Source organism: Vigna unguiculata, chromosome 7 (assembly GCF_004118075.2).
Source record: "Vigna unguiculata cultivar IT97K-499-35 chromosome 7, ASM411807v1, whole genome shotgun sequence".
Taxonomy (NCBI): Eukaryota; Viridiplantae; Streptophyta; class Magnoliopsida; order Fabales; family Fabaceae; genus Vigna; species Vigna unguiculata.
Genome location: NC_040285.1, coordinates 6,460,060 through 6,532,148, shown reverse-complemented (window position 1 = coordinate 6,532,148; position 72,089 = coordinate 6,460,060). Strand labels below are relative to the sequence as shown.

General features: G+C 34.5%; 2 protein-coding genes across 4 annotated transcripts; one reads left to right on the top strand and one right to left on the bottom strand.

Moving 5' to 3' along the window:
- The first annotated feature begins 12,252 nt into the window (after positions 1-12,252).
- Positions 12,253-67,975, top strand: LOC114191570. 3 transcript variants are annotated; one of them, XM_028080815.1, is made up of 18 exons: positions 12,263-12,489; positions 13,049-13,520; positions 14,408-14,496; positions 14,634-14,798; positions 14,915-15,302; positions 18,596-18,714; positions 19,025-19,097; positions 19,179-19,399; positions 19,483-19,527; positions 22,080-22,173; positions 27,280-27,471; positions 29,238-29,338; positions 29,458-29,545; positions 29,886-30,032; positions 31,563-31,688; positions 31,960-32,130; positions 34,002-34,061; positions 34,170-35,027. In XM_028080815.1, exons 1-18 carry the CDS (start codon positions 12,446-12,448, stop codon positions 34,281-34,283), a joined length of 2,709 nt encoding a protein of 902 aa, XP_027936616.1. In that variant the 5' UTR covers positions 12,263-12,445; the 3' UTR covers positions 34,284-35,027. The 3 variants fall into 3 exon arrangements, with proteins under 3 accessions (XP_027936618.1, XP_027936617.1, XP_027936616.1); XM_028080816.1 differs by lacking the exons at positions 34,002-34,061; positions 34,170-35,027 and adding an exon at positions 67,895-67,975 and having other exon boundaries at positions 12,259-12,489; XM_028080817.1 differs by lacking the exons at positions 31,563-31,688; positions 31,960-32,130 and having other exon boundaries at positions 12,253-12,489.
- A 101-nt stretch (positions 67,976-68,076) lies between these two features.
- Positions 68,077-70,677, bottom strand: LOC114190338 (protein trichome birefringence-like 8). Its single transcript, XM_028079179.1, has 4 exons — positions 70,349-70,677; positions 69,697-70,086; positions 69,345-69,497; positions 68,077-68,601 (listed from the first exon to the last, which is right to left on the bottom strand). Exons 1-4 carry the CDS (start codon positions 70,675-70,677, stop codon positions 68,253-68,255), a joined length of 1,221 nt encoding a protein of 406 aa, XP_027934980.1. The 3' UTR covers positions 68,077-68,252.
- Between the last annotated feature and the right edge of the window lie 1,412 nt (positions 70,678-72,089).

Below are 72,089 nucleotides of genomic sequence, written 5' to 3'. Positions count from 1 at the left end.
GCGCTTCCTGGGAGGCAACCCAGTGTTTTAATTATGTTTTTGCACTTTAATTTCATCTTGTGTGATTAAATGTGTTTGTGTATGTAAGTATGTGTTTGTGTTTAAAGTTCTATGTTTATGTGTAAAAAGGTGAATTTTAGCATCCAATCATCTCAATAAGGCAAACCATGCAATTTTGGTTGTTTTCAAACAAAACTGGTATTTTAAGCATGGGAATGAGTTTTGGTGCCAGAATTGAGATCATCAAATGCTAAAAATTGCCTTGTTTTGGCCAAATTGTGAAATTTGAGTTTAAAAGCTTGATTTTGAGTTTGTTGATGTGAAACCTTTTGGAATGATAGAGAATTGACTGAAGTATGGTTTGATGTGTGTTTTCGAGTTATTTGGATTGAAAGGATCATGAATCAAGTGAGGAGAAGTTGAGCAAAAATTTGAGAAGTGGCAAAATCAGAGTTTTCCAAAACTGCACAAAATCTCGCCCAAGCTAAACATGTCTCGCCTGGGCGAGATATGCAGAACCTGAGCCAACCAATTTTTCTGATATACTCGCTTAAGCGAGTAGTGGCTCGCCTGGGCGAGAATGCCCTGCACCAGGGGTGATTTGGGCGACACAGCCTCGCCTGCGCGAGACTTTTTAATTTTTCCTCTCACGCTCATCTCGCTTAAGCGAGAATGGCTCGCTTAAGCGAGAATTCGCGTTTAAGTGGGGGACAGTGGCAGATTTGTTCACTTTCTCTCTTCTCTCCAAACCCTCGCTCACCTTCTCTTCTCTTCAATTTTGAGCGCGCCTTCACTCATTCAATTCTCTGCATTTTAACTCATAAATTTTGTCTCCTTTTGCTAATTTCACTTCAAGGTAAGTTCTTCTTCCTCATTTTCTTGATTTCCATCAAGCATAGTCATGTTTTTATGCTCTTGCAAACCCTAGCTAGTACCATAATCTGTTTTGATGCATCTTGTGTTTATACTGTGGGTTTTAGTGTGAATTAGTGCTGAAGTCGAATAATGTGGGTTATCTATGGATGAATTGATTCAAAAATCTTCACAGTTTGTGCTTGAGTGAAAATGCACTCCATGTGTTTGATGAAATGTCATGCTGAAATTGTTCTTGTTTGTGCTTGGTTGACTAGTGAATGGATTCTAGAAACTGCTACTGCATTGTAATTGACTAACTTAACAAGATTTTGGTGGGTTAAATTTCATCCTTGCAGGTCCATGGCTAGAACGAAGACAACAACTAAACATCCCGTTATTGAAACCAATAAAGGGAAAAGGAGAAGACATGCAAGTAGCTCTTCTATTGAAAGGCCAATAACCAACCGTTTTAGGGACCCCGAAAGAGAAGAACGGTATGAGAAGATAAAGAACTGGGTCTTTATCAAAGAAAGAAAGGTGGTCCTACTTCCAGATGAATATGATCCATTCTTGAATGGCCTTATCAGGAGGAATTGGATGAAGTTGGCTGACCCGCTTCCCAAATTTGATCCAGAGATTGTGAGGGAGTTCTATGCAAATGCTTATTCTGAGGACAATCCTGGTGAAAAGAGATCTAAAGTTAGGGGGAGGTGGGTAAATTATGATCGAGTTGCCATCAGTGAGTTATTTGGTAATCCACTACCTCTACAACCAGGGCAACGTTGTGACTTCACAACAAGAAGGAGGAGTCATGAACCTTATGATGAAAATGAAGTAGCACTCCTTATTTGCGCTGCCAACCGATCTTATCAAGTCGGACCCACTGGAAATCCTCTCAGAATTATAAGAGGGGATATGAAAACCTTGGCCCAAGTCTGGACCACATTCTTACTTGCAAACATAGTGCCCATTGGTCACGTGTCAGACTTGAACGTCCCTAGATGTCATCTCCTTTATTGCATAATGAGGGAGGATCTGACTGTTGACGTCGCCACAATTATCTCTGAAGAAATCCACAAATTTGTGAGATATGAAGTCAACACTAGGAATGACAAGGCAAAAGGTGCTTTGGGTTTTCCGGCTTTGATCACAGCTCTTTGCCAAGAACAAGGGGTGGAGGTAGAACTAACTGAAAAGATACGACCTTCAATTACCAAGAAATTCATTGAACACTTTTGTACCCACCCAGAGGACTTGGAGCAGCTAGAAGAGCCCCAGCTGGATCAACAAGCTGAAGACCAAGTAGCTGAAGACCAACCAGCAATGGAAGAACAACAAACAGGGCCCACACAGCAACCTCAACTCAACATGAATAATGAGTTGCTTGAGCAAATGAGATATTTGAGGTTGCAGATGGAGCACACTCACCAGCAAAATGCTTCCATTCATAGAGGACAACTCCACCTTCAGGAGTACCTCTATCAGAATGTCCGCGGACCATACCCAGGCATGACTCCACCAGAATTCTTCACTTATCTACAGTGGCCTGGGGACAGTCCTATTTTCCCAGGGGGAGGTGGACCTGATGCAGGTGAGGGACCATCAGGAGTTGCTGACGCAGATGGAGCAGACATTGAGGATGAGATTGATTTTGGAGGAGATTGATCCACATCACCATTCCACCCTTCAAACTCTATAAATACGGTTTCATTGTTCTTTTTCTTTTAGTATTTTGCAGTATTTATGTAATTACTACTATTTTGCTTTAGTTGTTTTGGCTAGAATGTTATATTTTCTAGTTGATTAACTGTTTAACTTTACTTTTTGGCTTAGTATTTTGTGCATAATACTCAGAGACAGCTAAAATTTTTTGGGAATCACTTTGAAAATCTTTCTTGAGAAAATTGGTTAAAAAGAAATCTGATTTCAGTAAGTATCCTGAGTCTTGAACAACTGAGTGAACTGAACACAGAGGTGAAAAAGGGAAATTTTGGTTGAATTCATAATTAAACAGAATTAGGATATTAATGTTGCATAGTTAGTCAAGATAATCAGTTGTAACAACAAGTGAGATACCAAGGAAATAAACCAGAAAACCCAGTGAGTGTGTGAATCCTTAAACAGTTTGAGTGTTTCCACTGTTTGTTGACAAATTGATATTGCTTGAGTTTTCATTTGATAACATCACATTTAAAGCATGGAAATGATTAAGGCAATTTTGTTGAATTTATAACTCAGTGCCAAATAGCCAACCTGTAAATAATCATCCTTTGTTGATAGCCCATTTGAGCCTAATTGTTTGAATTATGCACCTTAACCTTAACTTGAATTATTATCCTTTCCCTTTGCACACTTAGGGATAGAGAGCATAGGTGTATTTTTCAACTGTAAGGGTAATTGGTTGGTAGAATTGCACTTAAGGAAGAAAAGGGCTGAGTATCATAATTCACTCTCTAGTATTATGTAGGAATGTATATATTTACAAAAAAAAAAGAGATAAGAGTGAATTATGAATGAAAGAGAAACTTGGTGTATTGAGGTCTGAATTATGAGGAATGGAGAGTAGAATTGGGTTTGAATTGTAGTTATGCTCTCTTTTCTAAGTTGTGCTTTTTGTGATCTTGAAAAACCATTATTCTTGAAAGCCTAGCCTCATTACAACCTTGAAAAGACCTTAAGATCCATGCTGATTGTGTGTTTGTGGTTGGATTGAAAATGACTAGCAATTTTGATTTGTTGAAATTCAGTGGAAAATGAGAGAGACACATGCTTGTGAGACTTAAGAGAGAATTTCCTTGGTTATAATCACTTGTTCTTACAATTAGTTTTCCTGAAAAATTGGCTGCACTCTTATCCTACTGCTGTTTGATAATTGGACTCACCATTTGCTTCTGATTTTGAATCTGTGGTTTGGAATGCAAAAGTTGTCTGGACAGGAACTGTGAAAATGATTTCTCAATAACCAATTTCAGTTTTAGTTTTGAATGGCTGTTGATTTTGTTACTTTGCTTGAGGACAAGCAAGATGCTAGGTTGGGGGGAGTTGATAAGTGCCAAAATTTAGTAAAGATTCATAACAAACTCTGGCACTTATACTTTAAATTTGTGTTCATTTCATATTGATTCTCCCTAAATCTAAGTTTCAATCACATGCTTCCAAGTTTTGATTTAAAGAAATCATTTGATCCTATTTTGTGTGTTTTTCAGGAAAGATTAAAGAGAACTCAAGAAGAGTGAAGGAGAAAGTAAGAAATAGAGAAAATAGGGAAGGAATGCTGTTAACTTCGCTCAAAACCAAAGCATTCTCACCTAAGCCAAAGCCACTACCGCCATTCTCGCTTAAGCGACGCAGAATCTCGCTTAAGCGAGAGTTCGTGCAGTGGAGACCCTCTCTTGCCGCCATACTCGCCCAAGCGAGTTCAGATGCTGCCAATCTCGCCTAAGCGAGATCCTTTCTTCAGCTTGAAGTACTCTTGCTCGTTTAAGCGAGATGTTGGCTTCAGCACATATCGCCCAAGCGAGAGGCTTTCTTTAGGATGAAGAATGCTGTCTCGCTCAAGCGAGACTTTAGTAGCCCAAGCGAGAGTTCGGGCTGTATATATATTTTGGAGGTTCAGAACTGCAAATCAGCTTGGAATTTTTGGAGAAGAAGACGTCTGTGCTGCAGAGCTGCTACCAGGAGCATTACAGTCTCTCATTTTCTTCTTCTTCTTCTTAGCTCATAGGATTTTGTTGGCTACCATGAGTGGCTAATCTTCTCCTTTGGGATTGAATGTAATCTACTCGAACTTGGATGTAATCTGGTGATATTTATATATAGCATTTCTGTTTTACTCAGTATTGGTATTATTGTTTTGCTCTTAATGCTTACTTCTATCTGATCAATAGATGTTTTGATTTTGATTTTTAGATCTGACTGGAAAGTATTTCTGAAAATCTGATTTGAACAATGATACTTGATATACTGTGATGCTAGGAATAGATCTCAATATATCAATTGCTTTTAACACTCGACCGTAATGCTGGATAGTTTGTTGAATATGTGAGGAATCAATATTCAGGAAACTAATCTTATGAATTTTATACGCGAGGGATCGGTATAAATGATTTTTGAGTGTGCATCAATATTGGTATTTTCAGATGTTATATATTATATTCATCCAGATTACAGACAAGGGAGATAGATGAAATTCAATCCCAGTTTCTTTTACTGTATTTTTCTAAACTTTTCCGCTTTTACTGTATTAATTTTATGCAAAAGTCAATGTCAAATCAAATTTAAAATCTTTGTATATATATGCTGATTGAGATAATTAATTATTTTAACTGAATCCGTTCCTCGTGGGTTCGACACTCTTACTTCAAATCATTATACTACAGTTGACTTTTGGTACGCTTGCCAAGAGATTCAACAACTTCCAGCCACTTTTTGGCTTCGGGTCCTGATGGACCGAGGCCTAAACACCTCTTTGGCACCGGTTTTGAGCGAACCGCGGCCTATACCCATCTTTGGCTTCGGGTATTTGGAGAACCGAGGCCTAAAACTTGGCTGTAATTGCAAAAATGCCATCGCGCCATTATATGCTTCGGTTCCTGATCAACCGAGACATATAAGGCGAGGTAAAATAGGAATTCTGCACTAGTGCTCCAAGACTTTCAAAATAATCAAACATGAGCAACTCCAACATTAGTGTATTCTTCCACAAACTTTGAATCATCGAGAATCACTCAAATGTTTGGAATTCAAAGCTTCAAAAACAATGTTATTCAAGTTTAACTGATCCTAGAAGGTGACATGATCATTTAACCATCTATATAAGTGGTGTAACCACTTTTCTTTAACTAATTTAACCAATAAGATGTTTTTCACATAATGTTTTGCATACACATATAAATGTTGTTCCGAAAATATTCAATCAATAATAATATTAATAATCAATTAACAAATATGAAATTCAAAGGTTTAAGTACACTGATCTTGATGACTAATTGGTTCTCCAACATTATATCATCATTTAACCAACTTTATAATGTATTTAGTCACTTTTCTCGATTAATTTAACCCACAACTTAATATATGTATGATTTATTAGAGTATTGTTACATAAAGTTCAAATCACTACTCCCATTGAAGAACATAAAATTGAGTGTTATATAAACATTGATAATAAAGTACAATTGATTGTTCATCGTCATATTATCAATAAACTAACGTGATAAATTATTTAACCATTTTTATCAACTTATTTAACCCACCTATTTTCAACTCATAACATTCATACTGGAACTTAGTTTTAAAAAACTTTTATTCAATAAACTTAACCAATCACAACCTTTAAATAAATATGCAATTCACAACTTTCATATCTCCATTATCAAAGACAAAGTGATTATTAGTTCTCGAAAGGTGACCATGCCAATAATTAATAAAGTATTATTCCACAAACTATTAATCATTGTTAACTACCAGATAAATTTTGAATTCAAAGCTTTATAAACAAAACAATGTTATTCAAGTACAATTGTTTGTCCAATCACCTTTTTACCATTTGTCACTAATTCTCCAAAAACATGTATATAAGTATACTAGTCTATGTCTATCACCACCCTAAATTATATAGATTATGTACACCCTGGTGATTAGACTCTAGACGATCTATGTGTATATGTGTATTGGACCGATCTCGGGACAATCTATGTGTATGTGTGTATTAGGCCGACCTTAGGACGACCTATGTGTATGTGCATACTAGGCTGACCTTAGGACGACCATGTGTATGTGCTTATTGGGCCGACCTCAAGACGACCTATGTGTATGAACTATTGGGTCGACCTCAAGACGACCAAGGTGTGCAGACGTATTGTGTCCGACTTGGAGCCGACCTATGTACTCCGATGCACTGAACCCAACTTATCCGGAAGGCCCAATTCACTTAAACTACCCCCTCTCCTCAGGATAGCGGCAAAAGAGTCACGTAACCACATCCCCACAAAGATTGGGATAACCCCCGCACATGTCAACTACCTCCCGTAATCCTAGGAAGATTGAGGCAAGGATGAGCTAGAGACCTCTATAAAGCTAAGCGACTGCTCTCCACCAAAGGGGGAAGGAGATGACTGAAAAGTCAGGTCTAAAGAGAAACGAAAGTATTCCTTTGAATAACATTTGGCAAAGAGGCCGAGTTGCAACCAGTGTGCACCTCGAATTCCCTTTTTTGCGAGAACAGATTGGCGCCCATCGTGGGGCCCGGTAAAACTGATTCCCAGGCCCTAACAAAAGCTAACCCAATGACTGGAAGTCCTGAAAGAATGGCAGGTCACCAACTAAACCACACTAATCCTGGAATTGCGGAATGAGAACAAGTAGATACGCCAAAGAGCGGACTAGGACCACAACTGAGCAAATGAAGCTTGAGAGGAACATATCGTTGTACGTCGGGAAGAGGGAGAAGCAAGGCACAGGATGAAGGATACACTTCTAGAGTAGGGAGACCTATGATGTGCAAATGGAGATCTCCTATGTCGTTTACAAGATCAGGAGGAGTGAAACCAAGGACGTCGCTTGACCAATATGGAAGACCAAGGACACCCTTTCCCTACTTGAAAGCCTTCAACACCCAAATGCTGATTTCAAGCGGGAGTGATGCTGTGAGATGAACAAAATGGTTTTTATTCACGAGGTCGGACGAACATCAATGTAACGCCTTCGTTCCAAAGAGTATTTTCCTAACAAGGAATACAGGTTAGGGGAGTTCCTTCGTTGTTTTAAATAGTGATTTTGTATAATCATGTAATGTATGAAACTAGTAAAGCCTGCATCCCTATTAAAAATCAAGTTTTGCTCATGTTTCTGGATTTTTCCAGAAACTGCCTGGCAGTAGGGTATGAGCCGCCAGGCGGCCTATGTGTTCTAGTCTGTTTTTAGGTTCGCTTATGAACCGCCTGGCGGCTGAGGATGGCCCGCCAGGCGATGCAACCTGCGTCTTCCCATTTTCGCGTTTTGAATGGTTTGTCAGTGATGCCATGGTATTTTGGGTTGTATTTCTATCGCACCAATTTAATTGGCATGATAAATTATGGTTGGTAATTACTAAATTGATGGAAATTGCCTGAACTTGAGAATGAAATTGGGGGTGAAGGTTTATGTGGGAATTGGGGATAATATTCATGAGCTATTTCAATGATTAGGCGTTGATTATCCAGAATTGTCTATAATATGAATGTTGTATGAACCCTGTATGGTGTATGCATATAGAAACACATTAGGATGAAGGCGGGTACTGTAATTGGAAAAATTGGGGTGAAATTCAGAGCTGGAAAATCTGAGCGGAACCCAGATGTGTATGCACCGCCTGGCGGCACATGAACTGCCGCTAGGCGGCCTAACAATGCAGCTTATTTTGGTTGATTGACATGGACTTCGTGGTGTTGGCTCTTCAATTAGAAATTCATTATAAATATATATGTCTAAAATGGAAAATTTAGATGAATATGGCATGTTAGGGACTAAGGAAGGTTAGAGATAGCGAAGGTGGGAAAAGTGAAGTAATGAAATGGATGTCTTAAATGTTTTGCTGTATGTGCTAAGATATATTCCAGGAAGTATGTTAATTTGGTAAAACGAGAAGTGAGAATTGCATGGGGCATTATTGTTAGAGGGATGGTATGTTAATAAATGAGAAAAAAATGTCAAAAGCAATGTGTGAATTTCAATTCAGTTTTATGAATATATAGGGATGTATGAAAATTATGTTTATTGGGTGTTGTAGTTGATATGCTATATTGTTTATGTTATTTTAAGAAGTTTGTGCGACATTGGTAATTACAATTTACATGATTAAAAAGGTGTGTATGATATTCCAGTGATAGAACTATGCTTGGTGTCTCCTAATTGTTCTATAAGTTGGTGTGTGGTATGATTTAAGATCCATTGGGATCTGTTTTAAGCGCCAAAAACCAGTAGCATTGCGCTACTGGTATGGCGTCTAGCGGCGAAAGTGAGCCGCCAGGCGAACGGAACACAAATCAGTAGCAATGGCCACTATTGACGCTTGGCGCCTGGCGGTAGGGGGGTTCCGCCAGGCGATATGGTACAATAGAGATCCTGAAGGTGCAGTGGCGCCTGGCAACGCGAGACAGGTGCACCAGGCGGTGGCGGTGAGTGGCGCCTGGCGGCATGGTGGAGTCCGCCCGGCGGTGACGGTGCAGTGATGATGCTGCAGGCGCGTGCCGCCTGGCGGTGTGTGATGCCCGCCAGGCGATCTAGACCTAGTGTTTGCCTGGCGACGTGAAATGTGCGCCAAGCGGTTTTGGTTAAGTGATGGTGCGAGAGGAAAGGTTTCTACACAGCTTTAGGTGAGGTTCATGATGCGAGGCTTTGGCTGGGGGTCCAGTTACGAGTGTAACCCGTATTAGAGTAACACGTGACCACTCTAGGTTGTAGCCTGGTGGTTTAGGAAGTCCAGTGGAGTGTGCGAGTTGTGGCTCGTACGGCGACGTTCGGGTGATTGCCCTCTTCAGAGTATTCTGATAGAGTTTTGGTAGTCTGGAACAGCTACAAACTTTATGTTTGTTTCGGGGAGCTCCACTTGGTGTCACGGTGAGATGTTGTGGCAAGGTTATTCCCACGTGTGGACTATCAAGTGGTGGCCTGTAGTTGGAGGGGCGAGTAGACACTTGTGCAGCAAAAATCGATCATCGTTCTCACCTAAAGGGTATAGAAATGATAGACGTCTAATGGAAGTATTGGAAGTGGAGAAGTACGGAAAAAGGGATAAGAATACTAATCTGGGTTTAAATGTTTTGATGTTGTATTTAATATTTTATTGGTTGGTTTTATTTAAATGAGCTCACCCTATTTGTGTGTGTGTGGCGATGATCATGTAACTTGTTACATGGGAGCACATGTTGATGCAGGTGAGCGGACAGGTGCATAGAGACGGAGTGGGGATCTCTTGGGGATTTTCTCACTAGTTTATTTTATTGGACTATGGAGTTATTGTAATAATTTTATAGACCATTTTAATTGTATTACAGTATTAATGCGAATTACTTTATCTGTTTTGGCGCATTGAACTTAAGGTTTTAAATATTTCCCACGTTTTGGGAAATTGTTGAATAATAAATGAGGTTATTTTATTGAATTTTATTTTTGTTTTATTTTAATAAGTAATTTCCGGCTAGGACATTACAAAAAACCCGTAAATCGACAAACCCTTTAGCTCGGTTAAGGGTTGGGAAAAACCCGTAAATCGACAAATCCCTTAGCTTGGCTAAGGGTCGGGAAAAACCCATAAATCGACAAATTCCTTAGCTCGGCTAAGGGTCGAGAAAAACCCGTAAATCGACAAACCCCTTAGCTCTGCTAAGGGTCGGGAAAAACTCGTAAATCGACAAATTTCTTAGCTCAACTAAGGGTCGGGAAAAACCCATAAATCGACAAATCCTTTAGTTCAGCTATTGGTCGGGAAAAACCCGTAAATCGACAAAATCTTTTAGCTTGGCTACAGGTCGGGAAAACCCGTAAAACAACAAATCCAACATCCGCTACGAAAGATACCTCGGTAGGAGGTCGACTGATGGTTATGTCTACACCCTGAACGATTTTCCTACCATCTGTTGAAGAAGGGTACCTCGAACGAAGGTCGACTGAGAACAATTTCCCTATCATCTGTTGAAGAAAGGTACCTCGAAAGGAGGTCGGCTAAGGGTTACGTCAATACCCTGATGATTTCCTTAACATCCGTTAAGAAGAAAGGTATCTCGAAAGGATGTCAGTTGAGCGTTACATCAACCCCTGTACAATTTCCCTACCATCTGTTGAAGAAGGGTACCTCGGAAGGAGGTTGACTGAGGGTTACGTCAACACCTTGGACAATTTCCCTACCATCTATTGAAGAAGGGTACCTCAGAAGGAGGTCGACTGAGGGCTACGTCAACACCCTGGACAATTTCCCTATCATCTATTGAAGAAAGGTACCTCGAAAGGAAGTCGATTGAAAGTTACGTCAACATCCTTGAGTATTCCCATAACCTCACCCTGACCGTACTAAGATCAGAAAACTACTTCATGAATCGAAGAATAGGCACCACAACAATGGGACATTAACGCAAAAGTCAAGTTAGCAATTCTCACGAAGAGAGCAAAAGTTAAAACGTCATGCACGATACGTATCAACAATAAATTAAAGTCTCCTAAGGGTCTACACAAGATAAAGGGTCATGTAGCATGGGGATGCCATCATTCCTCTACCAATTGTCCATCCACAATGACCTAGCCAACATCGATAACAGACACATCGGTAGAGGGGCACAACAATCGCACCTGCTTCAAAGCCAATGCCATAGGTAGAGGCAACCTCATTTAGCCAGCTCATCCTTCAATGCCTTCCAAGTCCGCTCTTTCTCAGCATTTTCCTCTTCCATCTGTTGTATAGCTGTCTCAAGGTCGGTCACCCACTGGCCACACACGCATTATGGCAACGACACACGCCAGAGAAGTTTGAACGACCTCCTCGCCACCCTGCCTGAGGTTGCTCGAGGTCGGAGGGTTAGTGTACACCCTGGCGATCAGACTCTAGACAACTTATATGTATGTGCGTATTGGGCCGACCTCGGGACGACTTATGTGTATGTGTGTATTGTGCCGACCTTAGGCCGACCTATGTGTATGTGCATACTGGGCTGACCTCAGGACGACCATGTGTATGTGCGTACTGGGCCAACCTCAAGACGACCTATGTGTATGGACTATTGGGCCGACCTCAAGACGACCAAGGTGTGCAGACGTATTGTGTCCGACTTGGAATCGACCTATGTACTCTAATGCACTGAACCCAACTTATCTAGAAGGCCCAATTTACTTAAACTACCCCCTCTCCTCAGGATAACGACAAAACCGTCACGTAACCACATCGCCACAAAGATTGGGGTAACCCCCGCACACGTCAACTACCTCCCACAATCATGGGAAGACTGAGGCAAGGATGAGCTAGAGACCTTTATAAAGCTAAGTGACTGGTCTCCACCAAAGGGGGAAGGAGATGACCGAAAAGATAAGTCTAAAGAGAAACAAAAGTATTTTTTTGTATAACATCTGACAAAGAGGCCGAGTTGCGACCAATGTGCATCTTGGATTCCTTTTTTTCGAGAACAAATTATATATATACATGTATATATAATTTTTTTTATTTAATTAATATAACGAGTAATTGATTTAACAATATTATATCCCATTTACACCTTCCTTTATTCTTCCGCTTACTTCACTTTTACTCCAAATTTTTAATTTCATATGATAAATCTAATTACAAATATACCCTTTGTTAACTTATCATTTTCCATGTTTCTATGGACTGAGAGCCAGTGGCAACTGATGGAAGAATACCCAGTTGTGTGTGATTTGCGGACTCTCCACGTATACGGATAAAGCACCCGTCTTGCCACGTCAGCCTTCCCTTTCTTTTCTCTCTTCCGTGTCCGTTTGGCCAAATAACCTCTTCCACCATTTTATTTCACTGTTCCTTTTTTTCCCTCTCTTTCTCGGCGCTAAATACAACGTAATCTTCTCTCGGGTTCTGCATCCGCACTACATGGCAGTAACATTGCGCGGCAGCAATAGCTTCCTCTCGTTAAGGTGGTGATCGATTTCTCCTTCACTCTTTCTTTCATTCTTTCTTTCTCTTGCTGGTTACGAATTACGGTTCTTTGCTGAGTTTGGAGGCGCCTAGGTTTTCCATGTAGATTAATCTTCAGAATTGAAACATTTTCTTGTTGCGTATATAGCTTTTCGCCGAAGTTTCTTGAGCGATTTTGTGACGGTAATTGTAGTTCGGGAAGTGTTTCTTAGTTTCCGTATTTATCACTTTGCCTGTTGCAGCATGGAAACGAGTGTTTTCAATCGGTGAAGAATGAAATAGCTGAAACTATTTATGGCTTGCGATGATGGTTTTCTTGCAATTTCTTTAGGTCATAATGATACGTCGGTGTTTTGTTATCGAGTTTGAGAGAGTTGAATGATAGAAGGATGTAATTCGTAATTATCATATCCGTTGCACCATCACTTCAAGACATAATGTATTTGGTGTGGTTGAATTAATGTTTTTGCTTTCGTATTTACTGCACTCTCTTTGAGCTGAGTTTTTGTATATGATTCATCGTTTATGTGCTGGTATTAATTGTAAATCGACTGGCAGCTCTTCGAATTGTTGGCTTTCAAATGGCTCCCCTTACGCAGGGAAAAAAGTGTCAAACTTACATTGCCTACTATTGAATAAATGGGGGAGTTCAAGAAAAGGATGCCTCATACGATATGATTTTTTATTGAGTGGTAATCCTGGTTTAGGTTGTAGAAAGTGTTATTTGGTGTTTTCTAAACCTAGAAGGAGGGTGCATCTGCTACCATTTGCCTCCTCTGATGACGGTGTCACTGTCAATGGGAGTCTTCAAGCTAGCACCGGTACTGGCCTAGAAAAAACGAGGGTGAAACTGAATAGGTCACTGGAAGATGAAGAGTTTTGTGAAGGACTTGTCCAAGCTTTATATGATGCAGCCAGGGTTTATGAACTGGCAATTAAAGAGCATAAATCATTCTCACGAATGTCCTGGTTTTCGACAGCCTGGCTTGGGGTTGACCAAAATGCATGGGTGAAGGCACTGTCTTGTCAGGTATGGCATTTACCGTGTCAGATTTTACCATGGCTTTTGTGAGGTAGTATATTTGGGCCATATATGACGTGTAAGTTCAACACACATCTGTGAATACTAAATTTTGACCGAGCCTTTTGAAAGCATGCCATTGTCTAATTCATGTGAACATAGACAAACACAATCTAGATGAATTGTATAAGTAAGAAGTGTGGACAATAGGTTTTATTTTGCATGTCTTTGTTGATATTTTGACTAAAATATGAACCAACATTTATCAACAAATAAGAACAATTATGGTTACTAGAAGAAACTCTCTATTCTTGGGCATGCACTTGTGAGAATTATAATTGCAATTATGAAAATTCAATTTAAAACATGCTTCTTGGATATTACTAAAATCAACAAAACATATTAATCATTGTCATCATCTGTTACTTTGTATTATTTTAGATATGGGAACAGTCCTATCAATTTCATTCCTTTCTTGATATCATTTATAAAGAGAACATTTTTCATTTCAAAAGATAGTGTTTCTTTGTTTGTATGTTAAACATACTTCTGTGTTTTATTTTTCAATATTTTGGATAGGTAGTTGAGTCTTAATATAATTTATCATACTGTCTTCTTAAAGGATAGGACTAGAGAATTTGGCTTCATCCTCATTATTTCTCTTTTTTAAAATTATCTTCCTGATGAACAACATCTGCATTGATGGAAACTAATTATATATTGCTGTAATATGTATACTTCATTATAAATTAATCTGAGTCATGTTTCTTCTATTGCCTTTGCTACAATAATGCTGCGACCTCATTAGTCATAACTCACAAGTCACTTGAGCTCATTGTTTTTAAAATTTCAAAATTCTAGAACAACTGAGAAACAGGTTGCATAAATTCTCTCAGGCTGCTGTGTACTCCTTACTGCATGCTGCAAGTGAAATTTCATCTCAAAGCGATAGAGACAGAAATGTCCATACATTTGTTCAAAGGAGGTAGCATGTTTGTATTTTGGTTCATTCTTACCTGCTTCCATTGTATTTTCTTTTTTTATGTTTGTTTAGTTTTAATATTTTATACTACTCCCTAGAGTTTTAAGTCTAAAACTTTTGCAAATATTGCATTGATTCAGTTTGCTAAGGCTATCTTCTCCCCTGGAGAGTTTAATTAGAGAAAAATTATCAGCCAAACACCCTGAAGCATATGAATGGTTTTGGTCTGAGCAAGTTCCAGCTGTAGTGGCATCCTTTGTTGACAAGTTACAAGGGGATGGACGCTTTACTGCTGCCATTGCTTTGTATGTTTTCCTTTAACTTATCTATATATTGAGATATTAACGGTTACTGATCAGTTCTTGTTCTTTGATATTATTATTTTTTGCAAATGCATTAATGATTTTAACTGCATTTACAGGTCTGGAAAAAATGTGGGTGTAAGCAGTGCAAGTGACATATCACTTCTTCTGCTAGCACTAACGTGTATTTCTGCAATTGCTAAACTTGGTCCATCAAAAGTTTCTTGTTCACAATTCTTTTCAATGATCACAGAAATAACCGGTAGTTTGATGGACATGCTAGTTGGTTTGATTCCTGTAAGTCAAGCTTATAATTCTATTAAGAATATCGGTCTGCATAGAGAATTTCTTGTACATTTTGGTCCTCGGGCTTCATCATGTAGAGCTAAAGAGAAGTGGGGTTCAGAAGAGGTTGTTTTCTGGGTAAATCTTGCTCAGAGGCAGCTGCAACAAGCTATTGATAAGGAGAAAATATGGTCAAGATTGACAACATCTGAAAGTATTGAGGTTAGTTATCTCCAATTTCGAAGAGTGCTTGCTTTTGTCCACTCTAGAGAGGTCATGCTGGATTAAATGTCCAGGAATACTGAATTTAGAAAAAATTATGGAAACTATGTTTTGGAGGCTCGTTGAGTACAAACATCAACAAACAGGGAGTTTCACCTAATGAGGATTTTTCTCCTTCAATCAAAACACTAAAAGTTACAATCTCACATCTTAATTACCTTCTACAAATGTGAAATTCAACTTGTGTAACACTAAAACTGTCACATCATAACCTATAATTTCTTATTCTGAAACTAATACACAAATAACTGCCTCATATCAATCCCAGATAGTGACATAGAGTGGCCAACTCCAAAAATTGGATAGAAGTTAGGTGATGACTGATTTTCTAATATATTTTTGGCTTAAATATGTTTTCGGTCTGTCAAATATAGGTAATTTTTAATCATATTAAAAATTGTTTTTGTTAGTCTCCAATTTTCAGAAAATGATGTTTTTGGTACCTTGTTACTCACGACAATACACTCTTTGCTGATGTGGCTAACAACATCCATGTCAATTGTACAGTTATAGAAATAAGGAGCTGATCTTATATAATCAAGAATATTTAGATTATATATGTATTATTAAGTGCATTTTTATTTATTCCTGTACCATATTTTTGTTATTCGAGGATATCACATTTCCTTTATTTATTTTATTCATTACTTTCTCTCTCTCTCTCTCTCTCTATATATATATATATATATATAAACCACCTGTGCTGTCTTCTCAATGTTTCTCTCTTCTCCAGAGTTTAGGATTAACAATAACAAATATCTCAAATAATTACAAGGAAATACAATTTTCAAATCTTTCTGGCTAGATTATTTTCTATTCTTAAAATTTTAACTCAAACTTTATTTAGCTCCCCAAATTTGAAAGTTACTTTTTTAGTTCTTGATAAAATATTTTTGGATTAAATATGTTTTTGGTCTCTTAACTTTCAGTGAAAATGGAAATTTGTTCTTCTTTGAAACTATGGCTTAATTTAGTCCCCAAACTTTAGAAATACGTGAATTTAGTTGTTTTAACCAAATTTTGTTAAGTTTATTTGACGTTTCAAACGTTCATGATAGTATTTTAGTTGTTTACACCGTTTTACACATTCCCACCTTAATGTTAGCCGAGAAACATTTGAAACGTTAACTAAATTTAACAAAATTATGTTGAAAGGACTAAGTCCATGTATTTTTAAAGATGAGGACTAAATTAGTCTAAATATTTGAAGTAGGACTAATTCTAATTTTCACTGAAAGTTAAGAGACCGATTAACCCAATATTTTTTTATTCCTAAAATTTTAGGTCAAATTTTATTTTAGTTCCACAAATTTAAAAGTGACTTTTTTAGTCTTTCAAATGAAAATTTGACATTTTAGGTTTCTACTTGAGAAAAATAAAAAAGGAATATACATATACATACATATTAAAGAGCTTGAAGAGCCTCTCGTAGGTTTTCATAGTTATATAGAAACTCATCTGTGATACAATGATAAGAAAGAAAGAGTAAACAAGTAAAGGGAAATCCAGGACCTAGGTAGAGATAGGTAGAAACGAAAAGAACTCTTAATAAAACTTACTTAGGCTGTTTTGAACCTATTCTAACTTTGCCTCTCAGGTTAGAGCATACAAATTGGTTAGAGCATACAAATTGTATGTACTAAGCTTGAATCAAATAAATTCAATCTGAGGACCCTCAACAATTTGGTTAATACATCAACAACAAGTTAATTATTGGATCTGTCAAATTTGGTATCTATCTCCTTTGATAACAACCTTCTCTAATAAAATGACAATCCTTCTCTATGTTTGATCCTATCATGGAACACTAGATTAGAAGCAATGTGAAGAGCTGCTTGATTATCATCTTCATTTGTTGAATCTCATAATTTAATTCTTGGGGGAACTCTTTTACCCACTCAAGCTCACAAGTGGAAGATGCCATTGCTTTAAATTTCAACAATTGACTGAACAAGAAACTATATTCAGATTCAACTTCATTTTGTTTCTTGCGTTTCCAAGTAATAACATGTCCTCCAATGAAAACATAATATCCTGAAGTATAATGTCTCTCCATAGGAGATGCAGCCCAATCAACATCATAATACCCAAATAGTTGGGTATTTTTTTTATCTTCATATGGTAGACTTGTCTTGGAGCGTTTTGAAGGTATCTTATAGTTGGGTATTTTTTTTATCTTCATATGGTAGACTTGTCTTGGAGTGTTTTGAAGGTATCTTATAATACGGATATAAACATCCAATGACCAATAAAAGGAATGTACGTGAACTGATTCAAAGTTGTTAGAAAACATATTGTTGGTCACTTAAACCTATTCATATAATACCAAGAGGTTGACACAGATTGTTATGAGTCAATATATTTTTTTTTTTAATTTTCCATCCCTTAATTTTTTACATGAAGGAGTCAATTTTCACATTTAGTCTTGAATTAGAGATATTAATTCATTTTTTTTTTTTAATTTGAAGGACTAAAAATATCTTTTTTGAATTCTGGGGACTAAAATAAAATTTGACCTAAATTTGAGAGTAAAAAATATTTTAGTTGAAAATTGGAAAATTGAATTTTCACATCATTAGTTTAGTTATACTTGTTATTGTTGATGTAGACATCGTTAGCCATGTCAGCAACAAGCATAATACCGTTAGTGCCAAGGGACCAAAAAGAACATTTTTTGAAATTCATGGACTAAAGTTCAATTTTTAATTTGGAGCACTAAAAGAAAAAACAACCCAAATTTGAAGGACTAAAACCACATTTAACCTTATACTTCTTTATTTACAATAAATTCTTGGGCTTGATCAGGACTTGAATTCCCTGGGTTATTGCTAGAGAATGTTAGCAGTCAAACACTGTGTTCTCATTTTGAAATTGTCTCCCTTGTGTGAAACTGTCACTGCTCCATCTGTAGCAAAACCGCATCAACAATATTTTTTTACTGTATCATATTATCTCCATATAAGATGATACAACAATCTCCTCAATAATCCTTACGTCCAAGATATGATACAGTAATCTCCTGAATAAGGCAAACTAGGAAACATGGAAGGAATCTACAAATATCAATAAAAACCTGTCACATAATCATCAAAATGTTTCAAGAGAAAAAAATTCAGTGAATGGAATAAAGTAGGACTGAAGAGATGAGTTTAGTTGAATGTAAGCAGTTCTCTGTCGATCATGTTAGTGCTTTGTCGTTACAAAAGCTTCAATTGAAAGTTGGCTTACTGCAGGTCTTGGAGAAGGATTTGGCTGTTTTTGGGTTCTTTATTGCTTTAGGCAGAAGTACAAGGTCATTTCTTTTGACAAATGGTTTTGAAACCCTAGATGATCCAATGGAAGATTTCATCAGGTACAACTTGTTTAAATGTTTTCCTTGCTCATGATGTTTCTTATTGTTTTAGGAGTCTTATTATATTAGTGGCTTTTAGGGTTTAGGGTTTTGTGTGTTTGTATGTGTTTCTTTTTCTGTAGCGTCTTTTAGAGTACTAAACTAGTACTTGGCCTAGATAATTAGAATAAGTGACTTTATACACCATATCACTGTAAGAGTATGTCTTCTCTCTTTTCCCATCAAATTCAAACTCAAATATTTATGAACTCTGTTTGTGCTTTCTATGAATATTTATGCATTTCTTTACTTTTATGACTGTTTGGTTCAGGTATCTTATTGGAGGCAGTATTTTATACTACCCTCAGCTCTCATCAATTAGTTCATATCAATTGTATGTGGAGGTTAGTATTTATGGTCATTAAAGTTGTCACATGCTTAATCATTTAGTTATTTTAACTGGTAAAAGCCCATTGACTGCATAGGTAGTTTGTGAAGAGTTGGATTGGCTTCCTTTTTATCCTGGAATCACCAGTGTTTCAAAACAGTCTCATATGCATAGAAATAAACAAGAAGGTCCTCCAAATCCTGATGCACTGCCCCAAGCTTTTGATGCTTGCTCTCACTGGATTCAGAGCTTTATTAAATACAGTACATGGCCAGAGAGCCCTTCAAATGTGAAAGCAGCTGAGTTTCTGTCAACGGGGTAACTTGAACCATGCTTGTTTATGGTTTGACAAAACAATACCGGTTTAATAAATTCTGATATGTTTTTTTCTTTTATTTTAGGCACAAGAAGTTGATGGAATGTATGGAAGAGCTTGGGATGATTAGGTTAGCTATGAATGAAATTCTGCATTTACGATGTATTTTCACTCAAATAGTTGCATTCACATTCGTCAACACTGATATTTAAGCATCAAAACCATACATTTTTTGGGGTAAAATAAAGACCAGGATATTAATTGCTAGCTGAAAGCTGCATAAGAACAACCGAAAGAAATCAGTGTAGTAACTGCATGTTACAATTGCATATTCTTTTGTTTTATAGTCTTGCAAAAATATACACCAAGAAATTTTGGAGGGTTGTAATGGTGCTTTGTTGTTTGTCTTGGTAACCGGCCAAATATGATTTTCATCAGCTTTAGCTGTCATGGTAAACACTTCATTTTTTCAATAAAATATCTCTTATGGCATTGCTAAATTTTATCCAGAAAGACCTCTTCTTTTAGAAGAGAATTTACTTTTATTTAAATTGGACATCACATAAAAGGAGTTGAATATGTGATGAGAAAACGGAAGAAGGACCATTCTTATATTGATGCCATTAAAGGAGTTTGGGGAAGAATATTGATGCCACACCCAAGAAAGATGAGGTTAGTGATAACTCATAGGGTTAATTGCCACATGTACTCTAATAAGATCAAATTTGGGTTCTTATAATTCAGAACTCCATAAAGTTCTTACAAAGAGAACTTAATTTTCTTTTAGAATTCATATATATGTCCCAACTCCTTACTGAATGTTCATATCAATAAAGCTTAGATGGCAACAAGTGTTACATGCCCATTATGACTCCACTTAGAACACTAAAAAACTGACCTAGACCATCCTAAAAGACATCTGAAATATTTAAATAAAAATAAATGCGAGTTACATTAACAATGATGAAAAATTGGCTTAAACAATTATTTAGCCCAACTACTTAAACTTGAGCCCCTCAATGCTTCTTCTAGATCATGTGAATTTCGGCTTGTTTTGTTTTCTTCAAATTGGGCACCAAGTCTTCATCAACATGTAGAAAATAGTATTAGATGATATATTTCTTGGGTCTATCATGCAAATCAGTCTATCTTCTTTATTCTTGATATTCTAGCAATTGCACTCTTAATTAGAAACATAATAAAAAACCTAAAATTATATTGACCAGTCTAGATCATATCATTCCCTCTCTCTTCAAGCACATTCATCCTTGAAGGTCAAGAGTACAGTTTCTCCAACATAAACATAACACTTGTATTAAAGATAGTCTTTTTATTAGTTATCCATTTCAGAGTAGAATCTTTGCAATAAGTGAATATGAAATGGAAGGTCAAGAGTTGAATCTATAGGTTAGAATAACAATCTTGGAAACTGGCTTGGATAGGATCTGATATCATATTAAAATGTGGACTTTAAACCTAATTTCACGAAATTGGCTTGTAAGGTGAGATTTGCACTCATATAATATAATTTTGCTATATGTCCAAATGTATGTTATATTTCTACATACTCAAGTTGTTAGGTATCCTCATGCTGACTAGGTAGAGTCATCTAGCGATAAACTCTCGATATAGGGAATTATGTTCTTGTTGAGGTACTTTAATAACGTGGAAAAGCAAGAAGCAAACTTTTGTGGCAAGATCGAGTATAGAAGTAGAATACATAGTGTTAAGAAGTGAACTTTAAGCCTAACTCAATCCGACAAAAAACGACTTGTAAGGTGAGGTTTGCACCTCCTTATATATTCTAAATTGGCCTTATCTCTGTCGATATGAGCCTTCTAAGACACCCACTCATGCCAAGGTGTATATATCTCGAGTGTAGGACTATGCATTAATGGGTAGTCTGATAGCGGGTCTAGACATTAATGGGTAGTCTGATAGTGGGTGGAACAATATGTCCAACAAATAACAAATCTTGCTAGGATAGACTCTAATAATGGCTCTGATACCATGTTAAGAAGTGGACTTTTAAGCCTACTCAAATAACAAATCTTGGTAGGATATGCTCTAACAACGACTCCGATACCATGTTAAAAAGTGCACTTTCAGCCTAACTCAACTCCACAAAACCAGCATGTAAGGTGAGGTTTACACTCACTTATATACTCTAAATTGACCTTATCTCTAGTTGATGTGAGACTTCCAACACATAGTGATGACATTAGTCACTTGTGAGTTCATGTGGATAAAATAACTCCTACCTTATTTGTGACAACCAAGCAATGTTATACATTGCCTCTAATCTTGTCTTTCACTAAGACAAAACATATTGAGGTTGATCGTTTGGAGACATCACCACTAGATTTGTCAACTCTAATAAATAGTTGGTTGAAAATCCTAACCGGGGGCAGGGTGTATGGTTTGAGTGATCATATTATGGTACAATGTGTCACCTACCGGTGTGCTTGTTTTTGCACTGGGACCCACATGCAAACAATGCAGATACCATGTGATGTTGAACTAATTTGCTTGTATGGGGAAACAATTTTTGAAGATAGTTTATACAATGTATTTTATATTTTATAGCGTTACTAGAATTCCAGGAATTGTGAAACTGAACTTTTGTAGAGATTCTTATTCCTTAGATTGTATCACTTATAATTTTTGTGAATTGTAATGCAGGGAAAACGCCCTGGAGCCTGAAGCCACTAAAGTAGTTCATGCACATAGATCTACAGTTCAGTCAACTATTAAAGAGTCAGGTTCTTTTGACGAGGTTTGATTCCCACTTTCAAAATTTGAATTGATCTAAGTGCTGCTTCCAAGTTAATAATAGGTGTAACTTAGTCTATGAAGAGTCTATCTGTAATATAGATGTTCTGGAACCACTTAGTCTGTTAAGATTTTGTAGATAGATAGTTGTTCTGTAGAGCCTAAGTACCGTACAATCAATCAGTTTCACTCAAGCAATTGTACTCTTTCTCTCTTCCTCACAGTATCTAGTCTTTTTTCATTTGTATTTTTAGAACTTCATTGTATTATTGAAACTTCATCTTCCCTGCGAGGTTGGACATGGCTGGATAGGATAAGAAACTAAGTCCTATTGACTTGAGGAGTATAGAGTGACAAATATATTTTCCTAATTGACATAAAGCACATTTAATGACTAAAGGGCAGAAAAACTAAGAACTAAAAATACAAATTTCTAGGATAGGGTGACCAAGACATCCATGGGCAAGTTCAACAGAGCAATGAAGACAGCCAACTGGTGGTGATAGCCAATACACTTTCCAATACTCATATCCTAGTTCAATCGTTTGTCCATCCATCCTATTCTAGAACAATATAGACGTTATAATTATACAAATAATGTAGTGATCCTATGTAATCAGGCATATTGTTATAATTATAGATATAAGGAACTGAACCTATATAATCAAGAATATTGATATAATTATAGAAATAAAGAACTAATCCTATATAATCAGGATTATCTAGATTACATCCGTATTATTACAATCTTTTTTATATATTCATGAATCATATCTTTGTTATTAGAGGATATCAAATCTCTTCTATTTATTGTATTGACTCCTTTTTTCCAATATAAATAGAGCACCTGTGTTAGAAACACAGTTTCAACTCGATGTTTCTTTCTTCCCTAGAGTTTGACAATTATTAACAAACGACACACAAAGTGAGGGGAACAACTGAGTTTGCTATAAAAATTAAATTAAATGGACAACTAGGGACAGACAAAACGGATTATAAAAGGAGTTTATGAAGTTTTATGTAAGAGTCATTTGTGAAGGTAATAGAAGGCAACGAATCTGAGAAGGACAACTCAAAGAAAAATGATTGGTTACTAGTCATATTATCAAAGACACTAGAGTCAAGTATCTAGTCTCTAAGAGAGGAGTATTGTGAGACAAGGGCTAAAGAATTACCAAATAAGTCACAGCACTAACAAGCAAGACAGAATACTCATGGTTGGGTAGTGCCTGTACAATGAGGCCAATTAGGCCATGATCTTATGTCCTGCCATTTTTAATTGTTTCTATATATATATATATATATTATAGTATATAATATATATAATTTATGAATGATGGGGTATTCATTACTATAATAGGAAGCTAACTAAAATTGTTTCCTTTTAACAGTTATGATTGATTTATTTAGTTTTAGTTTATCACAAAATTAGATAAACTTAATAAATATTAGATATTCTGATTGGGTAATTACTATTAACCTTACAACTTATGACTATAACTATATCAAAATTTATTGAATCTAAAAAATCTAGTTTTGAATGAACCTGATGTCTTAGAGATACTTAGATCCTTTAAGACATGCTCTTCTTTTCAGACGAAGGCTGAAAATATCTTTGCTAATGACTTTTAGTGTCTCTTAGACGCAGCCCTAGCCTCCCTCAAACAGACCAACTATTATAATTCTCTCACATGTAGGAAAAGCTTGGGCTGTTGTAGAAGAAATGAAAAGATTCCTTGTGGCTGACTCATTGGAGGATGTCAAGAAAAAACTTGATAAGTTATAAATGGTTTTGATTTTGAGAAGTTTACATTTAGATTTTAATTATGTATGTGATCAAATTCTAGCTGGTGATTAGATTCCTTATGTGGAGAGCGTAATCATTAGACTCAGTAAAAGATGAAAATTTAATTTACGTTGCTGAAACTTTGACAATGGAAATACCTGGTGGAAGAGATGGTAGGAAGCGAGACGTGGTGGTTGAAGTGGATGTCTTAAATTGATTTTCCAAATGGAAAGGGAACCAACTCTTGAGTGTCATTATTTTGAAGGGCAGATACGTCATCAATCATCACTTGTTGCCACCCTAGATAAGATAAAACTTTACTTGGAGAATTAGCAACATGAATACAAGATAACAAGGACAAACAATTATAGTGTGTGGTGGAATGTCAATGATAATTGAGGTTAATATAGTGGGGTAGAATGTATACCTTTTCAAATAGCATTAGGATTGTCATTTTTAGAGGAGACAAGAGTCGATAACGGATATAATGTCGGGAAAGGATCATACATTACCTCTATTATGTCATTATTCATCGAAGAATAGTCTTGCCCTAGAATGTAGTAGGTTATGGGCTGTGTTGATAGACTTGAAGATCTGGTCGAGAAGCATACTGAGATATTACTGGGTCGTTTGGGGACAAAGGGAGAGTAACATGTGGGAAAGTGACTGCATGTCTTTATTAGAAGGAACATGTGTATACTTAGACAGAGACATCAACAAACGCTAAATATTAAGATTAGGAGAAAACCACAAATACCCTTTTTGAGTATGATGATATCCATCGAAGAAACATTTGAACCCCAAGTGAAATTTATCTTGACCAGGTGTAAGGTTATGTGTAAAACATGTGGTACCAAAAAACGTGGAAGAAGATTATACTGAGGGAAATGAAGAAAAATGATTAAGTGGGGTACTTGATCATTAAGAATGGATGGTGACATCTGGTTAATGAGACAACATGCTATTAGGACAACATCCCCCGAAATAGGTGAGGAACATGACTGTGAAGAACTGTCCGAGTAATTTCAGTAACATATTTGTTTTTAGGTTCCTCTACTCCATTTTGTTGAGTATGAGGATGTGAAGTTTGATGAAGAACATCATTGGATGTCATGAACTCTTGGAATTTGACATGTTCATTTAGCATTATCACTAAGATTTAATTAGATTTCAATAGAAAATGTTTAAACTTGGCGCCACCTTCTACAATTTTGTCAACCTTGAACGTCCTAATTGTACATGAATCATCATTGGAGAGATTGTAGATGCACATACTGATGGTGGAGGGAGATGGTAAAGGTCATGTAATCCTACGCTAATCGTGTTGCTCGAAATCCAATCTTGCGGAGTAACATTACTTTTAGTAATGGTGAAGATAATGTCATTGGATTAGGTCAATTAGGAAATACAAAGTAAATAAATAGACAATTAGAGACATAAAGAACAAGGTCAACAGTAAGATATGGGAGGGGTTGGTTAGTGCATGCTGCAACTTTGTATTGTGAACCATTGGCAGCAGTGATAGAAGACAGATTGTCAGTAGTAAAGTCAATGACCCAAGGTCCTAGAGAAGGAGATTGAGAGAGGTGAGCAAATGTTTCACCAGTGTGTGCCTTCAAGGCAATGTTACTGATGGAATGGTGAGTCGTGTACCATTTGATAAAGTCTATATTTTGCTGGAGTCATATGAGGATGAAAACGTATAATATCGGAGCAACAAGTGACTCAACAATAGAAATTTGGACAAACTTGAGCAAGGGAGTTTCCCATGTAGCTTCCAACACTATAAATGATAAATAAGTCCTGTGCGTTGACAAAGCTCACATTTTAGATGATTTTTAGAATTATGCGTGCAAAAGTATTGAGAACTATTGCCGTGTGATTCGAATGTAATATTGTTCCCTACAAACAAATGTGTCTTGGTGCTTATCTTTGGAGGGTGGAACACAAACGTTGCAAAAGTCATAGTAAGGTTTACTAGTGATCCCAAAATCTGATAATGTGTAACAACGTACTCTTGTAGCAAGCTTTGCAAGGCGAAAGTCATAAAAAATGCACTATGGTTTTTAAGTTTCTTTTATACATTTGTAGATGATGGTAGAAGCTCATTACATCATATAAGGTAGCACAACCCACCCAAGATAAACAGACATGGGGCCCAAAAATGTTGTGAAGCGAGAGGAAGTGTCAAGAGATCTTGGCACACACTGAACTGATGTTGTTCATTTGTATAAAGGGAATGAGGCTTGCTCCAAATTGATGCACATGTCTCATGGGGATGGAAAATAGGTTTCAGTTAGGTGTGGAAAATGGATTTAATAATGCTACAAACTTGAGAATCAATCATTATACATTGTTCGCGTTCTTTTGCAAGAATAGATTCAAAAACTGTGGTGAGATGTAATTTGTGGCTCATCCCATTTAACTATAATCCAATCTTGGAAGCCTAATTTTAATAGTTTGACTCATCCATCTTCTCAATACTAACAATATGGTTAGAATAGATGAGAGAATCTGTTCTGGGTGTTAGAAGACATTACTGAAATCTGTAAAAGAAATAATAATGAAATATTTGCTGGAGAGGAAAACTGAGATTTCACCTTGAAATGTCCGATTGAGCCACAATCACCTGTGTTATAGGTTGCCTAGAGGCAGGTGCCGTTGCCAGCTTTGCCACGCATGGGGAAGGGTTGCAGATTTGTCATGACTGACATTTGTTTTAGTGTGTAGATTGCAGCTGGGTGAACCTGACCTTGTGGTTGCCCAAAAAGTTGCCGGAGATATCACTAGAAGAATAAGTGACTTTGGAAAAATGGTTTGCAAAATGAAGCTTTTCATACGAGAGGGTGACCATTGGGCCTACATGGAAGGAGACTCTACATTCCATGTTGAACTATAGAAAATAGAGACAGTAAGATGAAACTGTGTTTCTGAAACAAAACAGGTGCTTTATTTATATTGGAAAAATGGATTCATTACAATAAATAGAGGATATTTAGTTTCCTCTAGCAATAAAGATACGGTAATACAATAATAAATAAAAATTTTCCTAATAATAATAATATATACGTAGGTTATATTTTTTATTATAAAAGATGTGAGGCTTTTTCTATAATTATAACATACAGAAATGTTCTCTTGTATAGTATAATACAAGATAATCTAAAAAGGAAAACTAAATTATTTTTCATCATTGTACCCTCTCTCAATTTGTGTAAGATATCTTTATCAATATTCTTGCTTCATACTTTAGATGGTTCTCAAACCTTTTGTTTTCATGTATCTCATTCTTGTTTGTGCCTTCTGTTTGGCATATAATTTTAGGCACTGAAAAGTGTTGAAGAAGCTGTGATAAGACTTGAAAAGTTGCTTGAAGAGTTGCATGTATCAAGCTCTAGTTCTGGAAAAGAGCATTTGAAAGCAGCCTGTTCTGACTTGGAGAAAATACGAAAACTTTGGAAAGAAGCTGAATTCCTGGTGGCATCTTTTAGAGCAAAAGCTGATTCTCTTCATGAGGTACACCGTCCACTCCTCACTAACCTCCTTGATCAATTCTTTGAAACTATACATAATGGATATCTACCTTGAAATTTAATTTCCATAACTTTCACTAGAAAAAGGAGATTAAGAACTGAATATCAATTTCTAATTTGTGAATGATGTAATGAGATATTATAATACACCTAACTGCTTAGGCCGGGGACAACTGTTAAACTAACCTTTAACTACTTAACTGATATCCAAGAGAGCTGCCGCATCACATCATTCATTCAGACACTAATAATCCAAACTGTACAATGCAGGTTACTATATAGAAAGTCTTTGATGATAAAAATTATCATAGAATTCTAGCCAACAAATTTGGCCTGATTACTACAAAAATGAAAACGAGTCCTAATTACATATAATGTGGAAATATGTCTACTTAAATTTTGTAAAAGAATAACAGAGTAAATTTTAATAATGATATAATACATTAGGTAAATGATGGAATTACACAATCTACAACACTATCCTTTTTCGTATTTTGATGTCATTGGAGCTCGCACATCAATTAGAGACAAGATCGAATTATAGTATATAAGTGGGTGCAAGCAAATCTTATCTAACTAAGCTGATTTTGTAACGTTGTGTTAGACTTAAAGTCCACTTTCAAAGATGATATTAGAACCTATCCTAGCAAAGGTTGTTGGGCCTATTGTATCACCCACAATTAGATCACTATCAAACCACCTACAAATATCTAGTCCAATCTTCAGTATGAGGTGTATAGGAGATCCTACATCGATTAGAGATATGATCAAATTACAATGAGTGTATATAAAGTTTACTAAGCTGATCAAATTACAATATTATAACTTCACCTTATTATGCTGATTTTGTGAGGTTGAGTTATGTTTAAAGTTTACTTTAAGAATTTCTTTTGTCTCTTTCCCCTGAAAGAGGAAACCTTTTCTAGTTTCTAGCGCCAAATGATTTTTTGCCTTTAATATTGTTATAATATTGTATGTGTATTGCTTGCTGGTATTTGTTTATACTATGAACATATCCATAAATTAACTAGTGAGTGGTCCAATAGAAGTTAGTATTATATAAATATGTCATTGGCAATTGTTACATTTGTTGCATATAAGACTCATTGAAAGATTATAATAATAGAACTAACGACCACTTTGATGGCTTTGATTGACATTGAAGTGTCATTTTCCAATCTTACTTATAAATAGAGAACCAATATGATATTAAACATGTATTTGGAAGATAAAAATGAACATTTAGAAGTTAAGATTGATAGAAGTTTGGAAATTGAATGCATCCTACATTTATTAATGCTATAACAAAAGATGCTATAACAAGACAGTCAAATGTGTTTATTTAACTTGCAATTCTCACAATTCAAACTAGACAACTTTATAAACTAAGCACCACCTTCTACAATTTGGTCAATCCCGGGATCTCCTAATTGTGCACGATTATCATTGGAGAAGTAGCAAATGCACAAACAATTGTTGATGGATTTTTATAGTGGAGGCCATGAGAATAATATACATGTGATGCTAAATAACGTCACTAGTGATGCAAATATGATCTTGATATTTCTACTTATAAGATACGATCTTCATATATGTACTTATACTGATATGATCCATATTTCTTTACTTGTAACAATTTCCTTGCACAATAATTCATTGTGTTGCTTGACTCCCTGGTACACTAGTCACATACTTTGTCCTTTTTGAGTTTCTCTTTTACTGTCTAATATTTCTATTATTCTCATTCAGGGGGTTAACAGTGGCCGGAACTACACACCAGTTGAAGAAGACGAGTATGTAAAAGGGAAAAGCCGAAAGAATGGTAATGTAAGGGTAGACAGGAACAAAAGGTATGAATATCTAGTTGCCTATTTACGAGAGTACAACTGGCATCTATCACTTCTATTTTTTGAAGTGTTTTATTTTCTTGTTATTATATTTATTTGAGAAGAACATGGTTTTTCTCCAGAAATGTTGGAAAATCGCGTGAATTTTGGAGCATCTTTGGAGGTCCTGTCACCAAAAAGCCCGGCTTAGAATCTGATGCGGATCCTTATGTACGCGTTGTAGTATTTATAGTTTGATGTTGTTAATATCCCCTCCATGTCTTTAGTGGCATTGGTGGAACATAACTCACCAATGTCTGTGACGCTTTTTCTTTTGTTGTGATAAGTAATAAATAATGTATTGCAAAAGTATAGCTTTGGCTTAGCAAAAGTGGCTGACTATTTTTAGCTTCAAAGTTTACAATGTCAAAATGCTAAGTTTATTGCATGAGTTGTAATGCCTATTAATTCCTATCTTGAATTGGCCTAGTTGTAAAATGTTGTCTGTTACAATTGGTGTGTGAATACTTTGTGGAACTTTACTAACATGGACTTGCTATCTTGATTGAAGGAAAATAATATTGAACAGCCTGCACCAAATGTTGGGGTTGTGGACCAAGAATCCAATGAAATCCGCCGCTTTGAGCTTCTGCGAAATGAGCTAATAGAACTTGAGAAACGGGTTCAAAGAAGTGCCTATCAATCAGAAAATAATGAAGTATGTCTGAAACACTCAATAAGTTACAAGTTTATGATTTTATATTGCTTTCAAAAGTTTTGCTTACCAAGTGCATTGATAAATAATTCTGAAGATTTGGTCTTTGAACGGTGCTAAATGATGTTTTGTGACCCATGTAGCTTATCTCACTTAGTGGGATAAAGCTTTGTTGTTGTGTGTAGATGCATTGTCAATAATCACCCTAACTGTACTGCTGTCTTATCCTAATTCTCTTTATCCTAACATTTTTACTCGCAGATTTATAAGCTTTATGTTGAAATTTTATTTTTTCGCATATTGCTGCTGACAGACTAAAGATTTTTTTAAACTTAACTGTTGCTTTTGGCTTGGGATGCATGCATGTTTTGTTGTTTTCGTCATCCTTTCTTTTTATCTATACAAATAATCTTTCTTTCTGTTCCACCAGTTATTTATTCTTGATTTAATCTTTGTATCCACAAACGATGCAATGATCAACCACTGTGTTTTGAGGTTTCAAACATTGTATTTGATGCCTTTGTATTGACTCGAGTATAAACACACTGAATTCAAAATAATGGTAAAAATAATCTAGTTTTCACAGATTTGAGTAGACAAACAAGGGTTTTTCTTAAAAAGGAGCTTATATACTCGGGGAATGACAATCTGGCACCCTTATTTTCTTTTGAATGTGTATATGACGGATTTGGATCCTCTCTTCTTCACAATAAACAGGAGAATCTTATTTAACAAATCCTGACCATTTATTATGTTTATTATTAAATCTAACCGTTAAAACAAAATCCAACTAAAATATAAAAAAAGAAAACAATGACAGTATTTAATCAAGGCAATGTATTTATTTGTTTTGGTTGCTATAGAAGTAGAGAGAATGATTTTTATGCACAAATACATCTCTAAGCACCTATTGTCAAGCTGTGTCTGTCTATCTGTTTGTTGATGATAGTCAGTGCTCATGTAGAGCTGAGTTCCTGTCATCCTAAAGGGTTCCTTTCAAAAACTACTCACCAAAAGCTGGTCTTGATATGAAACATTGATGGGTGGAAATCCATGCAAATGAATCACTTCCTTAACAAACAATTCCACAATACTCTTGGCTGAGAAAGGTTGTGATTGTACAAAGAAATGAGCAAATTTAGTTTGTTAATCCATTACCACTAGAAAATAGAATACTTCCCTTGAGCTTTTGGGAGGTTACCTATATTGTCTGTTGATATATCAGCCCAACTTCTATTTTGGAATAGGGAGAGGTTGTAGTAGACTTGCTGCTACGCACTCTTTAATATCGGATCTCATACCCACCAAGTAAAGAAATCCAGCTGTGCATTTATAAGTTCTGAAAAACCAAGAGTGTCTGCCAATATATGAGCCATGGAATTCTTTAGAAGAGTAAGGATCCTAACAAAATTTCTTGGGAGTACTAACCTGCTGTTGCAAAAGAAAACTTTCCTTCTTGACCTCTTAGTTTGTATGGATTGTTGTACCCAACGACTGTTCTGTTAGATTGCTCATTGACTGTCATTTTTACAGGATTTACTAGCTAGTGATGATGGTGCTCGTTATACTGATGAGGCTGGGGTTGTTAAGATGGCCAGGGTTGAGAAGAAAGAAAATATACTGGAAAAGTCTATTGGCAGACTAAAAGAAACCGGAACGGTATGATTTAGCCTCCTGGCTTTTCTTTCTTGGAAAGATTATCTTGCTTTTATTTGGTTTAAGAATTCATTTGGATCAGCACACTGATTATATGAAACCAACTTCGTTTTGGCCTTTTTTTTCTGTAGAGACTAAAAAACTGGTGGGCACAATACGCATTTGTGCCTCAGAAAATAGTGACAATGTCCCGTGTTGAAATTTAGAATTAAGTCATCTGTTATGTCTTTATAAACATCTGAGATCTGAAATCTATTATTGAATGAATAAGCAGGATGTCTGGCAAGGAACTCAGCTTCTTGCTATTGATGTTGCTGCTGCCACAGGTTTACTTAGAAGGGCACTTGTAGGGGACGAATTGACTGAGAAGGAGAAGAAAACACTTAAAAGAACCTTGACTGACATGGCTTCGGTTGTTCCTATTGGTGTTTTAATGCTTCTTCCAGTGAGTTGAACACACTTTATTATTCTCATTTTCTAATCTCAATCCTGTCTTGTTCAGCGTAGAGAAGCATATTGTTCTCCTCATGCAAGTGTTTTAGCTTGAAATATGGATATTGTTCAACCTATTTTTACCATGTGCAACAAAGAACGTAGAACTCTTAATTAGTCAAGTCTTTTTTACACCTTGGATGCACCCCTTGACGCCAGTGAAAATGGAGAATGCACAAGCCCATTTGTACCGTACTAATATTAAAACTCCTTTTCTTTTCAAGATCAGTGAGTAACAAAGATTAAACTCTAGAACACTGGGTTGTAGAGGCTAAAATTTTTAATGTCAAGGAGTAACTAGGAAAAGTAATGATATTGGATGAAAGCTTTGATAAATATCCATTATTTAGTTAGCTAGTTGCATCAATGTAGAAATAAGGCGAATTGCCTGACAAGGGAGGCTACAGGATATAATACATTGTTATTTGTGAGATGCGTTGTTGGGCCGTCGTAGTTGTAGAACCTCAAAGTCTGAAGGGAGAATTCCCTCAGTTCTTTTTCAAGAGGATTGCTAGCAACACACTCTCTAACACTGTCTATTATTGGTTAAAATTGATTTAAAACTACAAAATTAGCAGAGAGGCTCGTCAAATGAGAAGTGAGGTCAACCAAAATTTATAGTTTTCAATAAATTTTAGCTAATAATAGTGTGTTCAAAACAGTGTATTGCTGGATTTTCTCTTTTTTCCATTCAGACTGCCATGTTCCTTTTGTGTATGAATGACGTTACTGATTGTAAACAAAAATAGGCCAAATTTAGCATAAAATATCTTTTCTCTTTCCTGCATATATATTGATAGTATCTGTAATTGTTAGAATATATTGCGTTATCCTCATACTTCTAGATGATATCATAGTTCCCAATTTTTATTTGTTTTGGAGGAGGTTTGCTTCTGCGCAAAAAAAAAAAAAAGAAAGATGCCTTCGTTGTTGCCTCCATCACTGCTTATGCTCTCTATCTGCTGCTGTCATAGCAGTATTTGGCACCTTCAATGTACCCCTTTTTTTACTGCTTCACTGACTGCAATCTCCCATACCAATTGGTTGGTACCTTCAGGCTTCATATAATCTCTTCGTCAGCACCTTGGAACCCTAATATTCTTCCAATTCTTAACCAAATGTACTCCCTTAATGGAGGAAACTTTTTGCGGTGGGCCTGTATATTCTCTTAACCTCCTTTTAGCAAACCATTGCATGACATTTTCTTTATAACCAAATGTAAGGACTATCATCAGCTCATCAACTTGAGGAGTGTTGAAATAGAAAATAGCTCCAATTTGGAGTAGAATAACTTTTCTCGTTATTGTACATATCCTATTAATCTTTGTAATTATATTGTATTGCGATATTTCACGAGTCTCATTATATAGTAGGATTTTCCATTATATCTATCCATATGAGACATTTTCCTTCTGGGTGTCATCAAATAATATTTGAAAAAAATCCTTCTCCGCCATATTTCAAGAGAAATGTATCTCTAGGCTTAGTACTGTTTTTGAATCAATGGTCAATAAACTTAATTATTGATCCTATATAAGCGACAGATTCTTGTTTCCTCCATTTTTTTTTTCCTCAGACTGAGTCTGCCAAACTTGGCATGGTCTTCGTTTTACCCCTTTAACTCTTCCTTCTATAAATATTGAACTGGAAAAATAAGATGAAGAACGACTGCTTATAGAAGATGCAGAAAAGATTGAAGATTAAAAACCTATTGCTATTTTACGTGTGACTGGTAAATTATCATTTTGGAACATTAGATCTGGTCCTTTCCTTTGTGTAATGGTCCAGTGTATCCTACTAAGAAGAAATGCTTACTTTGCACAGGTTACTGCCGTGGGGCATGCTGCAATGTTGGCTGCTATTCAGAGATATGTACCAGCTCTAGTATGGATACTATGACTTACGGCTGCATTTTTTTCAATATCCTATTCAGACGTCATTTCTCCAATAATAATCACGCTGAGAGAATTTACTATGCGTTCTTTCTTGCAGATTCCATCCACTTATGCACCAGAAAGGTTAGATCTCTTGAGGCAGCTTGAGAAAGTAAAGCAAATGACAGCCGGTGATATAAGCTCCGATGAGGAGGAAGATGAAGATAGTTGATGAGAAGCAAGGCCGATTTGTGTATAGCATAGCTAGCAAAACTATTCTTTGTGATCTGGTGAAAATCGGACTGGTTTGTTATCCTCTTTCTGGAAATTTTTTGTTCATACCAAATTTCTCAGTTAGGAGTTGGGCATAGAGAAATTCATTCCACGTGTCTGGCACTCCTGGTAAACACCAGTGGATACAATCCTGCGGGGCATTAGGTGGAGTGCCTGGTTCCCGAAACTTGGAACGGTGACCATCTCTCCTCAACTCTGAAAGATATGTGATGTTCAAAAATTGCGCTTTCCGGCTCTCATATTGCATCTGTTTGACAACAACAGATATAAATATGTTATGATATGGTTCAGTTTCAAGTTTTATAGGGTCATTTTCTGGCTCTGTTTGTTTGTCACATTGTCCTCCATCATTCCTCGTGCCATTCCTGCAATTTCAGTGTTTAGTAAGACTTGTACAAAATGTAAGGCCTGTATCAGTGCCCCCCATGTCATACCAAACTCCCTCTCCCAAATACATATATTTTAGATCTACAATAACAAATTTCTGAACATTAGTTGTTAAAGGAAAAAAAAAGGGGGAAGTGGGTGAATCAGGAAACTGATTTCTCATAATTGATGTCTAACTTCTAGTTATATAGTTAAGTTGTGCATGTTTGGATACACGTTGTAATAACGGTCCACAAGTTCCAAAGCTTTGTTACAATTTTGTAGATTTGAATTGAACGTTCGTTCAAAAAACAAACACATTTTGTAGATTTACAATTTTATTCTCTTTCCTGTTACTTTACCAAAACTATTGAATGAGTAAACTTGAGAAATAGTTTTGAAGTGAGTTAATTAACTGTTCGGCCAAAATTATGAATGCCATGCTACATGAAATATGCTCTTACCGATGAGTCTTTTTTTCAACAAAAGTTTGACTCTGATGATCTATCAAACTTGACTTACTAGTATACAAATCTCTCTTTTTTGTTCATATGAAAAATTCTTGACAAACAGACATAGATAAATTAAATCGACTCTATACCCTTGAAAAGTAACTTTTGCAGGGTGACTTGGGGGCATTAAGAATTTTGTTCTAGCGGTAAATTAAATCTGAGGCCGTAAAAATGGCACAAAAAATTCTCTTGGTGTTTTTGTATCAAAGATTATCTTGAAGTGTCAGACCCAGAAAAAACACGTCAATGCACTTGCCGGAGGTGGACGGGGAATACCTACGAAAGAAGACGAAACTCGTAAGGTGAAGATTGTTCAATGCCCATGATTTCCATGCCAGTAAGGATCTCCTAAATGCTTCTTTCACGTTAATCATCCTTACCCTCCCTCCTTCCTGGAAGTAGTTGCGCCTGCAAAATGTTAAGGAGCTTGTAAGACTGTTATTTTCGATTCTAGAAGTTTCTAATTTTACATTATTTATCGAGTAGCATAAGTAAAATCATTTTAGAAAAAAGTTATTAGTTTTTTCTTTCAGAAAGAAAAAGCCTCTTATAAGATAAGTGATTCGGTCATTCTGTCTTATATCAGAGTGTGTTTTTACAGCTATTTTACATCTTATTATCAAATTCTAATGTTTAATAGTTTATATTTTTTCTTTCTTATGATATGAGTACTTTCCCCTTATTTTTCATTTTGGAGGAAAAGATAGAAATTTTGTTGAAAGACTACTCACTGTTGGATTTATAACTGTATCCCATGCTGTTGAAAAGTGAGTCCGGATTCCAGTTTCCTTTGAAGCACGAACAACTCTCTTGTTTGAATTTATCCTCTCGGAAATGTTTGACACTAACATGTCCTCAACACTTGTCTAACTAGTGTCAAACACTTACTGTAAAAATCGCGCTCCTCATTACGTAATTAGGAAGTTTTTCTACTTTATCCTTGATTTAGTTTTATTCTTTAGGTTTAATTATGTCTTTGGTTTCATTTTGGAGTTAAAATCTCAAAATGGTATCCAAATTTTTAAAAGTTTCAAATTGGTCCCCTTTTTCGTTAAAATGTTTCACGTTTGTCTTTTCCGTTAAGTCAAGGTTGACGCCGTTAAAGGGAGTGCCACGGGTCAGTTCCTCGATTTTTTGAATTTTTTTATTATGAATTTTGAATTTTTTTAATTTTGAATTTTTTTTTGAATTTTTTTTAAAAAATCAAAAAATTGCCACGTGTCAAGCTATCATTGTGTCACGTGACAGTGATAGAGTGATGTGACAACGTGTCAGTATTATGCCATGTGTCATTTTCTTAATCTTAATTTGGTCCCTTAATTCTAATTTGTCTCAATTTAGTCCAATTTTTTGTAAAAATTAGCAATTTTGTCACTCTCCAAATTGAAATCAAATTTAATTTCTATATAAATGTATACAAATATTTCCATCAAAATTGATATTTCAAGTAAATATTTTTAACCAAATTAAGTTCATTTAATTAATATTTTACATTGAAATTTATTTAAAATGGTTTAAAAGTTGTTAATAGAAAAAAATTTCATAAATTAACATGTAACAATGAAACACAAATAAATTTAAAATTTGAAAAAACTTTTAAGTAAAGTTGAATGTGAAACATAATTTTAAATAAACTTAGCTATGTTAAAAATATATAATAAAAATATCAATTTGAATAAAAATATCAAATTTAATAAAAATATTTGTATAACATTTATATAAAATTAATTTTTATTTCAATTTGAAAAGGGACAAAATTGTTAATTTTTATGAAAATTGGGACTAAATTGAGACAAATTAAAATAAAGAGACCAAATTGAGACTAAGGAAATGACACGTGGCGTAATACTGACATGTGTCACTGTCACTACCATGTCACTCTGTCACGTGGCACGATGATAGCTTGACATGTGACAATTTTTTGATTTTTTTAAAAATAAAAATAAAAAAAATTCAAAAAAATAATAATAAAAAATTCAAAAAATCAAGGAACTGACACGTGACACTCCCTCTAACGGCGTCAATCTTGACTTAACGGAAAGGGCAAACGTGAGACGTTTTAACAAAAAAGGGGACCAATTTGAGACTTTTAAAAATTTGGGTACCATTTTGAGATTTTGACTTCAAAATGGGAACCAAAGACATAATTAAACCTATTCTTTATTACGATTGTATCTTGCTATGAAAACTAGGATTGTATTTAAAAACAATCCCATTGGTTGTAACTGTAGTCACCAATGATCACACAAAGAGTTAAAATGGGAAGAAGAAAACTCTGTAATTGTATTATTTCTCGAAAGAAAAAGAGAGAGACTGTCTACTACTATGAATATAGTAGTAATTACAGAGTAAAAAGCTGAAACAAGAACAGAAAGGACCCAAAAGAGAGGACGAGTCTGTCACAATCATTCTCTGCTGCCCTCCCCCCACCAATCAGCATGACCTATATGCTAATTGCCTCACAAAACATAATCCCTAAGTCGTACGTTTGTTATTTTGAGCCGTAGGCTCTTTCTTCTGACTTACAGCATTGCACGGGTTGATACGCACAGCGCCTAGTATCCATCGTTTACGGCTAGGACTACTGGGGTATCCACTGCCACGTGGTTGTTACCATTTGTTCCTATTTTCTCCTCATTTGCTTGTTCTGATGTTGGTTTCATTACATTTCCTCCCCCATTAAGCACAACCTTGCCCCCAAGGTTGAATTGTGTAAAAGCATATTCTAATGCAGTGTGATCTTCCCAGGTGGCTTGTGTGTTATCCAATCCCGCCCATTGGATTAAGTGTTGTTGAACATGTTTTGTGCCCCTAATAATCACTCGAGAGTCAAGAATAGCAACTGGTTGAAGTACTGGTTGTGTGTCCCCTGAAGTTATTGGTAAGGGAATATAAGATTGAGAATGATTCCCTTTACAAGGCTTAAGCTGTGAAATGTGAAAAACTGGATGAATTTTAGGTGTCCGGTAACAGCAGTTTGTAAGCAACCTTGCCAATCCTTTCAGTTATTGGGAAAGGGCCAAAGTACCTTAAACTCAATTTCCGATTTTTTCTTAAAGGAACAGAGTGTTGTCTATAAGGTTGCAGTTTGACCAAGACTTTATCTCCAACTTTAAATTCCACATCCCTCCGCTTCTGATCTGCATTTTTCTTCATTATTTGCTAAGCCCGTTGAAGATTCTGTTTAAGATGGGAAGAATAATGTATCTTTGTAGCAACTGTTCTTGAACTGAAATAAGATCTGCTGGGTCAGGCACATACTTAACTAATGGTGGAGGATCTCTTCCATATACTGCCTTGAAAGGAGTCATGCCCGTGCTGTGGTGATATGAAGAGTTATACCAGAATTCAGCCCAAGGCAAGAACTTAACCCACTTTTTAGGGTTTTGAAACGTGAAACACCTTAAATACATTTCCAAACACTTGTTCACAATCTCAGATTGACCATCAGATTGCGGATGGTAAGCCGATGACATACTAAGTGTGGTACCACTCAATAGAAACAAGTGTTGCCAAAATTGGCTAGTGAAAACCTTGTCCCTATCCGAGACGATGCTCTTTGGAAATCCATGTAGTTTAATTACCGTGGACACAAAATTTTCTACTACTTGTTTACTAGTGTAATCTGTTTTCAGAGGAGAAAAATGGCCATACTTAGACAATCTGTCCACAACTACGAAGATCACTGTAAAACCATGGGATGGCGGAAGTCCCGTAATGAAATCCATTGCTATGTCTTCCAAATCATATCAGGAATTGGAAGTGGTTGTAATAACCCCGAGGGAAGAGTATTCGAAGTCTTTGCTTGCTGGCAGATCAAGCAATTTTGAACAAATTCTTTGATTGCAGTATTCATCCCTTGCCAGTAAAATTTAGAAGAAATTCTGGCCAACGTTCTCGAATAACCAAAATGACCTCCTGTGGCAGAACTATGGAATTCCTGTAATACTTGTTGGACTAAGTAATGGTCAGTTGGAATAACTATTCTGCCTTTCCAAAAAAGAAGACCTTGTTTCACTGAATAATGAGGATTTAGAGGTTGGTGCTGCAAGCAAGCATCTATAATCTTTTTGAATTTAGAATTTGCCAGTAGTGCTTCTTTCAAGATAGGAATGAATTGGATTTGAGGTTGGGATAACGCCACATAAAAGGATCTAGAAAGGGAATCAACAACAATATTGTCTTTCCCCTTTTTGTATTCTATTATGAAATCATACCCCAACAACTTGTGGAACCACTTCTGCTGCTCCGGATTCTGAAGTACTTGATTGGTAAGGCTTCTCAAACTTTTTTGATCTGTTCTTATGATGAATTTATGACCCAGCAAGTAGTGCCTAAATTTAGCCACTACTTCCGTAATGGCATAAAGCTCTCTAATGTAAGTGGATTCTCTCTGCATTCCCGTATTTAATTTCTTTGAGAAGTATGCTATAGGATGGGATTCTTGACTTAGAACAGCTCCTATTCCCAAACCTGAGGCATCTGTTTCCAAAACAAATGATTTGGAAAAATCAGGGAGAGCCAAAATTGGGGCTTGAGTGATGGTCGTTTTAAGCTTCTCAAAAGCTGTTGTGGGTCCAGCATCCCACTGAAAGTTATCTTTCTTTAACAAATTAGTTAAAGAGCCAGCTATAGATGCATAACCTTTGATAAATCTCCTATAGTATCCTGTGAGTCCCAAGAAACCCCTCAATTGCTTCAGATTTAGAGGAATAGGACAGTTTATCACCGCTTGGACTTTCTCTTTCTCCATTGACACACCTTCACCCGAAACTGTGTGACCCAAATATTGTATTTGTTGTAATCCCAAGGAGCATTTGGACATTCTTGCAAACAACTTATGTTGCTGTAATAATTTTAAAACCACTTGAAATACTCCATTCATAAGGCTCTGAAAGGTTGCCGGGGCATTAGAAAGACCAAATGGCATAACAAGCCATTCATACAAACCTTGATGGGTTCTAAAAGCTATTTTATGCCTATCCTCCTCTTTCACTAGTATTTGGTGATAGCCCGACCTTAGATCCAACTTGGAAAAAAAATTTAGCACCAAATAACTCATCAAGGAGTTCATCCACAGTAGGTATGGGAAAACTGTCTTTAACAGTTATAGAATTGAGGGCCCTGTAATCTGTGCAGAATTGCCATGTTCCATCCTTCTTTTTCACCAAAATGATAGGGGAAGAAAAAAGGGCTAGTGCTCGGAACTATAATTCCTTCCTCCAACATCTCTTTAATCATTTTCTCAATTTGTAATTTCTGACTGTGAGGGTATCTATAAGGCCTCACCTTGACAGGTCCGGATCCTGGAAGCAATGGAATGGCATGGTTTTGCGACCGAGGAGGAGGTAATCCCCTAGGAATAGCAAAGACTTCGTTATATGTGTGTAACAAAATGGCCACTTTCGGGTCTAAATTAGTCGGGATGTCAATCCCTTGATCCAATGGAGATAGAGAAGATTCCACTTGCAATGTAAACAACTCATCAATAGCATTGGTTTGGTGCATTCTGCGCATATGATTGAACTGACTTGAGTGGGTAATTTGGTTTGTTCCCCTTGCAAGGTTACAAAATGATTGCCTAAACAAAACTTCAATACCAATTTGCTATAATCGGAAATATGTGCTCCCAAGGTTGCTAACCAAGCTGCTCCTATAACCAAGTCAGCCCTAGATATGGGTAAAAGATAAACAGGTAGCTTTAACGAATGTCCTTGGATTGTTACTTCCAACTCCTTAATCAATCCTTCTGCTATCAGATCATTGCCATTCCCCACTAGCACTTGGAAATCTGGTATGGGCTCAACCGGCAGTTTCAAGCATTGAGCGATTCTGGGTTGCAAAAAATTATCCGAGCTTCCACTGTCAAGTAGGACCTGCACTTGCATACCCTTAATAGATCCACAGAACCTCATAGTACCTACTCCAAAAGAACCTTTTAATGCATTATATGATAAGTGGTGCTTTTGTACGTTAAAGTTTTCTACCAAATCAGAGATATCAAGTGGCTCAGGTTGAATATCAACGTTCTCCTCATCTTGCAATTGCAGGAACAAATACTGCATATTTGGGCACTTGTGGCTTGGGGAAAATTTTTCGTCACATGTAAAACAAAGCCCCTTCTCTCTACGTAGTTGCATTTCCGCTGCGGTAATTCTTTTGATGTTGGTATTTTTTTTGATTGGTCATAGGTTTGGGCAATAAGGGTGGTAGGTTGGTGGATTTGAGTGATTGGGTCACCTGTTGGCTAGTGTTTGGGGTTTGTGTTTTGGTCTGAAATTGTGGGTAAGAAGGTCTGGGTTTGGGTACATATTTTTTTTCGTAAAGCTTAGCTAGGTATACTGAATGAAGTAAGGTTGTTGGGGCTTGTGCAATAACATCTCTGCGGATATCTGGTTTAAGACCCCCCACAAAGCAATCCAACAGAGCCTTAGTGGTGACTCCTTGGACGCGATTGGCTAAGGTTGTGAACTGGGTATAATAGTCCTGTACAGATCCAGTTTGAGTAAGCTTGAACAAGGTTGATCGAGGGACTTCGTAAGGAGAGGGTCCAAATTCTAATTCAAGAGCTCTCGTGAAAGCAACCCATGTAGGAAACGCATTTGCTCGTGACATCATTTGGAACCATGGAACCACGTCTTTGTCGAGATGTATTGCTGCAATGGTTAGACGATGAGCATATGGTGTATGGTAATAATTGAAAAATTGTTCGGCCTTGAAGATCCACGAGAGAACATCAACTCCATCAAAACGGGGAAAATCTAGTTTGACATTGCAGACCTGGAAGGGTGGGTTCGACGAACTAGGTTCCACCGGCGGTGACCGTTTGAGCGTGTCTTCTACCGTTGATTCTATCGCTGCAAAACGAGTAGAGTACTCCTTGTCACGTGCATCCATCATTTCTAACAACCGCTTCACATCAGAGGCGAGGTCCTTCAAGCGAGTGTTTTCCGCCAAACTCAATGGAAGCACCAATGTAACAGTAGTCACCAATGATCACACAAAGAGTTAAAATGGGAAGAAGAAAACTCTGTAACTGTATTATTTCTCGAAAGAAAAAGAGAAAGACTGGCTACTACTATGAATATAGTAGTAATTACAGAGTAAAAAGCTGAACAAGAACAGAAAGGACCCAAAAGAGAGGACGGGTCTGTCAGAATCATTCTTCGCTGCCCTCCCCCCACCAATCAGCATGACCTATATGCTAATTGCCTCACAAAACATAATCCCTAAGTTGTACGTTTGTTATTTTGGGTTGTGGGCTCTTTCTTCTGACTTCATTATTTGTATCCACTGCCACGTGGTTGTTACCATTTGTTCCTATTTTCTCCTCATTTGCTTGTTCTGATGTTGGTTTCATTACATTAGCTTTGTATATTTGCTAAAATAAACCATAGACTCATGCTTTAATGGGACCAATGGCCTCTATATTGAAATACAAAAGAAATATGTTATTCTTTCTGAATTTGAGACTTCTTGTTAGGTGTCAAATTGAAAATATATATTTGGATTGAAAGTTTAAGATAGTAACCTCTACTTTAACTTTCACGTGAAAGTTTTTAGTCAAACATACTAATTTTAAATACAGAAAATGTTTGTATACTTGCAATTTTCTAAACCATTTTGATTGCCTTATTCTGCCCATTTATGGATATTTTTTTTATTTTTTTTATGTTTCTTTAGTTTTAATATTTTATACTACTCCCTAGAGCTTTGACCCTAAAACTTTTGTAAATATTGTATTGATTCGGTTTGCTAAGGCTATCTTATCCCCTGGATAGTTTAATTAGAGAAAAATCATCAGCCAAACACCCTGAAGCATATGAATGGTTTTGGTCTGGGCAAGTTCCAGCTGCAGTTACATCCTTTGTTGACAAGTTACAACGCGATGGACGCTTCACTACTGCCATTGCTTTGTATGTTTTCTATTAACTTGTCTATATATCGAGATATTAATTGTTACTCATCATTTCTTGTTCTTTGATATCATAGGTCAAAAAGTCAAGAACATTCTACATAGGTAAAAATATAGAACATTCTACATAAATTCTACATATTTTAGACTAATCATGTAAATAAGATGAGGTTTATAAATATTCATGTACTTTACCATTTTATGTAATGATAACAAGTAAGACAACATCTAATCACTACAAGAATGTTTGCTTTCAGCGTCTGAAAAATGGCGTCGGATGATGTTTGGATGCATAAAGCGTCAGCTTAACACACGTAACATCGACTCTAATAATAAAAATTATTTAAAAACAAAAATATCAATTCCCATCCGCTTTAATAAAATGGAAAATATTATTAATTATATGCAAAAAAATTGAAATCGTTGGTGGGCATTTAAAATGCAATTGTTTGCGTCAGATGGCCCACGCATATCCTTTAGAAATTAATAAAATAATTTTTTATTAGGTTAACTTTTTCCTCTTTCACTTCTCGTTTTCATTTTCACTTTTCTCTCTATACTTTCACTTTTCCCCCTTTGCATTTTCACCTTTCAGTTCTCATTTTCACTGCCATTGTTTTTGCGCGCGAGTGAGTATTCTCCTGAACGAACCCAAAGAGTGAGTTGCACTGGAACAACCCATGAGTACAGCTACTCTGACGAGGTTTCTTCTTCTTCAGCAAGCGGCGAGCTCAGCTCTGGGAGCTTCTTTCTGTTCAGAAAAGAGGGAAACTGCAAACAGTGTTTCAAGGGAGCTCATTCCAGCCCCTTTCTCTAAGAACAGTAGAACTTGGACATTGCAAGGGTTTAGGTTTGCACCAGGTAGATTCATTGAAATTCCTTTTACTGCATTAAGTTCATTAGTTGAATAATTTTTTGGTTTAAGATTATTAGGTGGAGAGGAAGGATTTTTGGAGCTGAAATCGTGAAGTTAATGTGCGTGATGCTGCGATTGAAGGTGGTTCTGACCGTTGGGGTGAAGTAAACACTTAGAATGGAGGTCAAAATTGTGTTGGCAGCTACACAAGGTCAGCTTTTATTTTTTGCGTGACTGATTTTTTGGTTGATGGGTGCTTTAGATTGTCTTTCTTTTCCCTGTATGATGGATTTTGCAGAAGAGTTGGAAGCTTGTGTTAGTGGGTTTTGTTTTAGCTTCCCAACAAATAATTAACTGAGGTGCAATGTTAGTGCTTGTGTGGGATACATATATTTTGTTTTTTCCAACTCTTCTGTTTCTGCGTCCTTTGATTCAAAAATCATGTCACTTGGAAATTTTTTTGACTTGTTCTTATAAAAAATTATTTACAGAATAAGGTAAATGATTGGATTAAAATTTATAGTTATTATATATCCATCACAGACGGGTTGGGCCAAATTGTTTATGTAGTGTGGGGAAGTCAATTATGTAGGCTTTTATTCTCTTTGAGGGGTTCTACCTAATTAATCTTTCCTATGTTTACATGTTATATAACAAGAGTTTGTTTTTTCTGACTTTGGTGTTGTTCAGAATAATGAACTTGGATATAGTTAATTTTATTGGGATCATATATAACATTTGAAAGTATTGATATTTTGTGCTCAAAATGGTATATGCACGTTCTCTGATTCTTCCAATAACAGTTGTAGGTGGTAAATATGCCAGAAACACTAGTGTGCCATTCACAAACATGTGTGGTTAAAAGCATTTGTGTGTATCATGCGCATAGCTGACTGTAATGACAATATTAGGACTTTTTGTGTGACTGTAATGACAATATTAGAACTTTTTGTGTGACTGTAATGTGATTTTGGACACATGGACACATTCGATCTTGGACTCATGGACATTTTGTGTGACTTTAATTTGTCCTAATTAAAGTCACAATATACTTAGATTTTATGTTTGCAATTTCAGTTCTAAATAAATGAAATGATATCCTATATTGTTGGAATACTGGATTGTTTGAAATGTATCTGGATGTAGGTTTTGACAATGGATTCTAACAGTGGGTTCTGGAAATGGATGCAATTTTGCGTCTGGGATGTAACTAGAAACAGAAATTTCATTTTAAATTTAGCAGGTATTTGCGTCGACCAAACCCACGCTAGGCCGACGCCAACTATTAAAATGTCAATTGTTTGCGTCGGTCTAACCCACGCATAACCCTTACTTTCAGATTTTCAATTCAATCATGCGTGGGCTTAGCCTACGCATATAAAGTTATTTCAATGTTTCGTGGGCTTAACCTACGCAAAACTGAGAAGATACGTTGCATTATCCACATTTGCGTCGTCCTAACCGATGAAAGTTTTTTTAAAATTTTTCACTTTTTCTAATGTTCGTGGGTTTGACCCATACACAAGAAATTCTTATTATATTCTTTATTAGTTTTTGTCGATTGAGCCAACAATATATACGCGAAAAAAATTCGTCCCCGTTTGGTCGACGCAAACAAGCTTTGCATCGAGGAAATGGGTGTGGTCATTTTCCCGTCGTTGGACCGACGCCTTCATCTCTTTTTCGTCGGTTTTACATTGGTGGCATCCGTTTTTGGGCGACGAAAAAACAATAAATTCTTGTATGAACACACTACTCACAAGTACATAACATACTCATTCCACATTCCACTATCTCCACAATTTTCTCTATTCCATCAGGAATAACATACAAATAATGTAGTGATGCTATGTAATCAGGAATGTTGTTATAGTTATAGATATAAGGAGCTAAATCTATATAATCAAGAATATTGATATAATTATAGAAATAAATAACTAATCCTACATAATTAGAAATATAAATAGACTAATTCTACATAATAATAAATAATTACTTCCGTATTATTAGAATCTTTTGTATATATTCTATATCTTTGTTATTTTCCAAATATAGATAGAGCACATGTGCTGTGCTAGAACCACAGTTTCAACTCAATGTTTCTTTCTCCCCTAGAGTTTAACAATTATTAGCAAATGACAAAAGTGAAGCGAACAATTGAGTTTGCTAATAAAAGTTAAATTAAATGGACAACTAAAGCACACAAAACAGATTGTAAAGGAGTTTATGAAGTAGGTGGTGTTGATCAATGTTGTGAACTTTTATGTAAGAGTCATTTGTGAGGGTAATAGAAGACAACGAATCTGAGAAGGACAACTCAAAGAAAAATGATTGGTTACCAATCATATGATCAAATAACTAAAATCAATTATTTGGTCTCTAAGTGAGGGGAGGATTGTGAGACAAAGGCTAAAGGATTACCAAATGAATCACAACACTAACAAGCAAGACAAAAATACCCATGGTAATGGTGATGGATAGAGATGGTAAAGGTCATGAAATTCGACGCTAATCATCTTTCTCGAAATCCAATCATGCGAAGTAACATTATTTTTACTGATGGTGAAGATAATGTCACTGGATTGGGTCAATTAGGAAATATAAAATAAATAAATAGGCAATTAGAGACATAGACAACAAGGTCAACAATAAGATATGGGAGGGGTTGGTTAGTGCATGCCACAACCTTGTGTTGTGAACAATTGGCACCATCTTCTGCAATTTGGTCAACCCGAGATCTCCTAATTGTGCACGAGTTATCATTAGAGAAATAGCAAATGCACAAACAGGTGTTGATGGATTGTGATAGTAGAGGCCATGAGAGTAATATAAATGTGATACTAAAATAACGTCACTAATGATGCAAATATGATCTTGATATTTTGAATTATAAAGAGACAACATTCATATATGTATTTATACCAATAAGATTCATATTCTTGTACTTTTGTTAGATATATTAGATATCTTATATTTTTATTTAATATTATATATTTTGGGTTTAATTCATATTTTCTTTATTATAAATACGGTATCTTATATTATTACAAGAAAAATTGATATTATTGACAGTCATAATCTGTCTATAATACTTAAAATTCGTCAAAAGATTAAAATTATCGACAAATATTTGACTGTTGAAAAACTGTTGGTAATACCTTCGTCGTAAAATTTTACCGACGGATAAATAATTTTGTCCGTAATTACCAACAAAAATATCTAACAGTAAAGTCCATCGATAGTTATGGATTACTAGTTTTTTTTAGTACTGAATTTTTTTTGTTCGAAATTAGATTTTTTTTTGTTAAAATTTAGTACTTTATTCAGAACTTTTTTTTGTTAAAATTTAGAACTTACTATTGCATTCATAGACTGATTTTTACTGAAATTTTACTGTTGTGAATGCTTTAATTTAATCCAAAACACCAAAATAGTCATGAGATGGCAAATCATTCCTCTTTCATGTGATGGTCACTTTCAATGCACCCATCAGAAACAATTCTAGATTGCATCACCAAACAAAACATCACTTCCACAAACCACTATTTTTCCAAAAAAATACCACATGCACAAACAATCAAAAAACATAAAACACAGAATCCTCCATAATAACATTCATTTAAACATCACAGATCCAGAAAAATTAAAAGGAAATACAAACAATTAGCAATTAGAAAAAATAAAATATAGAGTCCTCCACGATAGCATTCACCTACACATTAGAGATCTAGAAAAATTAAAAAAATATAAACAATTAGCGTTCATCTTCCTACGTCAAGTTTCAAACCGAGAAGAAGCCGCAATAGAAAACAAAGCACCGACGTGACATTGTGGATGTTCACCGGATTTGAAAACCACTTGAGGAACAAACCCTCACTCAAGGTTCTCGTGAAGTGGAAACACCAACTTTCAGAAGATGCCACTTAGGAGTATTACTACGATTTAAAGCAAAAATTTCCAACATTCATCCTGGCGGACTAGGATGCTTTTAAGGGGAGGGGAATGTTAGGAAAAATTGTAATTTGATGCGTGTCTGACACGTGTCTAGATGTGAGGCTTGGGGGTTATCCGTGTATGCATATGAGGGTTGGAGTACTTCTATATAAGCCAAGGTTGATCTCATTGTAACGTTGTGTTGACAGTTCAGATATACATCACAAAACCTTTCTTTGTTTGGGTTCCCTGTTTTTGTGATTCTTCGAGTTCATATTCCAGGAACTACTTTTATCATATCAATTGGTATCAGATCTACACAGTCCTTTGGGAAGGTTGAACATGAAGGAGGCAACTTTTAACATGGCGGCAATGAAAGACTTGGAAGACAGAGTGTGTCACCGTTTAGAGTCCCGATTGATGGAGCTTGTAGGGTCGATGCAGAAAACTGAGTGATTCTCTTAAAGATCAATTTCAAGAATTGGCTACGTAAACGTTTATGGATGTTGGTGGCCATGTCATTGGAGTGCATTTTAAGGGTGAACACCATCATTCTTCTTCATATTCTTGCGTCACACATTTGGCAAGAATCAATTTCCCTCGTTTTTCTGGAGACATGGTTCATCAATGGGCATTTCAATGTAAGAACTACTTCTTGATTAATAATACTCCTGATGATGTGCACGTCAAGCTTGCAATTGTGCATATGGAGGGACGTGCTTTACAATGGCACATAACATGAGTAAGGTCAGTGCATTATTCTCTACTGCTTTCTTGGGCCGACTATACACAATTACTCATTGAACAATTTGGCGAAGTATGTGACGATCCTATGGATGCCTTGACGAGATTACAACAAAAGAAATTTGTGTTGGAATATCACGAGGATTTTGATGCAATCGTAACGTGATTGAATCTCGATGAGGTCCAAATGTTGAGCTGTTTTTCAGGGGTTTCAATTTTTTCCAAGATTGATCTTAGGGCTGGTTATAATCAAGTTATAATGGCTTCTTCAGACATACACAAAACAACTTTTAGGACTCATGAAGGGCATTATGATTATGTAGTGATGCCATTTGGCCTCACTAATGCCCCAACTACTTTTCAAGGGTTGATGAACGTGATCTTTCAAAGGTTTTTAAGGTGATTCTTAAAGGTATTTTTTAACGATATTTTGGTATACAGTAAGAGTTTGGAGGAACACTTGGATCACCTCAAACAAATGCTGCTCACTCTTAGAGCTAATTTGTTGTTTGCCAGAAGAAGCAAGTGTTATTTTGTTGTCAATAAGGTGAAGTATCTTGGGCACTTCATATCAAGTGCAGGGGTATCCATAGACCCACATACCATTAGACAAATGAGAGGGTTCTTGGGACTTGCGGGTTATTGTAGAAGGTTCATTAAGGGATACATAATAGTTGCCAAACCCTTAACGAACATACTTAAAAAGGATGGGTTCAGTTGGTCACAAGAAGCCAAACTGACGTTTCAAAAGTTAAAGAACTGCTCAGTTGTGCACCAGTTTTAGCTCTTCCAAATTTCACTAAGGACTTTGTGTTGGAAGTAAACGCGTCAGGGGGAGGCATAGGAGTAGCGTTGATGCAATGGCTGCACCCTATAGCTTATATCAACAAAATTCTCAACACACAACAACAATTATTGTCTATGTACGAGAAGAAATTGTTAGTTGTTGTTTTAAGAGTCCAAAAATGGAGGCATTATTTGTTAAATAAACATTTCATTATCAAAACAGATCATTATAGTTTGAAGTACATATTGGATTAGAGATTGTCCACTGACTCATGGAGTTTGACTTCTCGATTGAGTACAAAAAGGGACAAGAGAATGTCGTGGCAGATGCTCTTTCAAGAAGAAATGGGGTGGAATGCAGTAGCATAATTACTCACCAATTACAAAATAATTTAGTAAACAAAATTCATTTGTCTTGGGTGAATCATGTGAATTTATAGATATTAATCAAGGAGATTCAAGAGGGATCAACATCTCACAAACATTATAAATGGGATCAAGGAGAACTAAGAAGAAAAGGGAAGTTGGTCATTGGCAATGATAAGGAGTTGAGAAATGATATACTAAAATGGATACATAATTTTGCGGGTGGACACTACTAGAAATTTATCAATTACCTGCCAAATTTATTGCAAATTCTTTTTGCATGAATTTCATACAAAATTTGTTATGAATTTATTATTATATGATATTTTTCCTGCAAATTTACATTTCTAAAAAATTTCACATAAAAAATTTATATTTGTTGCAAACTTTTCTGCAAATTTAAATTAGTAAGAAAAAGTTAAATGTTTTAGAAAATTTGGCAGGAAAGTACTAATTTTTATTGCAGGAACTTCATTATTTAAAATATTCATATTACTTGCCATTTTTTTTAGAAAATTTTTACTCAGAAAATATTTATAAATTTTGATATGAGTATTAATTTGAGGCAAAAATATTTTACAAAAATTCTTACAAAACTTGTTGTAGTTTACTTATTATTTATTTATTTTATTTTGGGAATTAAAAAAGAGCAGCAGCAGATTTTTTAAGTTTTTTCATGCATATTTTCTTAGAAAAAGAAATTCGTAAATAAGTTTTATGGTATTTTAGAATTTGCAGGAAATCTATCGTCTTCCTATTATATTTTTTTCGCAACAAAATAAATTAAATGATCGATTATTTTGTTTTTTGGGTAACAAACCAACTATAACAGCAACACTTGACCTCACTTACTCATTCTCTTCACAATTCAGCTCTGAATCGAAATCGAATATAGAAATCTGAATTCAAATGGAATCGAGAGATAGCATGTGAGAGTGATTGAGAAATGAGGGAATTGTCGGTGGGACTCAAAGGCAACGACGTTTTCTCTGCAGCTGCAAGCTCTGCTCGAGAGACTCAAAGACTTCGATCAGGACGACTCTTTTGGCCTGTGGTACGAGCTCTCCCCGAGGAACGCAACCACGACATTCTCCTCAAGGATCGTCCAGATATTAAGGTAACTTACTTTCCTCCGATCCAATTCCCTCTCTTCGCCTCCGATTAAAATCCGAAGCTTCAAATTCACCGTTGGACTTCGTCGTATTTCTTATTTTTGGATGATTTTATTTTTTGTTTTGTTTAATTATTGTGTTTTGTGTTGCAGAGTTTAGATCTTTTGCGAATTTACCAGATTATTCTATGCTCGTTGCGATCTTAAGGTTTTGATGTTAATTAGTAATTGTGTGTTTGTTAATTAATCCAATGGATTTCTTTGGTTTATGTGCATGAGTGTTAGTTAGTGATTAGTTGTTTGCCTCCTGTGGCTGAATTGTAATTGTTTGCAAGGGTTGCCGTCGGTGGCCATTGAGATTGTGCCGAAGAGTAGTGTGTTTATGGGAAAGGAGAGAGAAACTAGGAGGATCTTGAGAGATGGTGAAAAATTTTGGTTCCTTTTTAATTTTTTTTTGTTTTTTTATAATTGTTGGTTTGAAGATCCTGTCATTCAAAGATACTAAGCTTCAGTGCATTCCTAGCCGATTTGAATTAGTGGCAGAGTATGTTAGAGTATTTGAGCCTTTGATTATGACTAATGTCGTGCTCAACTTTACAGTATTTGGGAAGAGTCAACAGAAACAATAAGGGATACTCATATTATGGTGCGAGGGAAGGCTATTTTTGCTACACTGAGTTTCAAACATTTTTGTTGCATTGAGTTTCATATGCAACTATGAAGCGAGATGTGGTTTGGCAACTAATTTTGATTCCTCTTACTATTTTACGGTAATTATTCAAAGTACAGAATTTGTCTCATGCAGCAAAATCTACAATACTCTTTAATCTTTATGTGATTCATATCTAGTGGTAACCTTAAGTCAGTAAAGCCTACACTTCACATAATCAGTCATGCAATGATTAACACACAGTTTCTTTGTATATACACTATTTCCTTTATGATTCTGAATTACATGTTTTAATTAGCCAAGGAAGTATAAAATGTTTACGTGATGTTTATGCAATAATTGTAATGTTGATAAAACATGAATGCTTGATATAATCACTATGGGAGAGAATATAAGTAGATTTAGACATCATTGAATCTAATCTGTAGAATGTAAGAGAAATAAAAGCCAGAAAAAAAAGGAGATATCTATCTAAAACAGAGCCAAGTGTAGGGTGTTGATTGATTTTGCATATACTGGAGAAATTTATATTGTTATTGATGCATTAATGATAAATTTTTTTACTAGCTATTGCTTAGAAATTTTTCTTATTTTCTTCTCTTACAATGTTTATGAAAAAATTTATCCATATATTATCTGACAAGTATAATAATCAATCCTTATGTTCTACATTAATAGGTTTCAGATAGGAATTGGGAGACTCATTTTGATGTTGTAGTGCAAGAGAAAATATTTCTTTTGATTTATTAATTTATGTTAATCTGCTTGTGTTTACTTTCACTCCTTCTTCATGACTTTGCTCACTCTACAATGCTCCCAAGAGGAAAGTAGGTCTGCTGCTATTGGAAGGGCACGAATGGTCACATAGAAGAATGCAAATCTGGTTCAAACACTTAGAGGGAGCTATGTTCAAAATGAAGACAACTCGCATTATTGTGTATTCTTAATATATAATTTATGTTAGATTTATTTACAATTAGAGTCCAATTACTATGTACTCTTAATATAAAAAAGATGTTTATAGAGTTAATAAGTAAGAAATTATAATTAAAAAATTGATTATATATGATAATTTGTTGGATTATACAGAAACTGTTTTACGATGAGTTACATTCCTTTATGAACATCTCTTGTACTGCAGTTACAAAAAATGTTAGACAAAAAGTTATACAAATAACTACATTTGGAATAATAGAAATGTATAACTTGTTTAATGTGTTTGTTTCTCATAAATAATAAATGTTAAAATTAAGGATTATTTAATTTTAAGTTAGCCGATATAAAAATAATTAAACATGACTCATCTATAAAAATAACTAAACATGAGTCATTTATAAGTTGTTTTGTCATTTAAAAATAATATAAAAATAAAAAATTATTTATTTTTTTAAAATTTATTACTTTTTTTACGGAATTTGTTGCGAAAATATTTGTAGAAAAAACATTCTTACAAATTCATTTTCGCAGAAAATATTACTTGCGAATTTTATTGCAAGAAATTACTTGTGAATTTGAAAACCCAAAAAAATTACTTGCAAAATTTAAATTTGTAGGAAAAAGTACTTGCCATTTTTTAAATTGATTTTTTTGCAAGAAAAGTAGCTGCGAATTTTATTTTGTAAGAAAATTTGTTGCGAATATTTTTTGTAACAACATTTGAAAGTAATTTCTTGCGAATTTTAAATTCCACAGTAATTAATTACCCTCGAAGGTATTACCTACCAATCAAAATTTGTAAGAAAAATGGTAAGAAACACCTTTCCTGCAAATTTTTGTAAAAATTCTGCAAGAAAATTTACATGAAATATAAAAATTTCTAGTAGTGGGAGGTGTTACAACTGAAATCGCGACAGGATGACAAACCAAAAACAAAATATTAAAAAAAAAAGGTTTGGAGTCGCCACCATAGTTATTGTAGGAAACTACGGAAAACCATAGAAAAAGAGCAAGGTCTACGAAAACAGATTTGGAGTACGAGAGTTGGTTACACATAGGGAAGGTGTTAACACCCTACAACGTCCGTCCTAAGGCGGTACCTTTAATTAAAATACAAATGGATGTGATCTCCTTTAAATGTTTATTTTCCAAAATAATAAAAAGAGAAAATTCAAAAGAAACAAAAAAGATTTTTGTTTTTTGGGCCCAACAAGGATTACTCCTTGCTCCTACGTATCTCCATTTATAATGGAGAATCAGGATCACGTAGTTCTTTATAAAAAAAAAAAAACTTCTTGAAAAATATTTTGTTCGAAGACGTTGATATTACTTTTTTTATATTTGAAAATTTTATATTTTTTTAGTAATCTTATAGAAGAGCGAAGGTATTAAATACTAAGACGACGCGAGCGGTCACACGACTACTTATACCTTTTAAAAGTTAAAAGGGTACTTAAATTATTTATTTATCATTATTATTATTTTAGAGAAAAAACTTCTGAAATAAGATATGATACCAAAAAAAGTGTGACTATTATATATCCATAATTTATGAAAACTTTAGGAAAATAAATAAATAAAAGATTAGGAAATAACATTTAGGATTAAACATATTATATAAGTGGACTGTATACATCACCTTAAAAGTCGTTTTTGTGGAGTTGAGTTAGGCTTAAAGTTCATTTCTTATCACGCCCGGGTCATATGCTATTATAATTATTTCGTAAAATCAATTAATCGCACCATATTATGATATCAATTTTATTTATTATATTTAAAACTGAATTTACTACTTCATTACTTTAATAATAACATTTGCAACAATATAACCTAATTTTCATGATAGTTATTATTCTATTTCTATATTATTATTATTATTATTAATTATAACTATAATTATAATTATTATTATCAACTTTAATTATTATGATCATTATTACTATAAACTATAAGTATTATTACCATTATTATTAACTATAATTATCTCTATTATTATATTACTATTATTATTATTATTACTACTACTATTATTATTATTATCTTATCATTTTTAATAAGAACTATAATTATTATAATAGTTATTATTATTATTATTATTATTATTATTATTATTATTATTATTATTATTATTATTATTATTATTATTATTATTATTATTATTATTATTATGGTTAGATACACATCTTACTTTTATTTATTATGTAGGGATCATGTTTCAATTACTTGTCATTTTTATTTGTTTTGTTGTTCATTTAGCTTTATATTTGAAAAATTATTTTAATTCAAAAAAATAGTTACTAAAATTAGTAAAATAATAAAATTGAAAAATAATGTTTTTATTATAAATAATTATTTAAATTTAAAATATAATAATTAAGAGGATAAAATTGAAAAACAAAAAGGAACACCAAAGATGTTTATCTATTTATATATGTAGTTGAACTATTATTTTTATTTTTATCACTATGCGATATTGTTATAGTATTCATTATTATTTGGGATCATATCTCAAATACTTGAACTTTTTATTGATTCTGTTGTTCATATTATCTCTACGTATGTGTAATTGTTTGAATTAAAAAAATAGTTACTAAAATTAGTAAAATGATAAAACTGACAAATAATTTTTTATTAAGAATAATTATTTAAATTTAACACATAATATTTAAGAGAATCAAATTTTAAAATAAAAAAGAGGACACAAAAAATGTGTATCTTTTTATATATGTAGTTGTTTTATTATTATTATTTTTATAATTATGGGATATTATTATTATTATTATTATTATTATTATTAATTTTTTATTAAGAATAATTATTTAAATTTAACACATAATATTTAAGAGAATCAAATTTTAAAATAAAAAAGAGGACACGAAAAATGTGTATCTTTTTATATATATGTAGTTTTTTTATATATATATAGTTGTTTTATTATTATTATTTTTATAATTATGGGATATTATTATTATTATTATTATTATTATTATTATTATAATAGTTAGACACTCATATTAATTATATTTACCACAGGATTATATTTAAATTACTTGTCTTTTTTATTTGTTTTATTGTTGATATATATCTTTATATATAATTATAGATTATTCTTTTAAAAATTTATAATTCATAATTTATATTAATAATATTGTTAGTATTTTTAATGGTTAAATAAATATAATAACAATTATATTATTATTCTAAAAAGATTTGCAATAAAGAAAAACACAAAAGGTACAGTGTCAAAGACTATTACAATTATTTCGTAAAATCAATTAACTACACCACATTTATAATATTTAAAACTAAAATTATTATCGCATCACTTAGATTTACTATTTTATTACTTTAATAATAATATTTACAATAAAACATAATCTAGTCTTCGTGATATTTTATTATATAATATTTTAAGTACTATATTATTTTAATATACAAAATTAAAAAATACAATCCGTATTAGTATGCTAGTTTTGAATAAAAAAAATATCATTAATTAATGGTGAGAAAAATCTTATACTATAAAAAAATTGAGATAACACAAAAGAACCTTTTAAAAAATATCAATAGTGAACGGTAAAAAAAACAAAAGACAAATTAATTGAAATAAATATTTCTCTATAATTAATCCTATTTTTATAAATAAAATTCAAAAGGATGAATTAATTAATTACCACAAAAGTTAAAAGAACAAAAAAGTATCATTAATTAATGACGATAAAAATCATACACTATAAAAAAAGAAAATATGAGATAACTGTTTTCTATAATTAAAATTTTTATAAAAGCAAAAAATGGAGATAACTGTTTTCTATAATAAAATTTTTATGAATAAAATTTAATTGAATTCATTAATTAATTAACAAAAAATTAAAAAAAAATTGATAGTTAATGGTGAAAAAAATAAAAGAGAAAAATTAAAATAAATATTTCTCTATAATTAAAATTGTTTTAATCAATAACATTTAAATGGATGAATTAATTAATTAATTAAGACAACAGTTAAAAGAATAATAAATATCATTAAATAATGGTAAAAACAATCCCATACTACAAAGAAAGAAAATTTGAGATAAATATTTTTTATAATTAAAATTTTTTTATAAACAAAATTTAAATGAATTAATTAATTAACACAAATATTTTAAAAAAATATCAATAACCAATGGTGAAAAAAAATATTAAAATAAATATTTCTCTATAATTAAAACTATTTTTATCCATAAAATTTAGATGGATGAATTAATTAATTAATATAAGAGTTAAGAAAATAAAAATAATATCATTAATTAATGGTAAAAAAAAATCCTATACTATAAAAATATAAAATTTGAGATAAATGTTTTTTTATGAATAAAAGTTAAATTAATTAATCAAAAATTAAAAAAAAAATCCAATAGATAATGATGAAAAAAATTAAAATACATATTTTTCTATAATTAAAACTATTTTTATCAATAAAATTTAAATTAATTAATTAATTAATTAATACAAAAGTTAAAAGAATAAATAAAATATCATTAATTAATGATGAGAAAATACAATAATTTTTAAAAGAAAATTTGAGATAAATGTATTTTATAATTAAAGTTTTTTAAGAATAAAATTTAAATAATTGAATTAATTAATTAACTCAAAATTTAAAAGAATAATTTACTAATGGATTACCGATGAAAAATTTTGTTGAAAATTTAAATTTGTATTACCGACAAAGTCATTGATTTTACTAACAAAAGAAAATTGTCGGTAAAATTTGGTCGGCTTTTAAATTTGTCTGTAAAATCCATCAGTAATTTTATTTTACCTACATATTTTAGTCTGTCGGTAAAATTTCGTCAATAATTTCAAAAATTTTTGTAGTGTGTGTATCTTCTACATAAAAGAGATTAATCTCCAGCAATATGGTATTAAAGACTAAGGTTCTATTAAGAAAATATTTTGTCGCCTTTGTCATTGCATCGTCGCCGAAGCCGTTGTCATTGTTGTCAATTGTCACCGTCGTCGGAGTTCTAGTTCCGACAAGTGACCACACAGTTTTGAACGCCTCGGCCAAGCGACCACCATGTTGTCAACGACGCCATCATCGGAGCTCCCACACGCTCTCACACGCCTCCCCAACAATATTTTGGATATGCCATCGTTTCTGTTGCATGTGGCGGTGCATCCAGGCTCTCCTCTTTAACAACGATTCCCTTTAGTGGACTCGTCATAGTCTCCTCTTTCAGGATTTGTGATTAGTTCCTTCATTGGAGCACTTTGGACTTTTAGAGTTTCTATCTCTTCCTCCATGGCGTCTTCCACTATTTCTTTCACTTTTGATGTCTCTTCTACCTCTACCTCTACTATGTCTGAATCGTCAATCTTTCCTAACCGTGTTAATGTGCACTTGTCCATTGATAAGTTAGATGGCAAGAATTATGCGACTTGTGCATCACACTTTAAACTTTGGTTTGAGAGTCAGGGGTATCATGATCATCTTATCCTCAAAGTAACTGATATTGCTTCTGGTGATTTTTCTCGTTAAAAGAGAATTGATGTTCACTTATGCATGGTTCTCAAGAATACCATCCAATCTTCTCTAAAACAAATGTTTCATGCTTACGACACAAGTTATGATGTTTGAAAACATGCCAAATTATTGTACACCAATGATTCTCAATGTTTCTATGGTGTTTGTCATGACCTTTTTAACGTTGTTGCTCCTCGAACTCAAGACCCTATGGTTTATTATTTGAGTAAGATGAATGCTCTTTTTCCTGAATTTAATGAAGTATTACCTTTTGCCTCTATTCCTACTGAAGAAATAGAGCAATGGTCAAATTTCTTCACAGTTTTGACTTTACACGGACTTGCTGTAAGACCCGTGAAATTTAAATAATTAAATAATTAATTATTTAATAAATACGGGTAGGGGAGCCTTTATGACATTTAATGGAGATTGTTATGATGTGGAAAAGTACTAGCTCAAGTGGTTAAGAGTACTTTTAAATGTGTGAGAGGACTTAGGTTCAAGTCCTATGTATGCTTTTTATGTGTTATTTAATTGTTATTATTTTAATTATGTGCATGACCATGTTGAGTGATAATAAAACCTTATAATTATAAGAATTATCATGAAACATGAATTGGTTGAGTGGTTGTGCATTAGGATGACATTGGTTTGGTTATGAGTTCAAACCTTGGTAGAACCAAAGTAAACTTTCTTTTTGCAAAAATTAGTTTTGGCTTGAATGTGAAAGGGCAGAGGAAATCCTAGCTGAATGGGCAGCCAAGTAAGGGCTGAAAAACCATCTCATAATTGTGCTTGAATGACAATTACCACAATCAATGAGATAATTTTCGTTTTGGCCATTAATCACCCTTAATACCTAATTAAAAAGTGAATTAAGGGAGAGAAAGAGGTTTTCTGAGGCTTCCATTAGAGAGGACCTTGTGAGGAGCGAAATTCCAGAGAGAAAATTGTGATTCCGGTGTGAAAAGAAGAGTTTTTTTTTTTGGAACGAATCAAAGGGAGGACATTGGTGCTTAAGGGAAGACTCATAATTCAAACTCTAAGCAAAGAAAATTCTGGGTTAGGGGAGCTGATTAACGTCGTTTTAATTGGTTAATAATTAAATGTATGTTGTATCGTATGTTATTGCATGATCAATGTCTATTTTTATTGAATTTCGCATTTCTGGGAATTTTTCTAGAAACCGCTTGGCGGGTGATGAATTGTCGTTAGGCGACACATGCATTTTGCCTATTTTTCTGAGTTCCTAATAGGAACCGCCTAGTGGGTGAGCTTAGTTCCGCCAGGCGACGCAAGCCCCGCCACCCAGTTTTCTGGGTTGATCATGAACTGTCTGGCGGTGAAGAACACCCGCCAGACGATGCTTTTCGTTTTGGTTTGATTTTTGGGTTCTGCATGTTCTGGGTTGCTTTGGTTCGGTGGAAAAGGCATTTTAACAACATTTGGACCAAAAGGAAGGGATTAATTGTGAAAAGTCATAGTAGTGCGAAGGAATCAAATGAGATTGGCCATGAATGAATGTTAGGGTGGAAGAATTGGGGTTTTCGGAAATTGTATAACAAATTGCGTAATGAACTACAAACTTATTGGATGAATTGTGATCCTAAACCTTTGAGTCGTGAGTATTGAGTCAAAACTGAAGGAAATCAGGATGGTTGGGCTGGTTGAGGTTCGTAGGCGCAAGGGAAGGGTTGCTGGATTCATGAAACTGCAGGAACCGCTTGGCGGCACACAATTGGTCGCCAGGCGCCATACCACACAATTCACGAAAAACCCTGTTTTTCGTACTTTCCGTGGTACAGGAACCGCCGGGCGCCTGTTTTGCACCGCCAGGCGCAACCTTCACGATTTTTGGGCGCTAGGCGCCACCATTTTTTCTTGTTTGCGCAGTTTTTGTAAAACTGCATTTCCCGATTCGTTAACCGTTTGATTTAGGTGAAATTTTGACAGGTGGTCCATAACATGTAGTTCTTCACTTTGAACGGTGGAGATTGGATTTTGGAGGACAGTAGCTATAGATATACATTACTCAATATTGCTGATTTTTGAGTCTTTGAAATACATGATTAAGCTCTTGATAATTTCAAGTAACTTCTAATGAAGCATTTTTGGGTTATGTGGTAAGTCTATATCAATTTGAATGTTCCTTTGGATTAGTCACATGTGGAGAATTGGTTATTGATGAAGGCTTGTGTGTCAATATTAATTTGCATTGGTGCCTAGGATCATGTGCTTAAATTGTTAGAATGATGTTGCTTATATTTGTTTGGGCATGCGTTATTCATAAGTTAGAATTGAATGCTAGCATGGGTTTAAAGGTGGAGAATATATATGAAATGTGAATGGATTGATTTTACTTTGTTTTGGGTGCTTAAAAAACCAGTATTATCCAAGTACTGGTGTGGAGCCTGGCGGTGGTGTTTGACCGCCAAGTGATGGCTACAAAACCAATAGAGAATTGAAGTGTGTTGCGCTTGGCGATAAGGGTTGTCCCGCCAGGCGATGCTCATGGAAACAGTAGCATTAGAGGCACTTGGCGCTTGGCAGCACGTGTCCCCCGCCAGGCGGTCTGGAAGCCTTTTGCGTCTGGCGACTCGTGTGGAGTGCCAGGCGATTTTTGATGAAGCAAACATCGTGTTTTGCTTGCTTTGGATGTGGGTGGTCTACGAGGCTTTGAATGATATCTCAAGGGTCAAATGCTGGAGTATTCCTGGAGTTGTGGCTCAGGATGGAGGGTAATACGAGCATTCTTTGAGTTGTGGCTCAGAATAGCGAGTGTTCCCGCATGTGTTCTACGAGTGGTGGCTTGTAGGTTGGCAGCAACAATATCTTGAGACTATCAATCAAAGATGTAAAACATGGATTACATGTTGGCGTCCATGTGAGATGAGACCAAAGGATGGAGTTCCTTGGATTGTGTGTGTTTTGTTATATAAATTGATGCATATGTTTTATTCTGTTAGCTCACCCTATCTGCTTGTGTTTGGAGATGATCGTGTACGCGGTACACGGGAGCAGTCGATGTTGCAGGTGGATCTGGTGAGGCATAGAGCCGGAGCGGGGCTAGTTGGGAGAGGACTTTCTCAGAGTTTTATATTTCATGACTGTTTAAAGAATTTGTAATATTTCATATTACTACCCGTAGACATTGTAATTGAGTTTTAAATTTTATGGATTTGAGTTAACTCCGGATGTAATAAAAGTTTTATATTTCCCATGTTTTGGAAAATGGAGCTTAATAAATGAGCATTTAATATTATTATTTTATTTTATTAAGTAAATTCATAATATTCGGACGGGATGTTACACTTGTTGATAAATATTCATATGTTCGTGATCAAATTTTGGGTTCTCTAGTTATACCCAATTTTACTTCTACTTGTTCCACCCTTTTGAGTGTGCCATGTAAACCTTTCAATGATACACTTGTTTTTGCCAATGATTCCTTTGCTTTGACATCTCAACTGATGATCACAACCGCTTTCGCAAGAAAGAAAAATGGTGTCACAAATCTGACCATTGTGCCAAGTTCAACCACAAAATTGACAGGTGTTATGCGTTACATGATCGTCTTCCTCCATCTGATGTTGTTGCTCACACTAATTCTCCCTCACAACCATCTAATGTGGATCCTCCTTCATTTGCTCTTGGCAACAAATTTGTTATCAATAGTGAATTTCTTCAATGGTATGAGGATCGTAAGCCCGCTAGTTCCACTGCTTTTGTTGCCCACACAAGTTCATCTTTTTCTGGTCTTACTCAATCTTCGTCTATTCGTCCTTAGGTGCTCGACTCAGAAGCCACATATCTTATTAGTGGTAACAAATCTTTGTTTCCTCTTTCACCTCTCCAAATATTTACCTTATGTTACAATGACTAATGGGTCTAAGGTTTTAGCTCATGGCATTGGGACTGTTAACCTTTTTTCCTTTTTTATCCATTGATAATGTTCTTTATATCCTTAGGTCTCTTTTTAACTTTTTATCCATTAGTCATCTAACTTGTTCCCTTGCTAGTGTTAATTCCTTTATGCAAAATATTGTTTGCTTACCATACCGAAGTTCGAGACATGTGATTGACACCGGATGTGAGTCTTATGGTCTTTATCATCTCCACCTTTCTTCACATGTTGGCATAATTATGGAGGCTCCCTCTCCTTTTCATGCTCAGTTAGGTTATCCTTGTCTTGCCAAATTGCAGCAGCTTGTTTCTACCTTATCCATGTTGTCCAATTTGGTGTGAGTCATGTCAATTAAGCAAGCATAATCATAGTTCCTTTTCTCGTAGTGTCTCACACGATGCTTTGTCCTCTTTTGACTTAGTACACTCTAATATTTGGGGACCTAGTCGTGTTAAGTCTAATTTAGGTTTTCAATATTTTGTTACTTTTATTAATGATTATTCTAGGTGTACAAGGTAATTTTTAATGAAAATTGTTCTAAATTATTTTAAATATTCCAATCCTTTTTTAGTGAAATTAATATTCGATTTGGTTTTTCTATTAGAATTTTACAAAGTGATAATGATCATGAATATCTTTCTCATTCTTTTAAACAATTTATGATTTCTCATGGCATTTAGCATCAAACTTCTTGGGCTTATAAACCTCAGTAAAATGAGGTGGCTGAGTACAAAAACAGACATCTTATTGAAACAACTCACACTTTTTTACTTCATATTGAGGTGCCTTGATATTTTTGGGGTGATCTTGTTCTTACTGCATATTATCACATTAATCACATGCTTTTTTCAATTTTAGATAATAAAATACCTCATTTCATTTTATTTTCTCATGACTCTCTTCATCCCTTACCTCTAAAAGTTTTTTGGGTTTACATGTTTTGTTCACAATTTTAGCCCTGGTCTTGATAATTTGTCTCCTCGATCAACAAATGTGGTTTTTTAGGATTTACAAGATCATAAAAAGGATACAAGAATTTTTCCTCCTTATCTTAACCGATATTTTGTTTCTACAAATGTCATATTCAACAAGCTTTCTTTTTACTTTAAAAGTCATTCTCCTTCCTATATGTCTCCATCTAATACAGTCCATATTCCTAGTACTGTTAGTATTCTCATGATTTTTGATCCTCTAGTTGTGTCTAGTTCGTCGTCAGTTTCTTCTCCACCACCATTTCATGTTTATAGTCATCGACATCGTTCTAAAAAAAAACCAAGTGACTCAACTCAAGTGTCAACTACTTTGTCTCATCCGGCTTCGACAACTGAGTTTAACCTTCATCCAATTGTCCTTCGAAAAGGTATATGTTCTACATGTAATCCCTCTCCACATTATATCGCTTTAAGTTATCATAGATTATCTTCACCTTTTTATACTTATCTTTCGTCTATTTCTTTTGTGACCATTCCAAAATCTGTTAGTGATGTTTTAGGCCATCCTAGTTGGCGTCAGGTCATGCTAGATGAACTACAATGATACTTTTTCTCCCGTGGCAAAGATGACTTATGTTTGTTTATTTATAACCATGACTGCTCTTCAACAATGGTCTCTTTATCAACAGTATGTTAAAAACACATTCCTCAATGGCGATTTGCAAGAAGAGATTTATATGGAGCCACCTTCTGGATTTGTTGCTCAGGGGGAGTCTGTTAGGTTTGTATATCGCCTTTGTAAATCCTTATATGGCCTAAAATAGTCTCATAGGGTCTGGTTTGAAAAATTTAGCAACGTTGTTCAACAATTTGGTACGACTCGGTCTAAGGTAGATCATTCAGTCTTTTATCGTCATTGGAGTGTTAAATGTGTCTACTTGATAGTATATGTTGATGACATAGTTCTTGCAAGCAGTGACAACCATGGCATCTCCCAGATGAAACAACATCTTTGTGATCATTTTCAGACCAAAGATCTTGGAAAACTCAAATATTTCTTGGGTATTGAGGTGACATAATCAAACAATGGTATTGTTATGTCTCAAAGGAAGTATGCATTGGATATTTTGGAGGAAATTGGTTGATGAATTCAAAATCTATTGACACACCCATGGATCCTAATATTAAACTTCTACCAAATCAGGAGAAGCCTATGTCAGATCCCGAACAATATAGAAGATTAGTTGAAAAATTGAATTATCTTACCATTACTCGTCCTAACATTTCCTTTGCAATAAATGTGGTAAGCCAATTTCTTAATTCTCCATGTAAAGATCATTGAAATGTAGTCATTCGTATATTAAAGTACATTAAAAGATCTCTTGGAAAAAGGGTTGTTATATGGTTCCAATAACCATACAAGAGTTGTTTGTTATTCAAATGCTGATTGGGCAGGATCTCCGTGTGATAGAAGATCTACATCTCAATATTATGTCTCCATTGGTGGTAACTTTATTTCTTGGAAAAGCGAGAAACAAAGTGTTGTGGCAAGATCTAGTGTAGAAGAAGTAGAATATAGACTTATGGTCCCAACCAGTTGTGAGATTGTTTGGCTTAAGCAATTGCTTAGTGAGTTACAATTTGGAGATTTACACAAATGACACTTATATGTAACAACCAAATTGCTCTTCATATTAGTTCTAATCATGTCTTTCATGAGATGACTAAGGGTTAAGTATCTTTTTAGTCCCTGAACTTTGACCCAAAATTGGAATTCGTCCCTGACCGAAACTTTGATAAATTTTGATTCCTAAACTTTAAAAATGAATGAATATAGTCCTTTTAACCCAATTTTGTTATTTTTTTTAGGTTTCGAACGCATTTCTCAATAAATATTGAGTCGAGAATGTGTCAAACGATGTAAGCCACTCCAATATTAACATGAAACACATTCGACATGTTGAAAAAAGTTAACGTAATTGGCTTAAAAGGACTATATTCATTCATTTTTAACCCGAAGACTAAATATATTGAGATTGAGTATCATTTCATTCGAGATTCATTCCCAGCTTATTTTCACTATATTCAATAACAACAATTTCCTTGCACAATAATTCATTTGTTGCGTGACTATTTGGTACACTAGTCACATACTTTTTCCTTCTTGAGTTTCTTTTTTACTGTTATACTCATTCAGGGGGGTTAATAGTGGTCGGAACTACACGCCAGTTGAAGAAGACGAGAATGTAAAAGGGAAAAGCAGAAAGAATGGTAATGTAAGTGTAGACAGGAACAAAAGATATGAATATCTAGTTGCCTATTTCTGAGAGTTAAATTGGCATCCATTAGTTTGTATGGATTGTTGTACCCAACTTATCTTGACTGTTCTGTTAAATTGGTCATTGAATGTCACTTTTACAGGATTTACTAGCTAATGATGATGGTGCTCGTTATACTGATGAGGCTGGGGTTGAGAAGAAAGAAAATATCCTAAAAACGTCTATTGGCAGACTAAAAGAAACCGGAACGGTATGATTTAGCCTCCTGCCTTTTCTTTCTTGGAAATATTACCTCGCTTTTATTTGGTTTATGAAGTTATTTGCATCAGCACACTGAGAAGGAGAAGAAAACACTTAAAAGAACCTTGACTGACATGGCTTCGGTTGTTCCTATGGTGTCTTAATGCTTCTTCCACTGAGTTGAACACACTTTATTATTCTCATTTTTCTAATCTCAATCGTGTCTTGTTCAGCGTAGAAAAGGATACTGTTCTCCTCATGAAAGTGTTTTAGCTTGAAATATGGATATTGTTCAGCCTATTTTTACCAGTTAGTAAAAAAGCTTAAACCCTAGAACACTGGGTTGTAGAGGCTAAAATTTTTAATGTCAAGGAGTAACTACCAAAAGTTGTTATTGGATAAAAGCCTTGATAAATATCCATTATTTAGTTAGCTAGTTACATCAATATTTTCTCTTCCCTGCATATATCCCGATAGTATCTGTAATTATTAGAATATACTGCGTTATTCTCATACTTCGTCTGAAAAAAAAAAAAGATGCATTCGTTGTTGCCTCCATAACTGCTTTTTCCACCTATGTATGTTTATGCTCTCTATCTGCTGCTGTCATAGCAGTATTTGGCACCTTCAATGTAACCCTTTTTTTACTGCTTCAGTGACTGCAATCTCCCACACCAATTGGTTGGTAGGAACTTGGACTAAAATTGTAGGGGTCAAATTAGATTTGTTATATATGATTTTTTTTAAAAGAAAAACTATTATTTTTTCTCTTCTTTTTTTCTCTTTAAAACAAACACACATAATAGTAGGATTCAAAAAAATATTACTATCATTCGCTATTATATCATAATACCAATTCATGAATATCATTTTAGATAAGTCATTCGTATCTCATCAATTTGATTTGGTGGTATTGTCAAATTTGATGTCATTTTTCCCAGATCACGTTCTAATGAATTTTTAAATTCATTATATGTAACTCTGAGAACTTATATTGTCTTAATTTCTTGGTTCTTATTAAATTTCTCAAAGTTTAGTTAACATAAATGCATTTCTTTTTCATCTTCATCACAAACCTTCCTCTTTGAAAAAAAGAATCAATTTTTCTACTTTTTATCCTAATCTTTCTAATATAAATTTATCACCTCTCACCTATTTAGAAAAAATAAAATTTATATTCACAAATCACAATTATCACAATGCAAAACATAACAAAACTCATACTACTTTAATTAAATAAGCAATACTGTATAAATTCAAAACTTAAGAAAAAAAATTACCATAGGTAACGAAAAACACAAAATCCCTAAATTTCATAATTAAGGATTATAATAATTTAGGAAAAGTTATAATTAGGGTTCATACCAATTTTATAAAAGAATCCCTAAAATCATAATTAGGGTTTATATTAATTTGGGATAAACTTAATTTGGAAGAAACATCCTAAAAAAAATCATAAACTAACATACATAAATCATAATAAGATACTAACCTGATTTGTGAGAGATCATGCAACCTATCTCTTTGTATTTATCTTCTTCATACACTTTCATGATAATTTATATGGTGGAAAATCTTATAGTCAGAAAAAAAAAACTCTAATCTCTTTTATAAATTAATGTTTCTATTAAAAATTTTTATTTTATCTTTTATTATAATTTTCCATAATATAATATTAATATAAATAATATATAATATAATTTTAAAAAATATATAAATATATATATATATATATATAATTAAAAAAAAAAAAAAAAAATGGGGAGCCGTGGCTCCCTGTGATATCCTAGTTCCGCCACCTTCAGGCTTCATATAATCTCTTTGTCAGCACCTTGGAACCCTAATATTCTTCCAATTCTTAACCAAATGTACTCCCTTAATGGAGGAAACTTTTTGCGATGGGTCTGTATATTCTCTTAACCTCCTTTTGGCAAACAATTGCATGACATTTTCTTTATAGCCAAATGTAAGGACTGTCATCAACTTGAAGAGTGTTTAAATAGTAAATAGCTCCAATTTGGTGTAGAATAACTTTTCTCCTTCTTTTACATATCCTATTAATCTTTGTAATTATATTGTATTGCTATATTTCACGAGTCTCATTATATAGTAGAATTTTCCATTGTATCTATCCATATGAGAGGATGCTCCTTCTATTTCAAGAGAAATATATCTCTAGGCTTAGTACTGTTTTTGAATCAATGGTCAATAAACTTAATTATTGATCCTATATAAGCGACAGATTCTTGTTTCCTCCATTTTTTTTTCCTCAGACTGAGTCTGCCAAACTTGGCATGGTCTTCGTTTTACCCCTTTAACTCTTCCTTCTATAAATATTGAACTGGAAAAATAAGATGAAGAACGACTGCTTATAGAAGATGCAGAAAAGATTGAAGATTAAAAACCTATTGCTATTTTATGTGTGACTGTCCTTTCCTTTGTGTAATGGTCCAGTGTAACATACTAAGAAGAAATGCTTATTTTGCACAGGTTACTGCCGTGGGGCATGGTGCAATGTTGGTCGCTATTCAGAGATATGTACCAGTTCTAGTATGATACTATCACTTACGGCTGCATTTTTTTCAATCTCCTATTCAGACGTCATTTCTCCAATAACAATCACGCTGAGAGAATTTACTATGCGTTCTTTCTTGCAGATTCCATCCACTTATGCACCAGAAATGTTAGATCCCTTGAGGCAGCTTGAGAAAGTAAAGCAAATGACAGCCGGTGATATAAGCTCTGATGAGGAGGAAGATGAAGATATATAATTGATGATAAGCAAGGCCGATTTGTGTATAGCTAGCAAAACTATTCTTTGTGATCTGATGAAAATCGGACTGCTTTCTTATCCTCTTTCTGGAATTTTTTTGTTCATGCCAAATTTCCCAGATAGGAGTTGGGCATAGAGAAGTTCATTCCACGTGTCTGGCACTCCTGGTAAACACCAGTGGCTACAATCTTGCGGGGCATTAGGTGGAGTGCCTGGTTCCCGAAACTTGGAAGGGTGACCATCTCTCCTAAACTCTGAAAGATATGTGATGTTCAAAAATTGCGCTTTCCGGCTCTCATATTGCATCTCTTTGACAACACCTGATATAAATATGTTATGATATGGTTCAGGTTCAAGTGTTGTAGGGTCATTTTCTGGCTCTGTTTGTTTGTCACATTGTCCTCCATCATTCCATGTGCCATTCCTGCAATTTTAGTGTTTAGTAAAGACTTGTCCAAAATGTAAGGCTTGTATCAGTGCCCCCCATGTCATACCAAACTTCCTCCCCCAAATACATATATTTTAGATTTACAATAACAAAGTTCTGAGCATCAGTTGTTAAAGGAAAAAAGGGGGGAAGTGGGTGAATCAGGAATACTGATTTCTCATAATTGATGTCTAAGTACTTAAGTTGTGCATGTTTGGATACACGTTGTAATCACGGTGCACAAGTTCCAAAGCTTTGTTGTTACAATGTTGTAGATTTGAATTGAACGGTTCAGAAAACAAACACATTTATCATCTCTAATTTTACTCTCTTTCCTGTTATTTTACCAAAAATTATTGAATGAGTAAAGTTGAGCAATAGTTTTAAAGTGAGTTAATTAACCGTTTGGCCAAAATTATGATTGCCATGCTACATGAAACATGCTCTTACCGATGAATTCTTTTCAACAAAAGTTTGACTCTGCTGATCTATCAAACCTGACTTACTAGTACGAATCTCTCTGTTTTGCTCATTTTTGACAAACAGACTTAGATAAGTTAAATCTACACTATACCCTTGAAAAGTAACTTTTGCAGGGTGACTTGGGGGCAATAAGAATTTTGTTCAAGCGGTAAATTAAATCGGAGGCTGTAAAAAATGGCACAAAAAATTCTCTGGCGTTTCGTATCAAAGATTATCTTGAAGTGTCAGACCCAGAAAAAACAAGTCAATGCACTTACCTGAAATGGACAGGGGAAAAGCTACGAAAGAAGACGAAACTCGTAGGATGAAGATTGTTCAATGCCCATGATTTCCATGTCAGTAAGGATCTCCTAAATGCTTCTTTCACGTTAATCATCCTCACCCTCCCTCCTTCCTGGAAGAAGTTGCGCCTGCAAAATGTTAAGGAGCATGTAAGACTGTTATTTTCGATTCTAGAAGACTTTAGTTTTAAATTATTTATGGAGTAACATAAGAAAAATGATTTTAGAAAGAGTGAGAAAGAAAAAGGGTCTTTGAAAATAAGTCCGAAAGATGACAAGAAATTTGGCAAGACTAACTTTATTAAAGAAATAGTAGCGGTTGACCTACGACTTGATAGTTTTGTCTGGGTTCCACCAGTGTCCGGAATTGAAAATAAGAATATCAGCTCCAACCCATCTTTTTGAATACCAGTGCAACTCGTCAAGCCTGATAGTCCTTCTTATATGATTGGATGAGTTTATCGGTGGACGACCTATAACACACAAGAAGGGTGTTCTGTAGTATTCTACTGTCATGTTGTATTCCTGAAACCTCATGGCCAGATACCCTTTGTGTTTGCTTATGGGATTTCCATTCACTTCATGTATTCTGGAGAGGTTAGAAACCCCTTGTGTCAGCATGCACAGGAATGACTCCCACTGGTTTCTTCCCACTGAATCACCCGCAAAAACAATGCGTCCATTGCGATTTCCCTCTAGCACCACACTCGCATTGAATCTGAGCTTCATCACCATACCCCATCAACAGAACTTTCCTTTCAGCCACGATTGTGGGAATTAATTGGTCAAGTGTTGCATTATGGAAAATATTAATGGAGGAATGTGGGAGAGGATGAAAAAAACATTCAAAAACACATACAAAGAAGAGTCTCTGGAAAACTGATAAAGAATGATAACACATACATAGCCCTGCATGGATGCATGCAATGCAACAAGTAGCACTTAATGTGTATGACAAAATGCCAACATATATCACATACCGGGGAATGTCACAGTCATCAGGTTGCCATCGCCATTTGCGAAAGGTTTCATTTTTGCGTCCGTTTTGGTGGCACCGGAATCCTGGATCAAGAAAGGGACAGTTTTCATCGTATAGCCGATGTGTGTAGGTTTCATCCCAAACCCAGTGCCCTCTTGAGTAATCGCAGGTTCCGATGAACGGCGATTTCTTGGGAGCGAAATACGATGGTGATAAGAAAGCAAAACGAGAAAGAAACTGTCGATCAAAAGGGTACACGAAATTGAAGAAGAATATGGATGTGAGTAAGAGAATGAGAAAATAAATTGCCCATGTTGATTCTCTCTTCATTTTCACATTGTATTAAAACTGTGTGAGGCTTAAAAAAGTAATGTAAGGTGTTGATTTTGAGGGTTATTTTTCTGAGTCGTTGAAGAAGATCCATGAGAAAAGGAAGCACGAGTGATTTCACCCTTTTGAAAGTCTAGCTAGCCCTTGTTTTTCTCCTGGAATTCACATGATTTCATCATTATTTTTTGTTTCTTAACTATTACTCTTATAATTACATCTACAACTTTTGTTTAATTCTACCTGGTGTGGCTAAATTTTCACTAATTATGAGATTGTTGTTTTGACTAATTAAATTCATCTTCTCCTACCTAAGGCCATGAGTAATGTTGTCTTCTTTAAAGTTTAGTAAGTGTTTTTCTTTTCAATGCTTATAGAGTTTACTTAATATAAGTTTTTAATTTTTATTTTATTTTCAGTTCAGTTTTCATTTTATTTATAAAAAAAGTGAATATAATTATATTATATTATATTTATGTTTACGGTTGATAATGTGACATGATACTAATGGTAAATATTTAAGATAAAACTCTTACCTTTTGATCGCATACTTTTACCAGCATAAACTATCTTTTTTTTTAAATCATATTAAATAAATTTCACAAATATTGGGATAAAAGTTTATTAAGCATTTTTTTTTCATGTTCGAATGTATTTGGGAATGGAAATAAGAAAACCAAGAGCAATCAAACATGGGATGGGATATGAACAAATGTATTTCTTTTTTTCAATTTAATTCAGTTTTAAAACTTAAATATATTTTTAGTTTTTATAATTTAATATAAAATTGAAATTTGTAAATGTTAGAGTTTGGTTCCAGATCGAAACTGTAAAATAAATTGAGTTAATTTTTTCTTTTTATACGTCAAATAGCATTTTACACTATGTTGTTTGAGGTGTTTATATGGTACGGCATGTTCCAGTTTAATTATTAACCTAAAATGTCATTTAAAATGAATCAAGATATTTTAAAAATTTTGTATAAATTTAGGAAGTACACATATTCAACCCTAGTTTTAAATACGAAAATCTAATAATTAACTTAACCAATTGAAATGCAGTATTAATATTTGTGTGATTTCCCTGTTAATATTGGTTTTATTGGATTGATGTAGTGGTGTGCAATGACTAAAATGTTGGCTGGTAAACAATGTTAACTTAGAAGGTGAGATGTAATTTTAGACTTTGATTAAAAAACAATAATTAATAATAAATTTCAAATGCATTTATATCTGACTTCAAAGTTAATTATAATTATTGAATTTTTCACAATATTACTGTAATATTTTTTTTAATAATCTTCTTCGTGAATATTATAGCTGAGGTTTAGATTATTATAAGTGATATCTCTCATTTATAATTAATGGATTTATATAGAACTCCATTTATAAGACAAATTTAATTCACATATGTAA

Bases quoted from the DNA above. Each gene is read 5' to 3' on its own strand.
- LOC114191570 (XM_028080815.1), top strand. From the start codon at position 12,446: ATGGCAGTAACATTGCGCGGCAGCAATAGCTTCCTCTCGTTAAG. The intron at 27,472-29,237 runs GTACACCGTCCA...ATTCTCATTCAG, and splicing joins AAGCTGATTCTCTTCATGAG to GGGGTTAACAGTGGCCGGAA. The intron at 30,033-31,562 runs GTATGTCTGAAA...TCATTTTTACAG, and splicing joins ATCAATCAGAAAATAATGAA to GATTTACTAGCTAGTGATGA.
- LOC114190338 (XM_028079179.1), bottom strand. From the start codon at position 70,677: ATGAAGAGAGAATCAACATGGGCAATTTATTTTCTCATTCTCTTACTC. The intron at 70,087-70,348 runs GTATGTGATATA...GATGAAGCTCAG, and splicing joins GATGACTGTGACATTCCCCG to ATTCAATGCGAGTGTGGTGC. The intron at 68,602-69,344 runs GTAAGTGCATTG...CTAAAATTGCAG, and splicing joins TTTTCCCCTGTCCATTTCAG to GAATGGCACATGGAATGATG.